At 39.2% G+C, this 72,089-nt stretch overlaps 2 protein-coding genes across 3 annotated transcripts; one reads left to right on the top strand and one right to left on the bottom strand.

Moving 5' to 3' along the window:
* Positions 1-18,065: 18,065 nt before the first annotated feature.
* On the bottom strand, positions 18,066-25,426 carry Vtcn1 (V-set domain containing T cell activation inhibitor 1). The gene is made up of 3 exons (XM_076863379.1): positions 25,267-25,426; positions 23,266-23,544; positions 18,066-18,190 (listed from the first exon to the last, which is right to left on the bottom strand). The coding sequence occupies exons 1-3, from the start codon at positions 25,424-25,426 to the stop codon at positions 18,066-18,068; spliced, it is 564 nt and encodes a 187-aa protein (XP_076719494.1).
* Positions 25,427-58,160: 32,734 nt separating this feature from the next.
* LOC143405061 (large ribosomal subunit protein P1-like) lies at positions 58,161-58,505 on the top strand. 2 transcript variants are annotated; one of them, XM_076863398.1, is made up of 2 exons: positions 58,161-58,247; positions 58,308-58,505. In XM_076863398.1, the coding sequence occupies exons 1-2, from the start codon at positions 58,161-58,163 to the stop codon at positions 58,503-58,505; spliced, it is 285 nt and encodes a 94-aa protein (XP_076719513.1). The 2 variants fall into 2 exon arrangements, with proteins under 2 accessions (XP_076719513.1, XP_076719512.1); XM_076863397.1 differs by having other exon boundaries at positions 58,161-58,505.
* The last annotated feature ends 13,584 nt before the right edge of the window (positions 58,506-72,089 follow it).

Raw genomic sequence — 72,089 nt, 5'->3', positions numbered from 1 at the left:
TAACTGGATCTCAATAAGTAACTATTAAGTGAATGTATAAAAAACCAAGGCACAGTAATGTAGACCAACTCAAAATCACATGTGAAATTACTGGCAGAATTGAGGCAAGAATCTACCCTTTTGACCTTACTCCATTGAGTGGTTCAATATAAGACTTTGGCTTTTATAAGTATTGCTTTTAGGTCCAGTTATCTATGGCCCCCTGCCTCTGGGCCCTTTGCTTTGATGAAAACCATCTTGGTCCTTCTGTAGCCACACCCTTTCCCTTAGGCCAGGGAATTCCAAGAGTGACCTCCCTGCTCCACACATTTCAGACTAGAAACCCCCTTTCAGGGCCTACGCAGGACTCTTTCCCAGGTGTAGACTGCAGGATGAGCGTGTGCACATCTAGTCTTCAGGAGTGGTAAAAGGACAGCTGTTGGGGATGGTGGAACTTGATCAAACCTTTCAGGATATCCACACACATGAGGCTTCCTTCCAGGGTGGAAAGAAAGAGACCAAGTCATAGGATGGGCGCTTCCTCTCCTCTTGCTCCTTCTGTTAAATATTAGTTGCAGCCTATCTCCTAAAATTTCTCCACATATTTAATGTCATTTAAGCCAACACTAAAGTGAGCACCTATATTGTGCTGGATATTTTCAACCATATTATCTAATTTAAATGTTATCCTTACATTAAAAGATTCAGAAGAGCACACAACTGATAAACCAAATGTATATCAGTATCCTCAGAAAGTAAGTGCTTGTGTGTGTAGATATATGTGGATATATGGTTATCCATCTGTATCTCTGGGTTCAGCATGTATAAGTTTAATCTTTAATCAAGTGTGGATTGAAAATCTTCATTAAGAAATTGTACCGAATCATGGTGATACATGACTGTAATCCCAGCTACTGAGGAGACTGAGTCAGGACAATCAAAAGTCTGAGGCCAGCCTGCACAACTTAGTGAGACCCTGCCTGAAAATTTTTAAAAAACAAAATAGAAAGGACTGGGAATGTGGTGCAGTGGTAAAGCATCCTTGGGCTCAATCCTCATGACTGCCAAAAAGAAAAGAAAAAGTTGCATCTGTACTAAACATGTGCATTTTTCTTGTTATTATTCTCCAAACAATATAGTATAACAACTATTTATGAAGCATTTACATTGTGTTAAATATTATAAATAATCTAGAGATTATTTAAAATATCTGGATGAAGTATATAGGTTATGTGCAAATCCTGTGGCACAGCATACAAGGGACTTGAGCATCTGCAGATTTTGGTCTTTGCAGGGAGTCCTGGAACCAATCTCCCATGATAAAAAAGGACAGCTGGACACACACACACACACACACACACACACACACACACACACATTTGTGCACAAATATACACATGTTTACATGTTTTTATTGAAAAAGTGATAAAAACGTAAAAACTTAAGGAGTGTAAGTAAATCGTAAGTCTCTCATGCCAGGTCCTAAATCAGAGACAATCAGGCCATTTAGGCTGGAGATGTGATTCAGTGATAGAGCACTTGCCTAGTATATGCGAGGCCCTGGATTTTATTACTAGCAACATGAAAAACCCCAAATATTTTAAATGATCATGAATTACTTTTGAACATTTTTATTTGGGAAACTTGAGATATTTGATCTAGACAAGTATGGGCACTAGCATAACAACTTCCCAAGTATTCACTCAGTTTACCAGTTAACAGTATTCTGTCATTCTTATTTAATATAGTTCCCCAACTTTTAATTATTTTTTCTTTGCTAAAAGGTTTTAAAGCAAATCCTAGATATCATGAAATTTTATTTAATTATGTTAGGATTATATTAAGATACTTACTTGGAAATACAATAAGATGAAAAATATTTTTGTGAAATATTTTTCTGTGAAAAGTTATTTTCTGCAAAAACGCCTTCACTTTACGAAAGCACATACCAATTTGATTTAATTTAAAATTTTTTCTTATTACTTTCAAAGAGGACTCAGATGAGAATTAGACAATTTAAAAATGAGTTTTATGACTATAAATAAATTTTATAAATATGCATGTTAGGGTTTAGATCTAAGTTCTCCCCCAAAGGCTCATGTGTGAGATGATACAAGTGATAGGTTGCAAGTTGAAAGGTGAAATTTTGGGTTAGGAGAGTCTTAACCTAATCAGTGCATTAATGCCTTGGTAGGGATTAACTCAAGAGTAATTGTAGGCAGGTAGGGTGTGGCTGGAGGAGATTGGTCACTGGGGGTATGTCTCTGGGGTATGTATTATGTCCCTGTGAGTAGAGCTCTCTCTCTGCTTCCTGGTGCTATGCCCCTTGCTGCTCTCCTTGGCCACACACTTTGGCCACAATGTTCTGCTCATCTGAGGCCCTGAGGAATGTAATCTGCACTCTATAGTCTGAGAACTCTGAAACTGTAAGCCCCTCTAATAACCTTTTCCTCCTTTCATTGTTCCTGTAGGATCTTTTTGGTCATGGCAGCAGAAAAGCTGACTACAACAATGTACATATGTACATGGAAGTGTCAGGAAATGCTATTCAGGTCATGTTGTTTTCTTTGCAGGATGTGTGAAATTTCATCTCTTTATTTTACAGTCAGACCACTTTCTATTTTTCGTTTCCCTCCTTTTGGAAGAGCTATTGAAAATGGTAAGCAAATTGATACCCTTGTTCTTGCTTCTCTGAGTGATAAAACTTGAAAATGATGAATATAAGATGGTAGACTAAGATTTAATGTACTCCCTTTTCGGATTCAAATAACTGCTAACTTTTCTGAGCAAAAGTGCATCCACATCTTGGTAGCCTTATTTAGAGCATGAGTAGATTATAACCTATCGTGATATATATGGAAGACTACACATTGGTTCCAGGGCTGTTGGTAGGAAATAGAAATGATTTTCCTAGTTGCCAGGAAATAGAAATAATCCCCAACCACTGAGACAAAGCTTAGTTATTTATTTCTATATTGACAGCAACTATATTTTTCTTAAGTACCTGTTTTCTAAGTAGCATCTAAGCCCACACTGCATTTTAATAAATTTTTTATTTATTTGCACAGTGCATGAAACCTGAAAGTTCTCTCCTGATATTAATGAGTAGCATGTGGCGATTTGAGGAAATTCTGGTGTAATAAAGCCCTTGTATTCTTCAGCATCCCATGACCCTCATTTAGACAGAGTCCTGTCAAGAAAATGTTTGCAGTGGTACCCGTCTGGAGCACTGAATTGGAAGGGTAGCGTGCAGGGGTGATGCTCCTGAATATCTGTATTTAAGAGCCAAGGGGTACAATATGGGTGGAAATAAGGTTTAGAGACTTGATTGAAAACTGCCATCAAGGAGCAAAAGATAGTAATATATACATACACATATATGTGTATGTATATATTACTTTATATTGCCATATATAAAGAAAATTTTATATAATTTTATATAAACAAAATCTCCAGGGTGACCTAAAGTGATGCTGTTCTAACAGCATTACTATTGTGAGGTAGGAAGTGTGGAAGGTAGGTAAGGTCCCCCCCAAGGCATTGTGAGCACTGCCACTGCTCTGGACCTGTGCTGTCCAATGTGGGAGCCTTTAGCCATATGAAGCTTTTGAGCACTTAAAATGTGGTCAGTCCAAATTGATATAAAGCTGCAAATGGAAAAATATGCTGGTTTTCAAAGATTTACTATAGAAAAAAAGATATAAAATATCTTACTAATAATGTTTTTTTATTTCATATTGAAATGATGATATATTTATTTTTGTCTTTTTTTTTTTTGTACCAGAGATTGAACCCAGGGGCGCCTTATCACTGACCCATATCCCAGCCTTTTTTTATAATTTAGTTGAGGCAGGGTCTCACTGGATTGCTTAGGTTTGCACTGGTCTTGCTAAGTTGCTGAAGCTGGCTTTGAACTCGTGACCCTCCTGCATCAGCCTCCTGAGTGGTTGGAATTACAGGCATGTGCCACCACGCCTAGCTATTGTCATTATTTTTAAATATACATTTTATTTGTTAGAGCAGTTTGGGGTTCATAGAAAAATTAAGCAGAAAGTGCAGAGTTCTAGACCTCTTCTCCCCGCATGGGTATAGCCTCCTTCATCATCAGCATACTGCATCTGGGTGGACCATTTGTTATAATCAGTGAACCAAAATGGACATATTATGACTCCATTGGTTGCATTAGGGGTTATTCTTGATGTAGTGAATTCTATGAATTTTGATAAATTAGTATTATACAAAATAGATTCATGGCCCTAAAAATTTCTTGTGCTCCATCTATTTATTTTCCTTCTTTCAAACTCTGGAAACCACTGATTTTTTTTTAATTGTCTCTGTAGATTTGCCTTCTTCCAGAATGCCATATAGTTGGAATCATATAGTATGTTGACTTCTCAGATTTCCTTCATTCACATTGTAATCTGCATTCATGTTTCCTTCATGTCATTTTATGGCTTGATAGCTCATTTCTTTTTGGCTCTAAATGATATTTCATTGTATGATTGTGCTAAAGTTTATCCAATAATAATAATATTTTAATAAAAATCTATTAAATAGATTCATTATTAAAATTATTTTCACTTGTTCTTTTTTTTATATTTTTAATGGGATTACTAGAGTAAAATTAAAGAAATGCTCTCAATGAATTTCTACTGGGAAGCTCTGTTCTAGACCTTGGTAAAATGGTGTTATCAGAAGACTTTATCTTCAAAATGACATTCCCATTCCAACACCTGCCTGGATTTTGTTGCCTCCTACAAAGGACATTCTTCTCTGGGGTAGCCTAACTTGGTTTGCTCCTGCTGCTGCTCCAAAATTACTTAGGATTGCATGCTTCTTCCTGCTCCCATTTCCTAGTCTGTAGTTGAGACTTAAGTCATTGGAGTCATTCTGTCAGAACTAGATGACAATTGACTGATTCACTCTACTGGGTTCTCTGGAGCATATAAAATATGCTGAGCTGACTTGCTTAGAACCCACAAAATTTTTCTAAGAAGAGATAAAACAAAGCATTAGAAGTTAAATTTTTTTTTAGAACCCTTGGAATTTGTCTTACTTTACATTTATATAAGTGGTTAATATATTAATATTTTTTCTAGAAACTAATTGGAGCAGAAGGGTTCATTCAATTATAATCTGCTTTATTCTTCTTTTGTGTTACATTGGTTCATCTCAGACATTCTCAGAGGGAGCAAAATTGCTCCTCAAATAGGCAAAAATTGGTTCTTAACGTGAAATAAATCTTACTCTTTCAATGTATAAAGTATATTTATGTATACACATATGCCTTATGACATATATACCATGTATATAGACATACACCTGTGTGTATACATACATATCTGTATGTATAAAACAAACTCAAATATGTAGTATATTTGTGGATTAAAGTTTCCTGGGAGAGGGGGGATAATTAGTGAAAATATTCTAGAAATGTTCCTTAGGGGGTTGGTCATGAAAAGTTGACAAATGCTGGATTAGGAACACTAGCCCTTGTGGAGTGAGCATATAACTGAATTTTTAAATTTAGACCAATTCATGTCCAAAGTTTCTCAAGGAGGTAGAGAAATATAGGATAGAGAAAAAATATAGAAAGATATAAATTTACAGGTTGGGAGAGAGAGAACAGCTGAGATGTATTAAAAATACCACCAATTAACCACCAATTGTTAACAGTTTGCCAAATCCCCGCCTCCTCTGAATTATTTTGGTAAAAAGTATATATTCATTGCAATAATTTTTCAAGTGTGAACTTTTCAAAATAAAAGTTGGGGTAAAATGCCATCCATCATCCCTCGGCACACCCTCGTCCTCCAGTTCTAGTCTGGGATCTATAGAACCACATTTTCTCTCATTGCCTCTCTGCGTGGAACATGTTGTCTGCCCCTCGCCCCTTCATCCTTTCACACACAGCATTTGCCTGGAAAAATACCAGAAGTTTTTCACTTCCACTTCCTCCAGGAAGCTTTCATGACCACCCAACCCCACTCGCGTCTAGGTTAAGACTCCCAAATATCTCCCTTTACTATAATTGTCCTCATTATTGCCCTTGTCACACAGCATTACATTTAAGCATTACACTTGTCTGTCTTCACCGGACTGTAAGTTCTTTAAAGGGAAGGATTATGATTTATTCTTCTCTGTCTTCTGCAGAGACCATGAGATAGCTCACAATGTTTATTAAATCGAGTAGTATTTAATATCTTTCTATCAGATGCACAGTTGTTTTATATAATTCCACTCAAAAGAAGAAAAAAACAAGAAAAACGAAAGAAAACCTTGATGTTATATTTGGCTTTTAAGCTTTACTGTTGATAACAGTATTTCAGATTAGACTTCTATAAAATATTTAAAATAGCTCCCAGATCCCCATTATTACCCTTGTAAAACTCTTGGTGAAATGTTTCCAACAATCCTAGGGTAATTTTTTAGATCTCTGTTTGTGCCTTTATATTATCGCACCCTGCAAGAGTGGATACAGTGTAGGGAGAGATGGGAAGTAGGGAAGAGTAGAAAAAAGATAAAAAGAAAGAGTAAGGGAATGGTTCTTCAGGATTTGGGAGTTTAGTGGAGAATTCAGACTCATGTGTGATACTAATAATATTTTTTCCTTACATTCATTTCCTTTTTGTAGTTTACAATGCAACTTCACATTCTTTATTCTTCACCAAAGGCCCGTGAAGTAGATACTGTTAGCTCCATGGGTTAGTGTTTCCATTGCTGTAAAAAAACAGTACCTGAGATTATCAAGGAGGAAATATTTATTTTGGCTCATCGTTATGGAAATTTCAGGCCATGGCCACTTGTCCCCATTGCTTTGAGACTGTGGCAGCACAGTACATCATGGTAGGAGCACATGGCAAGGACATCTGTTCATTTACTTTGTGACAGCTGGAAAGCAGAGAGAGAGAGAGAGAGAGAGAGAGAGAGAGAGAGAGAGAGGCCAAGGCCATGTCCTCAATGACCTAGCTTCCTTCCAGAAGGCCCCACCTTGTAAACTTTCCATCACTTCACAGAGGACTATAGGCTAGAAACCAAGTCCTTAGCGTGTGAGCCCTTGAGAGCCCAATTATAATACCCATTTTAGGGATGATATAATTATAAGCCAGAATGTGCTGTGAAAGTAAGAGATTCTTTTTTGTTTTCTAGATGCTGGGCATTTTCCCCATATCTAGGGCCCATCAACGTTAAATCTATAGTTCCTTACCAAATTCTGCACATTGCTTTTATAATTTATATAGCTATAATCTAGACTGCAACTTACCTTTAATTAGCAGAACTATTGTGTAATAAATCATGTATTCCAGATTGAGAATTTCTTAAGTGAAACATGTGGTATAGTCCATTTCTTTTCTAACTCAGTAAGTCCTTAGGTATATAATTCTATATATTTATTCAAGGCAAAGGCTGAGTGCATCTATATAATATTTGTATGCGAATGGATAAAACTAGAGCATATATAGACATGGTAATAATTATTAGGGAGGTGGGTTTAGACATACTTTTTCTCTATAACATTAAAAGTTGTTGATAATTTTTAATGTATGTACATACTCAAGTTCTTATGCACATTAACTAAGGAAAGTTGAGAATCATCTGTCTTGAGTCCTAATAGATTCTTGACTTATTTAGTCTACTAGTTGAATAGCCATTTTCCCTTGGTTTTCTCAGCACTTGTCAAAAGATCTCATTCCCATCTCTTCTCAGGAATGTGCATAGAACTTGCCAGAATTATTGGATCAGACCAACCACCACACTACATTGACCTATTTCTCAACTTTATAAACCCTGTATTTTGAACTAGGCCTAATGGATTCTTGCTTTCCTCCTCCTGAAGCAAATTACTTTTATTCCCACCATGCCTCAAAATGGTGGTTCTTGGTTCGTAAATCAAAAGTCTAAATGAGACTACAAGCAGGAAGATAACTTGAGAGGCTGGGGAAAATGTGCTAATGCAAATCTGAGCAGAATCCTTACAGGTCTCTTCTTCCTAGCCCTGGCAGGGAGCTGGCTCACCCAGAAAGTGTGGCCTCACCCCAATCTCATGTGACATTGGTTATCTTTTGTGCTGCCTTTTCAAGTGACCAATAGTCTAAGGACATTTATATGCAGTATTTTGTCAGCTCTCCTGCTCCTGTGACTAAAAGACCTGACAAAAACAATTTTAAGGGGGAAAAATTTATTTAGAGGCTCATGGTTTCAGAGGTCACAGTCCACAGCCAGCCAGCTCCATTCCTCAGGGCCTGAGATAAGGCAGAACATCATGGTGGAAGGGTGTGGTGGAGGGAAGTGGCCCACATAGTGATCAGAAAGCAGAGGAGAGAGAGAAACTCCACTCGCCAGATACTAAATATATAACCCAGGCTCTCAATAACCCACGTCCTCCAGCCAAACCCTACCTGCCTTCCAGTACCACTCAGTTAATCCCATCAGGACTAATTCACCAACTGGGGTAAGGCTCTCATAACGCAATCATTTCTCCTTTAACCCTCTCCACAATGGCTGGTAGGGAGGTCTGATTATTCCTTTCCCTTAACTGTGCAGATACACATCTGTAAGGTCCTCGAATCCCTTGGCAGAACAACAACCTCGTACCTGCTCCTGCTCATGAGCTTTGGGGGTCGCCCCACCCCTGCCCCTCTCTTCCTTTTTTTTCCTTAATATTTCAGTTTATTTACCTTGTTAAGTAGAATGTGAAACCGAATTTATAGCTAATACCAGAGAATAGACTTGTCTAGCATTTAATGAGAACATCTTCTACATAAGATCCCAAGAGACTTATAGAAAAGGGGCCAAATCCTAATATGAAGCAAATTAAATTCATGTTTCAAGTAGGTTATACAAAAATCGATTTACATTCATTTCCCTTTTTTGATAGTTAGAAAGTGCAGATTTAACAAAAGGTAGCCATATCCTTTCTATGGACCACGCCAAATATAAGTACGCACACAATAAAACTGCCATTCGGTTACCCCCAAATCCCAGTGTTTAGCTCTCAAACTTTAAGTCATTGAATTGAATAAGGATTGAAAGGGTTAAAAGTAAAAAAGCTATTGCCACATTCCAGATAAAGGGAAGCAAGAAATATATTAAAGTTAACCTAGCAACAACAGGCTTAACCTAAAACTTTTCTAAAAGCTATAACATCATTTCACTATTTTTTAAGTGAAAAACTAGGGGTTATTTGGCAATGTTGCTTTTTACTAGTAAACAATGATAAAATCAAATGATGGGAAAACCTAAGAACAAATATCAGTGAGGCATATACAATTGTTTTTAGGGTACTATCTGAAAAAATTATGGATTATGCTGGCAAATAAGTCCTTATATTGCTGTTTATGTGATGGAGCTCCCCTTTCTAAAAGGGCTTCCACAGCATCACAGTTGCCTACTCTCCTTTCTTATAAATATAATATAGGAAATTACTATGAGGAGGGGTCTCTAACTATTGTGATGAGGCTGGGGTTCTCTTGGAACACTTGGCCCTGATGAGTTCAAGGCAGCTGTACCCAGCGTAAGCAATACATCAAGAGCCCAGAAGGTTGCTCTGCTCCCTCAAATCCGTTCACTTTTCACCAAATAAGCTTATTTTATGTGATCACATGTAGCACCATGGGTGTGTCTATGTCTTGTTTGTATAACTTTGATCAGCACAGAGGTATTTTCTGTTTAAGGACTGGAAAAAAAAAATAAGGGCTTTAGTGAGAAGGAAAGAGAAAAAAAAAAAAACAAAAAAACCCAAAACCAAAAAAAAAAAAAAAAAACAGTTTCTTTCCTGAAGGCCCCAGGACAGAACAGATTGTAATCTACCTCTGGCCCAAAGACAGCACTATTACTTGGCAATTTAGTTTAGTCCCATGAAGCCAAACTGCCCCCCTATGACTCAGTTCTCCTCCTTTGAAGATTGGACACACACTGGTTTTATTTTTCATCTTTTCATGCTCGATGGTCTTTTGTAACATTTAAAATAGTAACCTGTGGTTTGGGGAGGCCATTAGCCAATTCAGTTCCCTTAACAGTGTCTACCTGCTGAGCCATTGTGCTCTAGTCTTCGAGTGTCCTCTGACCTGGTTTCAATTGGTAGCTATTTGGACAAGGTTTTCTGTTGTATCCCAACTGTTCAAACATTAAACATCTATTCTTGGTCAAATGGAGGAAAAAGCAAAGTTGTTCATATCTTTCTTGTTGTAATTCCTTGATATTCATTGGCCTTGCCCAATACATTGGGCCTTGCCCAGTAATAGCTATTTTATTAGTTCCTCTATATATGCAAGTGTTATGGACTAAATTGTTCCCTTGAGTTTATTTGTTGAATTTATAACCCCCAGTACACCTCAGAATGGGTTTGTATTTGGAAATAGGGCCTTTATAGAGATAATTAGATTAAATGAGGTCATATGGGTAGGCTGTAATCTGGGATGTCTGGTGTTCTCAAGAGGAGGAAGAGATGTTGGGGATGAAGCCACATACAAAAAAGGCTACATAAGGACACAACAAGAAGATAGCTATCTGCAAGACAAGTAGAGAACTTGTTGACACCTTGATCTTGAACTTCCAGCCTCCAGAACTGAAAAAGATAAATTTCTGTTATTTAAACCACCCAATCTATGGTATTTTTATTATGGCAATCTTAGCCAATGAGTGCAGCTAGATAATGTCATAACTGCTTTTTATGAATAATCTCATTTAATTGTCACAGGTACTAAACAAGGCAGGTACTATTTAGTCGGGGATTCTAATACCAATTTTGTCCATGGCAGGAACTCTGCTCATGCCTTACCCTGAGTAGGTCAATACGATATTCTGGTTCATAAATGGGTGAGGTGGGAAGAGGAATTGAATAGAGTCAGGCATTTTTCTAACACATGTGTTTTTATCCAGATTATGTTTACCTGTGTGCACTCCTTACTCATTATATTAGAGGAGCACAAGGCGGCGTCCTTAGAACAATTTAGAATGAGGTTTGCAATTTCACTGCCAGCCCCTTTGTGAGTCAGAGAAGGCTGAGCATTATGGAGGAATCATCTGCTGCAGAGAGGAACCTTTGTCCTCATGACATGACAGCTGCAGATCTTCATGAGCAACAAAAATGAAAGCTCCCAACAAATCCTGATGCTTTCATATCAATAATAATCTTATACAGCACTTTTACACATGTATGTACTTTCTCAGAAATAATATGGGTTTTGATGGTAGAGTTGGGTTTGAATTATGGTTAACTGTTGGCTATGTCATCATCGGTTTTAATTAACCTCTCAGGGAAGAGGTAAAATGGTAATGGTGATGGTAGTTGGGCTGAGAATTATAACTGAATGTGAGAAATACCTACTATGATGTCTGACACGTAGCAGGCATTCAGTGGTTACTTGCATCAGTGGAACTCAGACTCAATAATATTTAAAAGTTTGTATGAGTAACGTTCTCTTCAAATACATCTCATGTTATAAACAGTGATCTTTAACTACAGCCCTGGTGCGTAGAAGTGGAAATGTCTATTGTTAAAAAGCATTCTCCACTTCTTCATTGAGAATTCCCAGTCTACACTGTAGGACTCCAGTTATCTCTGACTAGTTCATTCTTATTGCTTTAGTTAAATGAAGGAAAGATTCACCTGTATGGGAGAGTCATGTATTAAGCTCACGAAAAAAGGTAGTTGATAAACTACCTTCTCATGTGTGGCCTGGGGTCAGGGTGGAGCTTTTACAGAAAGAACAGTGGAAAGATGGAGAGTATGCAGGATTTAGAAGAGAATTTACTGGGAACATGTTTTTAAAGAGGAAAGTGAGAGGAACTAAACCAATTATCATTTTTTTTTAATAGAGCCTTATTTAGCAGGATTGACGTGGGTTCCTCTGGAGGTACCTTCTCTCTTTTACTATAAACTCTCTTCATGCTCCGGCCTTGTTGCACATCCAGCATCACCTACTCTAAGAACTGGACCTACCCCTTGAGTCCTATATGGCTACCTGAGCCATCTTATCAAAATCAAAGTCAAATCAAGTACCACAGGTCCTAGAATTTTATCTGTCAAAACTTAAGTAATTCTCCCTATGATACATGGATGGTTACAAATTGAATCTGGTAACTGCAAATATGGAAGACCAGAGAGAAAGGAAATGGTTTTAGTCTTCTATGACTAGCTAGCTAGATTAACCCTGGCTAGATTAACAGAGCACCACTTTTCACTTGTTTTAAGGAAAACATACAGGACTAAAGTGTTCATAAAGTCTCATCTGAAGTGAGTTTTGGGTAAAGAATCTTATAATTGAAAATACTAAAGAGACCTTTTAGGCCAAGTGATTAGATTTGAATTATAAAGATAAAACTGAAAGGTGAAAGTTATGACTTAGAGGAGTCGGGCACTGACATATCTGGAGCAGGCCTGTCTTCCCATGGACTGGGCCTCCTGGAGAGATAACTACAGGCCTCCCTTTCCAGGCTGTGACATAACGGTTCTGACCCAGCAGACACCATCAGTAAACAAGCCTTCCTGGGCAATATTTACTCATCCTCTTTCACAGAGCAAACTTCCAAAGACTGCCTGGGTCCCCATGCTTATTATATTATCATCATTGAGGGAGTCTAAGTGCCCAACAGTAAAAAACAAACAAAATGTGACTTTGTGTTAAATTGCACGTATAGGCTAAAGAGAGTGAGATCATGGTGGGTTGGCCCACTCAGAGGTAGTGTCACCAGGAAAGGATTCTTGCTAGATCTTGACAGTGGGTAAAATTTGAAGAAAGATGGGAGAGAGCCTACTTATGTTTTTGGACTTTATTTTTAACTGAGGACTCCCAAATGAAAATTCCTGGAACTAACTGAGCACATGGTAAGAGTTTGAGTTAGACCCCATGTCCAGGTGGATGTGTGGAAATTCACCCAGCTAAAGGGAGAGTAGGAATTTCACATATCTTCAGTAGAACCAAAACACGCTGCATATTTCATAGGGCAGAGGCCTTATTATGTAATAATGATCCCTTGCACACCTTTTCCTCTAATTAAAAGTATACAGATTGAAGTCGTTGTGCCCTTAAAGGAAGTCTTCCAACAACCCAGGTAGACTTCACCTTGAAGTCTAACTTGTTTGCTCCTCACTGTGTTAATACTTCTGAAATGTTTTGGCTTTGGGCATTTAGTTTTGAACAGTTACAGATGCTTGTGGTATATATCATCTTTTGCTTTGTTTGTACGTATCTCTTGTCTAATGCATCTGCTGTGGGCTGATGGACAGGCCACAGAAGTAATAGGGGTTAGGCGTGTTTATGCTTTCATACTTTCATTAACCTTTCTCTCTTATGGTTTGAATCTGAAATCTTTTCCAAAGGCCCATGTATTAAAGGCTTGGTGGTCAGCCTATAGCACTATCGAGAGGTGGCGGAGGCCTGGTAGAAGGAAGTAAGGCCTCCTTTAGGAGGTTGGGCCTGGAGGAAGGAAGCTGGGTATTTAAGGGAGTATTCTTGAAATGGATGTTGGGATCGCAATCCCTTCCTCTCTCTTTGCTTCCTGGCCACCAACAAGTAAGCAACTTTATTCTACCATGTGCAATTAGTCATGATGTTCTGCCTCACCACAGGCTCCAAAGTAACTATGGACTAAAATTTCTGAAATTGTGAGCCAAAATAAATCTTCCCTCTTTTAAGTTGATTCTCTCAGGTATTTAGTCACAGTGGCAAAAAGTTGACTAACAGTTTTTTCTGTAACCGGTTTATTGGGATCAAGCTGAGAATGCACTGGTACAGAGTTATTCTGAAAGTTCCATGGGAATTTTCCTGTCAGAAATTAAATTTTCTACAGGTTTTATCTTTTCACCTTACCAATGTGACTCTTGGAAAATTATATTAACCTGAAGAGCCCACGTATGAGCCAGTGACTCATACTGTTATTGGATCTCTGGGTCTTTATCTGAAAAGTGAAAAGATTAGAAAATATAATTTTGAGATTTTTCTAGCTCTAAAATTTGAGAATTTGATAATTCCTCAGTAGTAAGAGTCAGATTTTTTTTTTTTTTAAAGATGAGAGCAGTTAGTTTGTCCACTTATACCTATTTTCCTACATTTATCTGCCTCAAGCTCAGTGCCACCAGCATTTTTCCAGATGGAAACATGCTAGGCTAGCATAAACCCAGTCAAAGATCCTTCAAGAACTAGGCCTGACACTAGCCCCTTCTCACAGGTTCCTGTCATTACCCCCCACTCACTCCACCAACACTGAGAGAAGGCCTGTTATGTGCGAGGTACTAGTCTTGAGAATCTGTTTCATGGCTTTTAAATCCATCTTCTCTTTCTTTGACAGATCAGGCAGACAACAGCATAGGAAATGTATATTTAATAATCTTTCTCTTGAATGGTCAGCGCTCTAAAATGAGGTTTTCTATTTCAAAATGTAACACAGACATGGTGGTCCAAAGGGCCAGGGAGGCAATGGTCCACCTACGAAAAGTGTGGGGAGGGGGCTGGAAACAAAACATTCTTTTTCATCAAGATTTTGTTCCTCAAAGCCTCAAAAGGTCATTTCCCTGCTTTCTTTTAGAAGTCTCTGTGTGGGCTAGCATAGAGCTCAGTGGTAGAACACTTACCTAGCACACTCCAGGCCCCGTCAGGACCCTAAAAGAAGAAAAAAGATGGAAAAAAAAAAAAAAAAAACTTCCAAAGTCTCTATGTGTTCAAGAAAGGTACATATTTGTTGCCTTAATTTGTGTTTTGGCTAGGCAGAGTCCTGAGACCTAAGATCCAGAGTGAAAGAACTTGAGATGGAATTTAGGTTTTGTACAGAGCTTAGTTCATAGGGTAGAATAAAGGGAAAGGAATTTAGAAGCTCAATGAGCTAAAGATAATCCCATTAGGAATTTCCCACACGCCTTGTCAACTCTGTTCACTGAAAGATGTTATTCTGGTTGCCCAACACAGAGATCTGGCTCTCTGAGCTGAAGCAGTAGCCAAAGGGGCAGTAGCCAAAGGGGCAGAAGCCAATGCCTGTTTTTAAGAAGCAAATAGATTTGTTTGCTCTCCTCTTTCCTAGTTTCCTTTCTACTCTAAATCAGGATTTCATGACTTTGGCACAATTGACATTTGGGACAGAGAATTCCCTGTTGTGGGGAAATGTCCTGTACATTGTAGGATATCAAGCGGCATCCCTGGGCTCCATTCACTAGGTGACAGTGGCACCTTGCACTGCCTTACTCGAGTGGTGACAACCACAGTTGACTCCAGACATTGCCAAATGTCCCTGAGAGATAAGAGGGAGTAAAATCACTCCAATTGAGTCCCAGTGCTTTGGATGCTGTTGAAAGCTGAGGTATAGAAAGAAAGTAGAACCCTCAAACCTTGTAATGACATAACGTCACTTAGTAAGGTGAGAGATCCTTTCCTGGGCCATTCACAGGTCAATGCCAATCTGAGAAATAAAATGCCATTTGTTCAAAAAAGAAGGTGCTAAGATTATCTAGAAAACCAGTGTCACCCAACTTCTTTGTTTACACCAAAATTATAATTTTCCACATCTTTGGCATTTGTCAAGTGGGAGAAGCAGCCAAGGCACTTTTGAAAGCATTGTAATGAGAAGTGAATCATTTGACCCTTCATGAAAATGCAGTTACCTCTGAGTTGTGAAGCTGATTTGCAGCTTCTTAGAGCATATACCACAGCTCAGTGCGCAGAATATAAGATATGAATATATGGTGATTGAAACTTTCCAGGAACTTCTTCAAAGCCACATTACAGCACATGTAACTAAGGATTCAGTGAGATGCAATTATCCCATCCTCTCACTCCCCACCAGTTAACAGGGAAGGGAAGGTCCCTGAGTCATGGGAATATACTTGTCTCCACATGCATTCTATTGAGCAGTCTTAACATGCTTCTCCAGTCTGGATGAATGATTTCCCCAACTTTTAACATGTGTCTTGTTCATATTGGAGTCTTCTGTGGGTTGCTTTTGTCTTCTTTTTATTTCTTGTTCTTGTTTGTTCACTCCAGACTTCTAGCCATGAATTCATTTCCCCCTAGAAATATAAATCTAGGTCATATCTTATAAAAAAAAATAGTTCTGTAGATTCCTGGGATTCTGAAAATAACAGCAATAAGATACCATTACAGCCTCTCAGCAAACATTGATTGAGAACTGAAAGTCTCCCTGCCTCTGGGTGAATGTATCTCCTGTTTAAAATGGGCTTACTTTTCTGTGTTTCAATGTGGTTCTGTCATGGCCATATGATCTCATGAGTTGCCGAGGGAAGGTGGATGGTTTAAATCTCGTCTTAAAGGGGATTCATTTCAGTGACAGTCTCAGAGAAGAGCCAGGTCCTCAGAGCAAACAGAAACTGAGAGATGAGGTGTGGGTAGGTTCCATGGTGGAGGATCCTGGGAAAATAGCTTCTGCCTCATTCCCAGTCTGAGAGTGTGTATAACTACCTGAATTGAACAGTTATGCCATGTGTCTTAAATAACGATCTATCCACTTTTAAAAATCTATTTGATTCAAGGTTATTCCTCTATAGTTCTTGGGAGAAAGAGCTGTGTCGCCATAGCTTGCTGGGTAACAGTATATAGCCCTTACACTGTGTGTGAACATGATCTTTTACATACTTTCAACTAAAAAGGCTGCAAATTATTGCTCAAAGGGAATACAAGGTGAAGACGAATAAGCTGTACTTTATAGGTCATATTATCTAGTTGTAGGTTATTAGAAACTCATTTACAGTGTTGTAGGGGTTGAAGGAAAGAAGATTGGAATCCTTCTTCTAGTAGTGAGATCCCCCCAGGGATGGTTTCCTCGGGGGAATCTCCCTCTGCTTGACAACCATGTAGGACTGGGAACTGACAGGTTTTCTTACAAAGAATCTACTTTGCACACTGTACTGTAGTCAGAATTTGGAGAACAAGATGAAAAGAAGCAGAATAGCAGATCTTTGTCTATCTTAAGGTCTTAACCATCTAGGCAAGGAATATATGTGCTGAAAAAGAGTGAGATATAAATCATACATACATGCCAAGGGCCCTCAGGAAAGGGGGTTTAAACTAGAAAGCACTTTCCTGAAATGGATAAAGGAATTCATGGATATGGATTCCTGCAGGGTAGATTTCCAGAAAAGGACAGAATGAGAGAGCAAGACTAGGGAATAGTTGAGAGGAGGAAGTTCAGGGAGAGAAACTTAGAGGGTCATGACTGTAAGCTGAGGACTTGAACTTTGATACAGCAGTGCCCAGAGAATCATTCTGGGCTCCAGAGCAAAGAAACTTTGTGATTAAATTTATGTTCAAATACTTTTGTTCTGCTTCCTTGCTTCCTACGGAAAGAAGACAGAACAAGAACAAGCAGAAGGCTGGATTAGGAACAATCTGAGAGATAACACAAGGGAAAATGGCCTAGTGGGTGGCAACACTTGAACATGCAGGACAGAGGGGGGACAAAAAAAACTCTAGTACTGAGTCTGGAGGCTTGGTAGGGAAGTCACTCAGGAAGGGGGAGTGTTGACTGAAACCTCATGAGTTTGGTTTTATACAAATTTCATATGCAGTAGAACATTTAGAAGGAAATGTCCCAACAATAATTGGAGCCAGAGATCTGAATTGAGAATGAGAAATCTTGGCAGAAGGGCTTGCTGGTGAATCATCTGCCAATCATCCCATCACCAGGGCCTGAGGTGGAGGGGTAGTAAAGAGGTCACTAAGGAAGGTGCATGTCATTATGCTTTGTAAATGACAATGACATCCAGAGGAATTAATCAGGGCTAAACATCTCTTCCTCCTCAATAAGTTATTTTTGTCTTCACAGATGACTCAGTAAATGAAAAGGTGCTTGAATTTATACAAATATTTGAATTGTGCAGAGTTGGTTTTTCTACAAGTCTGTCAGTGATATCTCTGCTCTCTTGTAAGCCAGCAAATGATTGCCTTTCACAGAAGTAATAGAAAGAAATAGCATCATGGGCTGGCACCATTGAATGTTGCTCTCTGTGGCTGATGCTGCAGGCTGCTTGACCCTTGTTAGGAACACAGGCACATACACGTCCAAACTCCCACACCACTGGGGGTTTATCTCACCTGTTGTACCAATAACTTTGCATGTTTTTGTGTGGCCAAGGCATATTATTTTAGCATCAGGTAAGGGGAGAGTGGCAGGAGTATCCAGATGATGGCAAAGAAAGAGGAGACACAAGAGGAAGCCTTTGAGTTCAGCAGCTGTAGGTGGCTCCGCCTTTTGATCTCAGAGTCTGTAAAGGGAGAGAAAAAAGTTCAGGGTCATCTAAGAGAAGTTGAATGTGTTCTTCACATGATTGTTAGCAAAGAAAAGTACCTGTAGACCTGTTCCTAGCACAAGCAATTTTGTACCTCTTCCCCCACCTTCTTGCAACTGGCTTAGAAGCAGAGCGTTCCCTTTCTTCAAAAGAAGTCCCATTCCATACTCACTCCAGGGAACACTCAGCCAAATGAAAAAACTATTCCAATAAAGAAACTGTTATTGGTTACCACATAAAGAATTGGCTAACTGAACAGCCACAGCCAGTCCTTGGTTTTGGACACATTCTTTGCCCAGGCGTTGACCTTTACAGGTCCTGTTTCATCAGCTTTCATCACACCTCTATGAAGGGACAAGGAATTATTGTTTTCATTTTGAAGGAGAAAAAGGTGGAAGTGAAGAAATAAAATTACTCTTCTTTTGCTCTCCAATCTCATTTAGTTCGTTTCAGTTCTGTCGCTTACTAGCTGTGTGCTTTAGACAAGTTACTCAATATACATTTGCTCCAATTTCTTCCTCTATAAAATAGGGTTAAAATAATAGTAACCGACTTTATAGGGTTCTGTTGAGGACTAATGAGTGGTTAAGTACATATTAAGTACTTAGAATAGTGCCTGCACATAGTAACCACTCCATAAGTATTAGCTACAGACACAACAATAATAGTAGCCCCACTGAAACCTAATAATCTTTCCTTCCATGTTCATCAAGTATGAATCTATTTTCTTAGCTTAATTCTGTCCTGAGTTCCACATCTGGATTTACAGTTGCTACTAAATATGTCAGTTAAACCATAATTGTTCAGTAAATATTTTTGAGCGCCTACTGTTGGGAATCCAAACAGTCCAATAAATTACACCCTCTTGCCAGCCTTGCTCAAAACCAATTACAGAGAAGGACAAAAAGATCAAGGCAACTGAAAGACCAAAATATTGCCTTTATTGCCCAAATTCTGAAAATAAAAAAAGGGTGTTTTATAGGCGAGCAAGTGGGCCATAGCCCAGACTCCTCCCTAGTGATAGACAAAATCAGACCAGGGGGCCAGCTTCCTTCTGCTAGGGTAGATTCTACCCCTGAAAAACCAATGGCTTGGAGGAACAGAACAGAATATATACTTCCTGAGAGTTAGCCACAGAGAAAGGAAAAAAGAAGGCGCTAAGCTACAAACGTCCAGTGTCTGTACTCATCAATCAGATAAACTGATTCCCCTTTCTCTGGGAAGGAGTGAAAGAGGGAGGAGGAAAGAGGCTAAAAAGATTACATATGTTAAATATCATCTCTTACATACGTAGGATCCCTTTTAATAGAAGCAAATATGTGGAGTAGGGATGTAGTTTCTCCCCAAACCCATCACGTGCTGGGTAATGTGCCAAACATCGAACATGTCTTCCTGTATACACCATGGACATTCTTTTTTTTTTTTTTTTTTTTTTTGCTAGTAGCCTTACCAACTTCCTAAACAGCCTGGGTGGAAATATCAAATCCATTTTGATTTATTTCTCTTGACCTTCACATTTGCATCACTAAGGCCGGTAGATGGTTTTCTTCAAGTATCTTGATTCTTCTTTCTTTTCTTTCCCATTTCTATGGCTCCAGTTAATATGCTCATAATTTCCTCCCTTGGACCATTGCCATAGGCTCCTGACTTCAAGACTTATTATTATTTCACCCACACCATTTTTCTTCTCCTTCCAGAACTCAACTTGAACTTTGCCTTATTTACTGACCCACTCCAGTAATAATTAACAATTCTTTCCTGCAGGTACCATATCTATACTCTGATAAACTTTTCTTATTATATTTGTGCTATTAATCTCAGTGTCTCGTGGTGCTTTAAAAAATGCTGTGAACATAACACCTGGCACATAATATATACTTCTTGGATGAATGACTTAAATTACCAGTATAGTTAGAGAATAAGAGATTTACATCCTATGACCCCCCTCAGTGGCTTCAAAGCATGTATGGAGTTCCTACATTGTGAATAACAAGAAGGAATTCTGTTTATTTTTTTAATTTTGAGCTATCAAAAGTTGTATTTCTTGCCAGGCATGATAATGCAGGAGGCTGAGGCAGGAGGATTGCAAGTTTGAGGTCAGCCTCAGCAACTTAAAGAGGTCCTAAGCAACTTAGTGAGTCCCTGTTTCAAAATAAGAAATAAAAGGGCTGGGGGTGTAGCTCAGTGGAAAAGTGTACCTGGGTTCAACCTCTAGTACAAAAAAAAAAAAAGCACAAACACAAGTTTTGTTTCTTCAAGTATCTTTTGATTCTTCTTTCTTTCCCATTTCTATTGCTCCAGTTAACCATTGCCATAGGCTTCTGACTTGAAGGCTATTATTCTACTCAAACCATTTTGGGAGTTCCGATGTATCTGATAAGCATATAAGGAAAAGAGGACCTGTTCACTGAATACAAGGTATTCTCAATGTCTAGGTTGTGTGTAGTCATTGCCTTTTCTGCCAAGAGGCATTAATTATACACTGTGGAGTTGTTTTGTTTTTTTTGTTTTTTGTTTTTAACTGAAATTTTGAACTGAATTTTGTAAATGGCCAGTGTTCATTTCCCCTAGATCTTGCACACTGGTCTGGAGATGGTCAGCTTACCCACATCAACCCAGTCAGTCCTTTTGGGGAATGTAGAATGGCACTGATAGACTGAGGTTCAGTCTGTTTACTCACCTGATTGACCGAGACTTTTTAATTTTAGAGCTTTTGGTAACCACATTTTCCCACATGGAAACTAAAAGAAGGTGGAGCAAAGAGAGAATCACATAGAAAAGAGAGACGAGGAATCCCAATACAATTCAGTTCCTGGTTTCAGCTGTTTCTGAAGCAAACTGCCCTTTTTAACTTGGGTTCCGTGAGACAACCCGGAACTCTGAATGAATCCTTCTTTTTAGCTTAGACTTATTTATTTGAGTCATTCTCTGTTAAAGGTAGCTAAGAGATCTAACCAGGACAGTCCCCAATTTTTTTCAAAATAGCTCTCTCTCCCCCCCACCACATATATTTTCATTAGATGAAATGTAGTAAAAAAAAATCACATTTACCATCTTAACTATTTTCGAATGTATAGTTCGGTTCTTTTAAGTATATGCACATTGTTGTAAAACAGATCTCTCGAGCTTTTTAATAATCTTGCAGATCTGAAACTCTATGTCATTAGACATCAGCTTGTTTCCCACCTCCTCCATCCCACCCGTGGTGGTTCTGTGAGTTTAGCTAGTTTAGAAGACTCATATAAATAGAATCATATAATATTTGCCCTATTTTAGTAGCTAAACTTCTTTATCTTAGCATAATTTCCTAAAGCTCATCCATGTTATACCATGTGATAGGAGTTCCTTTTTTTTTTGTATTGGGGATGGAACCAAATCCTCGTTCTACCACTGAGCTACAGTCCCAGCCCTTTTCATTTTTGTTTTAATACAGGATCTCATTAAGTTGCCCAGCTTGGCCTTTTGTGATCCTCCCAAGTTGCTGGGATGACAGGTGTGTGCCACCATGCCCAGCTGATTTTCTTTTTTTCAAGGCTGAATACTATGCCATTGTTTGTATACATCATAATTTTTCTTTAATCCATTCATCCATCGATGACATTTTGTGTTGCTTCTACCTCTTGATTATTGTGAATAATGCTATTATGAACATGTGTAAGCAAATATCTCTATGAGAGACTTTGAATTCTTTGGGATGTATACCCAGAAGTTGGATTACTATATCATAGATTCCATATGGTTTTTTTATAATGGTTGCACAATTTTACAATCTTGCCAACAGTGCATGAGAGTTCCAATTTCTCAATTTCCTCACCAACCCTTGTCATTTTCTGAGACTCTTATGTGTATGATAGTAGCTATCCTAATGGGTATGAGGTGATATCTTATTGTGACTTTAGTTTGCATTTCTCTGATGATTAGTGATTTTAAATATCTTTTTCATGTGCTTTTGGGGCATTTGAGTATCAAATTTTGAAAAAAGTCTATTCAAATCCCTTGCTTATTTTAAAAATTGGCTATTTGATTTTTTGTTGTTGAGTAGTAGGAGTTCTTAACATATTTTGGATATTAACACCTTATTAGATATATGATTTGCAAATATTTTCACCCATCCCATAGATTTCTTTTTCATATATATAATCTTAAATAAAAATATAAGCTGTTATGAATGTGATTTAGTCAGTTAAATTCAGCAAACATTTACAGAGCACTTAAAATGAGCAAGATATTTTCTGCCTAGTTCCAGGCTTGATATAGATAGCAATTCTCCTGACAAACTCCTTCCTCTACAGTTTGAATTCAGTTTGGCTCCAGGAGGGATTTCTGAAACATCATAATTTAGTCTGTGCATTTTCTTGACACTAGTTCAACCCTAGGTTTTGTATGCATTAAAGTACTGCAGGAAGTACTGAGGATGTGGGTCTAGGGTCCTGGGAGCCCAGCTCAGTCCAGGGACTTCAGATTAATTCTGGACTAATATTAGTGAAATCATGAGTCAGTCCCATGGGGGCTGAATAAAATGAAGTCAGAGTCTAGACCTTAAGTCTTTAGATTCTCAAAGGCAGACTGGAACCAAATCAGTTTGGGGGAACTTAGAGTGTAGTTATCAACTAGATAAATCAAAGATGTCAAATAATCATCTCTTCCCCACAACCATATCAAAGTAGTTCTACTAAGTTAGACAGAGCCTCAGAATTCTGAACACTGGTCTCCAGAAAACCAGTCCATGAGAATGCATACAAGATGAAACCCAATTGTCATCTTTAATTATAGGCTACAAATATTGTGCTGTGTTAGGCTTCCTATTACATAAGGCAATCCAACCTAGAATTGTGATCCAAGGTCTCAGTGAGATTTTTCGGACCCTATCATATAACATCTGTTAAATAAACGGAACTTTAATGTAGACATTATTTTCCCCACAATAAACTCATACATAAAGCACAGAGAGGGCTGGGGATGGCGCTCAGTGTAGAACACTTGCTAGATTGTGTGAGGCCCTACGTTTGAGCCCCAGCATCACAGAGGGAAGAAGCATGGAATCAACCCACCTGTCACTTTGATATCCCCTGTGGCCTTGGCAATGTTGTTTTCAATCATACAGGAGTATGTGTTGTTGATGTTGACGTTGTAGAGCACCGAAACAACCTTCATGGTCACATTCTCAGAGTTCAGCTCAAAGCTAGTGTTGGAGACTTCTGAGAAGTTGGCTCCCTGATTAACTTGGGATGCCCAGACCACTGTGGGCTGGGGAAACCATCGGGGAGCCTCACAACGCAAGTTCTCTGAACTGGCATTGTATTCCACGTTCATCTCTGGCATGCTGAAGGCTGCAGGGTCAGAGGTTAAAAAGCACAAATGTCAAAGTCAGACAGATAAGACAGACTTGAACGGCTAGGTCTCCAAAAGCACAAAAGGTTATTCCTATCATTGAAGTGACTCAGTACTTCCCCAGGGCAATGTCTGTTCATGGTCCATTTTACTGTAGATGCAAATGATGGTTTGCTCATAGCGCTGCTATACATGACATCCATTAGGACCCCCAGGACCTAAGTTTTCAATATATTATTGTTACATCAGATGATGTCCTCTAGTAAGGTGAGCTCCAATGATTACAGAAAAGCTTATTTCTTAGGACAATTGGACATTTTTTCAGGAATCTTTGGAATCCAGCCTTCTGGATTTTATAGATTGTTTTTCCTGGAGGATAAAGTTAGGTCGGTGGGGTGGGGTGGGGAATGGAAAGAGAGAAAGAACAGAAACAAGCAGTATTCACCTGTCACCCACAGACGTTCCATTCATGACCTTTGTCATCATGAGGACTTGGAGTCTGCTTGGGTTAGAGATTGTATAGCCCTGGTATCCAGGAATAGAAATGGGCATTTTTTTTTTTCTAAAATACTTTTCCTCACTTAAGAAGTCACTGCATTTTGAAATTAAGACTAGTTCCTTTTTATGTAGGCAGAAAGACACTGTAGAAAAAAAGTGTTAGGTCCTGGACTTTTTAATTAGGCCCAAAGAGCAAGACACAATTTACTATTTTATTTAGCATTTTCTTTTGACCAGGAATGGACTAGTGCTGAGTAAGCATGAAAAGAAAAGTCTTTATTTTGCCCTCTCTGAGCTTTTTATCTAGCAGGGGAAACAAGACTCACGTTCTTGGAGCAGGTAGGGAACAGGTCCTGGGGGGTGACATGGGATTTGAAGTGTAACAACAGTGAGCTACCATTTTCTGAGAGTTTACTTTCTGCTAGTGCTTTATCCCAGCTCTTATTTAATTTGATTGTCAGAAGAATCCTGTGGATATCTACTATTACCCATATGTAAAAATAAACCTTTAATTTTGAAATAATTTTAGATTTACACAAGAGGAGCAAAGATGGTCCAAAGAGAGATCCTGTATATTCCTCTCCCAGTTTCCTCCATGTTTATTTAATCATCTTAAGTAAACATTGCACATTTGTCAAAAGTGAGAAGCCATCACCGATACATTGGTATTAACTAAAACCAGACTTTAGTCTATCTATCTAAGCCCCTTGTATATAAATTCAGAAAACATTTATTAATCTGGGTAGGCAAAGAAGGGTGATTTCATTGGGAATGTACTATTGAGTGTATAGGAAAATTTGTTTTGCTTACTTCCCTTGAACTTCTGCAAAAGTTCCACTATCTCTAGAAGGACTCATTTCAGATGTAGGCTTGGGCATAATCAGTATAGTAACATTCCCAACCAGATTGTAGACTTCTCTTATTAGCAATAGCTAGGGTTACTATAAAGAGATGGTATTTATTCTGGTAAAACATCTTAGGAAATACACCTGGAAATTCAGAAATGGAAAGAGCCAAGAACAAAACATTTCAAGTCCTAATATGATAGTGGGCTACTTTGGGTGCTGATGTGGATCTTGACAAGATGGCTACTAAGAGAGCCCAGAGGGATTTGTCTGATATTGGTCATTCGTGGGAACAACATGGTATTTCATCAGCAATTCATGCTCTTCAGCTCAAATATCTCTTGGTACTTTCTTTCCCTCTCTACCAAAGTCACTCACCTCCAGTTTTATACTCCAGGTTAGCATTCCCTTTGCCTTTGGTAGTGGTGATGTGACACTTGTAGGTGCCAGCATCTGTGAGTTGCACTTTTTTCAGCCTCAAGGAAGCGTTACCAACGATCACTTGATCAGCAAACACTGCTGTCCGGCCTCTGAACATTTTATCCTGGTCTGAAGGATTATCTTTGCCTTCTTTGAACTCATGGACCAAACCCACAACACCTTCCTTCTGCCACTGTATCACAATACCATTCAATTTGATATCAGGTTCAAAAGTGCAGCTCAGAATTCCATCTTCTCCAATGTTCCCAGCTGAGGTGAAGGTAGTGACTGTGATGGAGTGTTTCCCTGCAATCCAGGAGGCAAGGATCAATACCAAGGGAAGCCTTGGAACTTCTACAGCCAAACCCTTTATTACTAAAAGCCAAGCAGAGATTTCTGTGATAAATGAAAACTATAGAACGGGAAAGGCATTTTTTAAAAAGGGAGATGAGAATGTAAAGAACAGGAAGACAATAATTTTAATATCTACAACAGATCTGCCATACCCAATAGCTTTTATAATACCAATCAACCCATTGAGAGGCGGTAAGAGGAAAATCCATTGGATTTGGTGTTTGAAGATTCTCGTTCAAGACTCCTTACCATTTGAACATCAAGTCTGACTTTGTTACTTAATAATAAGTCATGTAGGCCCTCTGATTCTCAGAAAAATGGAGGTAATTATATCTTTCTCATCTACCTTAAGGAGTTCTTATGAGGATCAAATAAAATGAATGTGAACTTGATTTGCAAACCATAACAGTACATAGAAGATATTATTATTTTTAGTCAACCAGAAGTGGCACAAAGTGAAACCTCATATTAACTAAATGTGTCTAGTAAGACTACATTCTGAAGTGCTGGTACTTATATCCATTTGAATGGTGAAGAAACTAAAGCATAGAGAAGATACCCAACTAGGTTGAGATTATAGTGTTAGCTATGGATGGCATAATGAGTCAACTTAATTCAGTTGATTTTTGGTAAAGATAGAAGCTACCCGCTCCTCTAGGAATATACCAGAAGTAGAAATACTAATTTTGGTGCCAGCTATGTGTCATTGCCTCTCCACCAGTTGCCCAGCCTATAACCCACCCAGTCAGGGAAAGAGCAATCAGCCCTCCTTTGTGGACTGGAGGCTGTTGAGTAAGGACACCTACAGATGTGATTTAATTTAACTGAATCTTCTTAGAGGCTCCTTCTGTGGTTTGGATGTGAAGCTTGGACTTGGAATTGTCTGACTCTAGGCCTTTGTAAAACAGACAGCGATAATGGGTGTGAGAACTGGAAAAGATCAAACTAGATAGACTTGCATAAGAAGAATAGAGCTACTGATAGAAGAAAAGTTACAGTTAGTAAAAGGGAGAAGAAAAATTATAGCTAGCAAAATGTGCATAGGCAAGGCTGGAAGAATGTTCTGGAGGCTTGAGCATGGGAGAAAGAGATTTTGGGAACAGCTGTCATGCATGGCCATTCATGTGACAGATTTGGGAAAGAATCATGAAAGCAAACAATATGAAGACTTTGCTGAGTAGTATGAATGCAACACACATTCGTCTCTTGCCTTAGCATTTGCTTGAACACTGCTTTTAAAAGCTTCAGTTTGCTTTTTAATTATTCCTATTTAACAGACTGATAAGGCATCCCAGGTTGCCATGGGTCATACTATCCCTATGCACCTTCACACCCTGCACATCTGGCACCTACAACTCAAAGTTCCTTCTTCTCTCTTATCACTGGTTATCCATATTCTGCTTATAGTCAGATCTATTCAGATGACAGCCCTTTTGTAATACCTTCTTTTTAGTCCGTGAAGATAAAATTTGTAACTACTTCCCATTACTCTCTCTTAACACTCATGTTTATCTTTATCATTACAGCTGTCTTCTTTACCATGTCTCTGGCCTATCTCTTGTATTAATTTATAAGTTTTCTAAAGGGCAAAAGCTATCTCAGTCTTATCTCTAGGTCCTATAGTGCCTGGTGCTATGTTTCTATAGAGAAAAACAATATTTGCTGAGGGTATGAATAAATGAATAAATGAATGGGAATAAGTTGAAATCAAAGCACTATTTGAGAAAATGTATCCACTGCAAGAGTAAAGAACATTTGGCAGAATTATCACATTTAAATTCTGGGGAAATGTGAATCAGTGTAAAAGAAGGCAATAAAAATACATAGAGATTCTCAAAATCATGGAGCACGTGTAACTATGTTAGAGCAGGAGTAAATTTGATTATAGTTTATAAAGTGCCATTAAAGTGGAATTGAAAAATTACTTTTTAGAAAAAAAAACATGATTAGCACAATTAATGAAGAAAATGACATGATAATGACATATCTTAGTTTGGTAATTGTGTTGCAGAATTAATTTTAATGTGTTGGCCTTGAGCCCACAGGTAGGGAATCCATTGAAATATCTCCTAGAGAAATTAATGATTAAAAGTAGGCAGCTGTGGAGTGCCCCCAGGGACCTGCTGCAAGTTCTATCATTTAAGGTTGCATTAATGATGTGGCAGATGGAATGAGTGTAATGTCGATTAAATCTCTCCCCCATATCAAATAAAGAGTTGGAATAAAAGCCAGTAAGAACTTTAAGAAACCTCGAGGACCTAGCCACTGCTTTGGATTCAGAAAGCAATCAATAAAAACTTTCTTGTTAAACGAATAAATGATGGTTAAAAATGAAAAAAATGAAATTCAATGTGCAAGCAACATGCGTATATTCTTACAAAAAAGAAGTCTGTATTCAGACTTGAAAACAAAAATGAGCTCAAGGAGCTTTATGCAGTTTGGCCTGATAAGTTTCTGCAGGCCCATGGGCCACCAGAGGCTCTTATGTGATTTGGTTCGCCAAAGGACAAAAGGGTCCTATGGAGATGGGCTATAGGTTGCTAAGTATTGATATAAAATTCCGCTAAATGAGCATAGATTTAAAGTATGTCATTTCCCTCTAAAATTGCATCAAACCTCTTTAAGAAGTGGAAGGCAGCTAACTGTTAAAAATTAATTATCCCGCTCATGAAGCGTAATTATTCTGCTCTAGTCTGTGTGAAGAAAGGGTGGGAGCCATTAAAGTGGAGCAAGCTGAAATCTGAGTATTTTGGTTTTCACAGGAGTTCAGTACTATTCAATTGATCCTTCACTGGTAACAGGAACATCTTGGAAAGCAGGAGTACAGGTAACCCAGAATTCCTGTAAAGAAGCAATGATTCTGGGGTACCCTGCAACACAGGATAAAACCTGGGAAATAAACTGTCCTTTAACAAGGCTCAGTAAGACGAACTATGTTCCAATAACATAGAGAATATGCAAGAAGCCCTCAGCAGATGGTCACTCCGCCTCTGCTGAAACTCAGCCATCCAGATGGGCACCACAGTACATGGCTTACAGGTGGAACACAAGGTTCAAGCCTGCACCAGTGCTTTCCAGGTGTAGCACCCACTCCTGCCAAAGAAGAGTTGAGACTGGAAATAGCAGTTGCTCATGTTAGAAGAAACTAGAAAGGATACTGGACCAGGCTCAACAAAGGAAAAATGTTGGTATTATGGTTTAGATAGGAGGAATTCCCCAAAAGCTCACGTGTGAGACAATGCAAGAAAGTTTAGAGATGAACTCATTGGGTTATAAAAGGTTTAACCTAATAAGTGCATCAATCCCTTGATATGGATTTTTAACTGGGTGGTAACTGAAGGCAGGTAGGGTGTGGCTGGAGGAAGTGGGTCATTGGGAGCATGTTTTGGGGGCTTGTATTTTGTCCCTGTTGAGTTGAGTCTCCTTCCCTCCACTCCCTCTCTTCCTTCTTTTCTCTCTCTGCCTCTTGGTGGTCATGCACTAACCTGCTTTTCTTCACCACACTCTTCCAACATGGTGCCTGCCTCCTCTTGAGCTCTGAGGAAGGGAGATGGCCTATGTACCTCTGAAACCATGAGCCCCCAAATAAACTTTTCCTCCTCTAATTGTTCTTGTCAGGTCTTTTGGTCACAGCAGCAAAAAAAGCTGACTCAAATCGTAGGGAAGCAGTCGAGTGTGGTAACTGAGAGCATGACATGGGCATCAGGCTGTCTGGGTTCAAGTCCCAGCTCTGTCACTTATTAGCTATATGACCTTGGACAAGTTTTCTAACCTCGTTCTTCCATAATTGTTTCATCTGTAAAATAAGGATGCTCTCTGAGGACTAAATGATACAAAAATGCAAGTAAAGTACTTAATATAGAACCTCAACTTTCCATGTTAAACCTTATATCATTGCTATCAATAGCCATTAACTATAATCACTTGAAAAGATAGCAGATCAGAGCCCCAGAAAGTTAAGACAGCAAATTCTTTATTTACAGTGACTCATTTTAAGCCATTAGGGGTAAGAACGATTATTATACCCATTTTATGAATAAGGATAAGGCTTTGTGAGGTTAAATGATTTGACTAATTTCCTGTATCTAGCAGTATGTAGTAGAGCCAAGGTCAAACCAGTCTTGTGTGGCACTAAGACTGTGTTCTTTCTACCACATATTATTGAAAACCAGAGCAAGATGAAATATGTAGAGGGCCAACCCATTGAAAGATATTCCTGTTTCACTGATTCATAATGGGGTTGTGGGGGAGGAACTCTAGATAGAGCAACCAGGAGGGAGGGGAAGGGAGAAGGAATGGGGGTAGGAAAGACAGCTGAATGAGATGGACTTCATTACCCTAAGTACATGTATGAAGACACAAATGGTGTGACTCTACTTTGTGTACAACCAGAGATATGAAAATTTGTGCTCTGTAGGTATAATATAAATTGTAATGCATTCTGCTGCCATATATAACAAATTACAATAAAAAGAAAAATTTTAAAAAAGATATTTCTATTTCACTTAAAAATAAAATCAGTAGGGCTGGGAATGTAGCTCAGTAGTAGTCTACATGAGTTCTGGGTTCAATACCCAAAACTACAATCAATCAATCAAAAAAATAATAATTAAAAACTATAAGTAAATGTAAGGAAGGCCAAATAGTTTCTAAATAATTTGTGTTATGCACACACTGGCTTAGGAGAAAGTGCACTGTGGCTTCCTGCCTTAACTTCCCCAGCTTCAAAGGAGGCCTGCCCTGGTGTGATGAGGAAATTGTACAGTTCCTAGAAGTTGTTATATAAATGTATTAATAATAGCAAACTTTTATGAAGAGCATTAATGGTGTCAATATAAATAACAATGGCAACCATTTATCATGCACATGTCAGATGCTTTATAGGCACTCTCATTTAGTTCTCCCAATAACCTTATCTACTTTACCAGTAAGGAAACTGGTTCTAGAAAGTTACATCCAAAAGGACTCATAGTTGTCAGACCAGAGATTGGTACATCACTGACTCTCAAACTTTTCCATTCCACAAAGCTGCTCAAAGTCACCAGTGAGTGAGTGATAGCATAGGGACTAGGCTAAATGTGGCCAGGAGCCTTTCCACTATTACCTCCTTCCTTCTCCAGGGGTGATCCACAATGACTGTCCTCTAATCAGGGAGCTCCTCAACCTCCCTTCCAAACAATTGACCTTGAATGCATTTTACGTTTTATGGGGTCCGTCCTCAGTGTGGAGATTATCATTGGTATGCAGTAGCAGGTAAAAGTGTGAGTTCTGGAAGCAAACAACCCAAACCTGAAACACAGCCTACTTTCTAGCTGCATGTGACTTTGCATAGGTTTATTATCTGGATATATTAATAACCTCTACCTCCTATTTTTGTGAATACTAAATAATAGTAAATCAAATAATACATGTAAGTTATTCAGTACACAAAGGAAGATGCACAAAGGAAGGGTTCAAAGGATATTATCATTATCATCGACTTAATGTTATTTGCTTAATTTCAATGTGTTTTATATTAAACCAATTAACATTTTATTGAATTCATTTAAAGTGTGAAAGTATGATGTTCACTGGTAAAGGTTATGGCCCTTTTAATACAGGCAACTGAAAAAAAAATTCACTAAGTAGTATTAAACTAATAAAGGCTCATATTATCCAAAATAATCAGCTTTCACCTTGTGAAATTGGTGGTAGTAGAATTTTAATATTGTTGGCGATGCACTACCAGATACACTATAATTTCTATATATTCATTTCTCTACCACATCCATCCATCCATCCATTTATTTTAAATACCCTTAAGGATTCAACTCTGCATTCAAGAAACTGAGCTCAGTATTTGAGGGTTGTTATCAGTGATATATCTATGCAGCAGGAAAAGATGTAAGTAGCATAGGTATTGACTGATTCAGGAAAGCCATTGCGCTATGAAAATTCTTGCTAGGGTAGCCATAGCTACTAACAACAAAGATAAACAACTCTATGAGGGTTCTGATGCCAAACTAGTTAGCCCTAGGCTCGAGAAGGTTTAGTCACCAAGGTAAGGAATGACAAATGTTAGGGTTTTAATTCAAGTTGATGAATAAGATCAGGGATGGGTGAATTATATTTGGGATAAGTAAAGCTTTAATGAGGGAGGTAAAATGTATCTTAGCATTAATATGTTTAAAAGTTACTCTCAAATATTTGCTTTATGAGTCAACATTTTATTTCCTTATAAAGAACATATATCTTGGGGCTGGGGTTGTGGCTCAGTGGTAGAGCGCTCGCCTTGCATGTGAGAGATCCTGGGTTCGGTCTCAGCACCGCATAAAAATAAATAAACAAAATAAAGATATTGCATCCATGTATAACTAAAAAAAATTTAAAAAACATATCTTTATGTGTATATACATATTTATACAAATTTGTTTATATGTAATATAGGTATATAATATAAATATCATACATACATATAAAACTCCACACATCATAACTGTACACCCTGAAGAATTATGACTTCATTCCACATAACTACCATTCACACCAAGAAACAGAATTTTGCTACCCTCCTAGCAGTTCCCTCATGCCCCCCCCCCCATGCCCTATCCATTCACTTTTCCCCAGAGGTAATAACCATTCTGCTATCTTTTAAAAGCAGAGATTCATTTGCTTGTTTTTGAATTCTACATGCATGGAATCACGCAGAGTTAGTCTTTTTGTGCTCTCTGTCACTCAACATTATGTTTCTCATATGAGAATATACTCAGTCTCTCTAGTCACCAGGAAACAGAAATTAAGACGGCAAGATTCCACAATACACAGTGTTGGTGAGGACATGAGCTCAGGATGTCTCATAAGCTTCTGGCTAAAAGTAAATTGGTAAATCACTTTGGAAAACTGAATGGCAGCATCTACTATAAAAGCTATTTACTGGCTTTTTGAACATGCCTTTTTATGAAGTGCTTATTTTAATATGTTAGAAAAAATTAAGACAGCCAAAATAAAGTAAGGAGAATTTTAATAAAGACAAAAAGTCAAGATTAGTAAATCAGGAAAACAAATTTAAAAAATTATGAATAAACACAAAACTAGTTCTTTACCACTATAAGCTAATTATACCTGTAATCTCAACAATTTAGTTTATGGAGGAGCTGGGAAAGAGACCAAGATTAGGAATTAGGAATAGATAAAAAGATAAAATAACATAAAATAAAGAAAAATAAATTGCTAAGGATTACAGACAGTCTGACTTAGAATGATTCAACTTTTGATTTTTAGACTTTATTCAAATAAACATTCAGTAGAAATTGTACTCCAAATTTTGAGTTTTTCCTCTTTTCCTGGGCTACTGATAAGTGGTATGATATTCTGTCATGATGATGGGCACCAGCAATGAGAACAGCTTCCAGTTGGCCACATGAGGGCCACAGCTGGTAGTCTACAGTGTGCTAAGCTGTACCGTTTAATAGGTTAGGTGTATTAAATGCTTTTTCCAACTTATAATACTTTCAACTTATAAAAAGTCTCTTGAGCTGTAACCCCATCATAAGTTAGGGAACATCTCTAGTAGAATGAACCAGATTAGCAGGTTTGGAAATGGATCTATGCACATATGGATACTTGGTTTATGACACTATCAGCACTGACGAGAAGTCAGGAAAGGACCATTTTCAATAAATGGTGCTGAATCTCACTAGATAGACAGAAAGAGAAATTGAATCTTGTACCATAAAATTAATTCTAAATGGTCCCTATTTATAAATGTAAAAAGCAAAACAGCAAATCTTTCACAATTTAACCCAGAAGAAAATTTTCATGACCCTGGGATAAGCAAAAAAAAATCTTAAACAGATGACCAAAAACTCTTAAGTTTGAAAAAGGAAAAGACTGATAAATTAAATTGAGTTAAAATTGTGAACTTTTTTTCTGTTGAAAGATTATTCAGAGAGTGAGACAGCAAGTCAGATTAGAAAAGATTTGGTATACATGTAGTCAATTTGCAATCAGAATACATAAAGAATGTCTACAAATCAACAAAGAGTGATATTCAATTAAAGTGAAAAAAAGACAAAATAAAATTCTTTGATGATAAAGAAATTGGAGAAGGGTCCTAATATCTTTTCTAGGAAAACACACATACAGCAAGTTTTCTTAGTTTAGGCCTTTTGACCACTATTTAGAGGCCACACATCTCTGAAGGAGAGTAACAGAGGGGAAATGCACTGGAACTATATAAACTAGTTGTGAAGGGACGGCTTTGGTCATAAAGTTGCAATAAATGTGTTGGCTAAGGTCAAGTGGTTTATGGGAAATAGAGCAAATAAGTTGCCTCAGAGAAGACAGCTGCTGGCCTAATCCCCACGGCGTTTCAGTGAGACGGCTGCACAGAGGAGGAAAGAGGAATCTTCCTGCAATGGACACCCTTTAACTGCTTTTGGGAACTAACCATCCGTGCCACCGTGACATCTACTTCCTGCATGGTACAGTACTTGTGACCAGTTTTCTTTTTATCTAAGACTCCTCTATACAAAGACTTGGTCTTCTATAACACTGCAGCCAAAGCTGCATTGCCAGGAAATCATCTACCCAGGTCCACCATTGATAGACTGGCTCAGATGCAGCACTTTTCCCATGATCCCAGAATGACATTTCAGCACTGACTGGTAGGAGGACTACTGATAACCTTATTGTTTGATTCTCTCATCTAAACACTGACTGGGCATTATTTCTCCATTCTAACAATGAGGAAACTAAGGCACGAGGATTTAATTAAGTAAGGTGAAGAGAACCACAATAAGAGAAGAACAAGTGCTCTGCTCCCAAGTTTCTGTGTCTAAGCCATGTGTTCTTTCCACACTATCACACTGAGTGATTAGTTTAATAGTGAGGGTGAATGGATCATAGTAATGCAAGAAATCACGTACCTGAAATACCAAAGCCAATGATGAGTGCAATTGCTCCAGCCAGAATAATGATGATGCTAATAATGCTATGGAAAGAAAGAGAAGCAGGAAATTACTTCTTCATTCCATTTGACAAGCTGCTTTGTGATCTGATACACATTTGTCATGAGCAAGAATGTGCTACATAAGGTATCCCAAGGTTTTAGTCCTCGTAAGCCCCTTCCCAGAGATAGGTACCTTAGAAAGGAATCTTAGCAATTCCATCCCCATCCCCCGGCTCCATGGGATGAATTAAAGAAGTTCTCTTTGTATTTGACAGGGTCATCTTACTTTCCTATTTCAGACTTCTAAGACTGTTGGAGTACGACTGACAGTAACCTCCCTGTGATATCTAGTGCCACCTGGTAGGAATTGGTCTCATACTGGTTGCATATAGTCAATCTGAAATCATAATATGTAAAGAATTTAAATAATAAGCCAGTAAGCCTGCCTTAGCCTCCCTGTCCACTTCTTCTTGTCTTTTGTGTGTCTTGTTTCTTTCTGTAGACTTTAAACTCTACTAAGGACAAGTCTTCTCCACTTTGAACCCACTCACATCTAGTTCACTGCACCCTTTAGGTTCTCAGTGGTATTTGCTCTCTCTTATTAAAAAAAGTAATACATATTTACAACAGAAACCTTAGAAAGCTTTAAATAATCAAAAGCTTATAAATAATCAAAAGCTTATAAATAATCAAAAATAGGACAATGAAATCACCCGAAATTCCATCATCCAGACACAACCAACCACTGTTAACTTTTTGATATATACCTGAAAGTTTTTAATTTACAGGTTAGCAAATGACACTTGGGAAATAAAATAAACCAGTGAGGAAGTACTGCTTACATCCACAGTGTGCTAGAATCACATGGAAGATGTGTCGTTCCAAGCACCATTTTTAGCTTCCATCATTTATCCATTCAATAACCTTACGAGGTAAACAAATTTATCATCTCCATTTTATAGATGAGGAAGTGACATGGGGAGATTAAGCATCCTCCCTAAAGCCACACACTTAGCAACTGGCAGAGCTCAGATTAGAGTGTCTCCCAAATCTGCACTCAGCTACTTCCTACACAGTTCCCGAAAGGTGGGGCTCACAGATGAGGGGTGCCACTCCTTTCTGCCTAAGGGAACCCATGTTCCAGGAGGGTCCAGTTTTAGCTGGTGAGAGTGACTCAGGCGGAGCAAAAGGTCAAAGTGGGTGTGTTGGCAAAGCCATTTCTGAGAAGTCCGCCCATTGCTGCCTACCCTGATGTGTGCTTCCTCAAGCGTCTGTCCCCAGTCACACTGCTGGCGATTCACACACTCCCCACACCCACACTGGGCTTACTCAATAGACAGGACAAAAGAAAGACACAGGGTGGCAAAGAATGATGCCATAGAGAAAGGAAGCACGGGGCATTTTACTTTCTTCCCTGAATAAGCTCATTGTACCCAGCTCCCCTTGGCTCCAGAGTGGGCCCACCAGGAAGAAACCAGAGACTTAAAAGAAACAGCTTGAGTAAACAGTTTCCCTGGAGGCCAAGCCCTCATGAGGTGCACCCATACGGGCAGCAAGTAGAGCTCTTACTAATAGGACATCTGCTAAACTGCTTCCAAAAGGAGACCGCATGGGACCACTTCCCCTCCCTCTGCCTCAGTGCAGCCTCAGTCTCACAGGGCTCCAGGTGTGAGAACAGCTGGACAAACTCATAGCAAGAGGCAATATGTATGGTTCTCCCTGACACCGGACCCGACAGCAGCTTTACATTTGTGACACAGGGTTTTCACTTACTTTGGTAAATTACTTCATCTCCCTGGGACTGTTTCATCTGTAAAATGAAGATGGAAGAAATTCCTGCTTTACGTCCTATAAAGTGTTATGGTTTACACGGATCCCCTCCAAATTCATATGTTGAAGTCCTAACCTCTAGAGCCACAGAATATGACTACAGTTATATATATATATATATATATATATATATATAACTGTAGTCATATATATATATATATATATATATATATATATATATATATAACCACTTTTATATATATAAATAAAAGTGGTCATTGCAGATACAATTAAGATGAAGTAAACCAGGAGTAGAGTAGGCCCCTAATACAATATGACTGGTGTCCTTATAAAATGGGAAAATTTAGCTGGGCATCATGGTGCGGGCCTATAGTCCCAGCTACTGAGGAGTCTGAAGCAGGAGGATCTCTTTTTCTCAGGGGTTCAAGGCCAGCCTGGGCCACATAGTCAGACCCCATCTCAAAAATAAATAAACTTTAAAATTAAAAAGGAGAAATTCGAACACAGATACATATGCACCAAGGAAGAAAAACATGTGAAGTTGAAAGCAGAGATGTATAAGCCAAGGAACACCAAAGACGGACCAGATTATTTTTTACTGATCCCAGAGGGAGCTAACCCTGCAGAGATGTTAATTTTGAACATCCAGCCACCAGAACTGAGAGACAATACCTTCCTTCTGTGTAAGCCACACAGTTTGTGGTGCTTCATTATAACATCCCTAACAAACTAAAACTAAAAGGGTTGCTTTGAGAGCAGATGAAACATTGAAAATTATATAATCCATAAGGGGCTCTTCATGTATTACTTTATACTATAAATATTTTTACCTGTAGCTACTTCAATTAAGTTTAGTATTAAAATTCTGTTTTATTCATTATTAAAATTTGAAGGAAGGGGCTAGACAGTGGACACTGAACAGATCTATCTGGATGCTCACCAAGAGGAGGAGGACAATGGAGCTCAAGAGTCTCAGTCCAAGCAGCTGGCCCATCCCCACCGCCCTCAGGCCACGTGTCCCTGCTGTCAACCCAGAACCCTGCCATCAGTCAGTCAGCTTTCTATCTGAGCAAGAATAACCTTGAGGTTATTCCCTTGGGAAACAGTTTAACCTCCAGAGACTCAGAAAGAGCAGCAGGAACTATCAGAGCAGCCAAATGAAATAATTCCTGTCTGTTGCTTATTAATTTTTTAAAAATATGAATAAAATATTTCACACGAGGTGTTCTGACGTTGGTGTTTGGTCCTTACCTTCCCAGAATAGTTTTCCTTATTCAGGACATTTTTAAGGCAGAACTCTGGCTTCTCACCACTGCCCTGGAATCCACAGTGCACTGTGGTCAGGTACTTAGAGAAGGGCACAAATAAAAAACCAATGGTTTCTTGGGAGGACTTGCTCACTTGGTAAACATTTATTAAGTACTTACAGTGTGAAAGACAGGGTGCTGGGCAATGTGGAGGAACTATAGAGATGAAGTAAACAAAGTCCCTGCCTTCAAGGAACTTCTGATTAAGTCGAGGTCTCACACACACACACACACACACACACACACACACACACACACCTTTTTAATGATAAGAGGAAAATGTAAGCAGGTCTTCAGTTTAGAGAGGATCAAATTGCCACAGGAAATAGAGGGAGGTAGGAACTACCCAAACCTGGGGAAAACAGGGAGAATCAAATGTATTTCCCTGAAAAAAAAAAAATGCATTTTGAACAAACAAAAGGTGAAGAGAAAGAGTTTATTCAGAAATACATTCTGCTAATGCATGCTACTCTACACTCTCTGTCAGAGACAGAAACACAAAGAAAAGGTGGTGCCTCTACCTCATCAGCAGGGTCAGGACCTAACAGGCACACTCTGATGCCCTGGGCTTGAAAGTTCTTTCAGAGGCTGCAGAATTCAGAGTCTCCCAGGTGAAGGGCCATCTTTGCAGCCTGGAATTCTGCCCAACACATCCATGCTGCCCAAGTGTGGCCTTGTTCAGCGCCTTTACATGTCTTTGATTCACCTGGTGCTGCCTCTGCAGCACTTGAAAGCCATTGGTCATGTGTTAAATGCACATCATATACATTCTTGGAAGCTCCCAGGCTGGAAAATCACATAATTAAGGTGTGAGGATTTATGGATAAAAGAATAGGGTTAAGGATGACCACTCAACACCCGTGTGACTTTTTAATTGGCCTACCAACACAAACAGTAATTGGTATCTTGGAAACCAAGGCAGGCAGCTCAGTAGGACCAGAAGCTGCTTCAGAGAATATTAAAAATGCACAAAAATAATAAGATGGACACTCAGACTTTGGCTGCTGGGAGCCAGTGGGGTTGCTGTGAAGATGGGCATAGGTAAGTGCAACCTGGGACATGCAAGGCTGGGATGTGCTTCTCTGAGGAGGGATCCACAAGTGCAGACATTCATTTAAAATTAAAGGGAAAAAAAAAATCAAACTGGAAGCCATGCTGAGCCTTTCCCACTGAAGTTGTTACTCATCTCTGCTATTTTAGCTCTCCTTGCCTTGGAAAGAAAACACATGTGAACCAGCACAATTTCCATGTTACACTGTCATTGTTCCCCTATCTTGCAATTACAAATGAGCTAATTGGTGCTTTATGAACACATATTACAGCAGACATCAAGGAATAAACTAGAATCCTATCTCTGTAAGGACTGAATTTCAGAGGTCCAGACAAAAGCCAACTCTTCCTGGGTATGTTCTGCATACCAATGCTCTGTGTACGGTGTCTTGTTTAATCTTTTCAAAAAACCTAGTAGGTAAGTACTACTACCATTACCTTTATTATTTATTTATTTCTGTTGTTCCTTCTTTATTGGTGCATTATAAATAAACATAATACTGGAATATGTTATTATGTGTTTGTGTATGCATACAATATAACAATATAATTTGGGTTTTATGTGCGAGGAAACTGAGGCTTATGATAAGTAATAGATGAAGCTCTCACAGCTATGGTTGAGTTAGATTTCAAGCCCAGAGAGTCTGGCATAAGAGCTTGCACTTTAGCTATGTGCGATGAGTCTAGAAAAAGTCCCAGGTGGCAGGCAGCCACATGTTTGGAAGGCTCCCTTTATCCCCACCCCTGCATATCTCCTTTACCTGCATTCCTGAAAACAAGGGCTTTGGGGATCTGCTACATAACATATAAAGCCCTCAATCTGGAAAACACAAAATGTTTCTTGTTTTATTCAAATTTTAACAGTTTCTATGCTCTCGAGTTTCTGTTTCCTTCTCAAGTACTGACAGATACTATGTCCTTTATAGGTCATTGGTTTAACTCTACTTGCACAATTGATAAGTGTTTAAAACTCTGAAAACCAGATTAAGTTAGCAAACATAATTAATCTGAATAAATCCACTTTTAAATTACTATATCAAGTATTTGAGTAAATCAGGCTATAGCAAACATATTATTTTGCTCATAACTAATGAAGTGACTAGGGTTATAAAGAATGCTGAAGTTGAAGACAGCTATTTCAGGGTATCCAAAAGTGTCTTTTTTCTCCTTCCTCCACTGAGGGGAAAAAGGAATTATAGACAGCCCTCCATCTCCATGGGTTCTACAGCCTTGAATTTAAACAACTGAAGATAGAAAATACTCAAAAAAAAAAAAAAAGAAAAAAAAAACTGCATCTGTACTGAACATGTGCCGACTTATTTGTTTGTCATCATTTCCTCTCCACACAGTATGACAACTATTTACATAGTATTTATATTGTGTTAGGTAGATAAGTGATCTGGAGATGCTATAAAGTATGCAGGAGGATGTGCGCAGGTTATATGCAAACACTGCACATTTTATAGAAGAGACGAGCTCCTGCAGATTTTGATATCTGAGGTGTGGGAGGGTTTTTTTGGAAGCTGTCCTCGGATACTGAGGAACAATATATTTTAAAACACTACATGGAATAAAGCATCAGGCTTCAAAGTAAAATTAACCATTTTCTAGATATTGATTAATATTGGTTTCAGGCTTCTGAGACGCTTAGATTGCTGTTTACTCAAGTTTTAATTTTTTTTTAAATTCTCCTGAATAATGCAGGGTATAGAGCTTGTTTAGTTAGGTTTGGGAAAAGAATTTGGGGGAATAGCTTATTTAAAAAGAAGTGCCTGTTGTTGAATATCAAATCAAAGCATCCTCTATTCTTTCCAGCTGCTCCAAGAATTGTGACACCGTCTTGTAGAGTCCCCCAAAGCCCAGGTCCCAGGATCACATCATGACCTGGGTCCCAGGATCACAAAACCCGGGAGAAATGGTCAGTGAATAGATTTCATCTGGCATGCTCACTACCATTTGAGTGATTAGTAGTGGTGGCCTAGAATATTGTTCTGGAAGAGATTGCAACGTGGCCTCTGGGCAAGCAGGGAAGAGTGCCAGCACTGATTAATGTTTTCTAAATGGGCATATGGGCCCCATGTATATCATCTCTGGGTCAGCAACAGCACATGAAAGGGGGTTTCAACTGATTCTAAACTAAAACTCTGCCTGAATCTTAGGCTAATTTAGCAGAAATGTAATGACTGTGTAATGGCAGTACTAGCTGATGCTTCTCTGTGCACATTTTTATCCCACACATTAAGAACACTGATGCATAGTTAGGACAGGGCTTCCCAACTTTGGCACTGTGGACTATTCAGGCTGAATAATTCTTTGTTGTTGGGGGCTATCCTGTGCATTGTAGGGTTGTTACAACTTCCCTGGCCTCTCTACCTTCTAGATGCCGGTCTCACCCCTGCCCCTGCTGTGACAGCCAAGAAGTTTTTCTAGACATGTGGCCCTGGTTGAAAACCACTGATCTAGAAGAAGTAAGAACAAGGTGGTGATGTGATTAGAAGACATGTCTTTTGAAGAACAGTTGAAGGAACTGGGGCGATTTAATTTAAAGGAGACTAAATATAGCAAGGCTCATTTCAGTATTTGAAAGGTGCCATATGGGCCTGTTCTCCATAGCTCAGGAAGAAACAAAGCCACTGAGTGGAAAGTTCTAGGAGGTTAGATTTAGATTCAATATACAGAGGAATTTTCCAACACAACTCTTGGTGCTGGTCTGAGATTGCAGAGTTCCCCATCATTGCATATACATGTACAAACAAGAGCTGGGAACCTCTTAACCCTCTCTTGCTTAGGGTAGCAAGGAGTGTCTGCCACCAGATAAAAGATTGGGACAATTTTGAAGCCTCCTTTCAAATAGCTGGATGACTGTAATCTGACATTTCCTGGTATTTTCTCTGGCCTTGCCATTGCTATCATTGCATATTCTAAATATGCCTCCTGAAAATTTTGTGAATAATAAAACAATGATAGCTGATATTTACCGAGTGTGTTGCCTCATTGGTCTTATTTAATCCCCATAATTCCATGAAATAGATTCTATTATCTTAGTTTTCCAGATGAGGAAGCTGAGGCCTAATGGCTAGTAGCTCCCTGAGGACTCAGCCTGGGGAAATCAGAGTAGGATTAATTTAAGATCTGAGTTGCCCTCATCATCGGTCTTAGTTATTTTACTGTATTTACATATCCCACATTTATAAATCTCAGGGTTAAAATCTGTTGTGAGGCTTGTGTTTTAAACAGTTGTAACCAATGGAAGGACAGCATGCACAGTTTAACACAGACTGAAAAAATTCATCTCCCCTAAGAGGTGTCTTTTATCTGAGACTCTGAAAGGAAAACTGGAAGGGGAGTGTCAGGTGGAAGATTCCAGAATATTCATAAACAGATACCTTTCCCAAAAACAATATTTGAGTTGGGAGCAATGTCATTCTTTTTGATTAGTCAGCCTGCTCTATTTATAACTGTCCCCTGATTGCCATGATGCCGGCATTAGCATTTCATCATCCTGTGCACACCGTTTTCCACCGGCACTAGCAGAGCCAGACAAAAGTCAATACAAGGTTGATTACTAGTCCTTTTCCTAATCAGACCTGTATTTCCTGTTCCTCCTTATTCTCACTGCCAAGAAAGAAAAAAGAAAAAAGAAAAGAAAACATCTCCAGAAGATTCCCTCAGCAGTATAACCGGTCCCATGGTGTTTAATAACAAGCACACTTCAGACCTTTCATGACCCTCCCATGAAGTGCTTGTACCGTTGGAAAAGGCAGGTATTCCTGTCTGTGTGGTTCAAACTGAAACAGCCTCCTACTTGTAGGTTTTCCAAACTGGAGCTTAGGAAAGATGTCCAAGTGGGGCTACTGCAACTGGGTGAGGTTTGGCTGCTAACAAACATTTCCCTTTCATGGTTGACTGTAGTTGTGCTGTTGCTGTTCTGTTGGCTCACAACCCCCCTCTGTCTCATCTGGCATCACTTTCTCTCCTCACCTCTCATTCCACTGCTCAGAGGCGGCCTGGCCATTTCTGGAATGGATGGAACAAGGAGAAGATGCCGCTGTTCCTCTCCCAGATCAGCTAGCTCCTCAGAGAGCCCGACACCCTTTTCCTAATGGCTGTTTGATGGGGGCAGGGAACTTGGGCATTTGGGCTGCGCTGCAAATATTCTAAACCTGAGTCCACACTCAACACAGGGCTGCTGTGAGCGTCCAAAGCAACAGACTATGCTTTCTAAAGTTTAAATATTAGTTGTTACTTTTAAATCATAAAGTTAATTCTTATTTTTATCCCTTCTCCCTGCCTTCCAGTTTAAATGACTCCCGATAGTTTTAAAAAGTTCAAACTGAACTAGAGTTTCAGACCATCTTAAAGCGCCACAAGCTGTTCTCCTAATCCTTGTCCTCTTCTGGAAACCCGTGTTCTCACCAAACTGATTTGTTCCTTGTCTCTTATTGCTCTCTGCCTAGAACACCCTTCTGCCTCCTCTTGGGTTATCAAAAGTGGGACCACTCAAACCCTGGCCTAGCTTATCACTAGCCTTAGATGCCTTCCCCTGAAGGCCAGCCCAGACTTCTCTCCCATCTCTTTGCTTCATTCAGGTATTTAAGGGAGCAGGGCAGAAGGTGGGCCTCAGAAGGTTGAGCCTGTGAGAAGGGAGGAGGGCAAGGGCCAACACTAGGGATTGGAGCTAGAAATGGGAGGGAGGAGGTGGACAGGACAAGCTCCCTCTGGGAAGAATGTGGCTCCATTTAGCCCATCCTCCTCGTCAGTCCCTGTGATCTGGGTCTCAGGAAGATGGATGGCCTAACAGAGCCAGTGATCTATAATCTAGATTACCTTTGCAACACCCTAAAGCCACAATGACTCTTTTGACTTTTCATTCTTTTTCTTGCCTTCAGGAAACCCAACCCTGTCACTGAGGAGACTTAGAGAAGTACTTGGGCGGGCTGCATCTCAGAAAGCCCTAGCCCTGGGATCAGTTTGCTGTTTATTCATTAATAAAGCTAGAAACAAGCTCATCTGTCACCCTCAGAGCTCTTCTCTGACACCTATCTTAGGTGGTGTCATTCCTCTGTGTTATGAAATGGGGCGTCATATTTGTATGCTCTAAGGCTTCTGTCATTCACTCTTTTTATTTCAGTTATGCTAGAAAGTCTTCCTGTTGAAAATAGACAACTGCATACTGGAAATCAAGAGGGAGCATACTGTTCAGTCTTTCAACAGTCCTGCCAGGGGGTCCCTTGCACGTCCTTACCTGTGGGGACCATGTTCTCACATGTTGGACTCAGGCACAGTGCTGTAGGTGTGGCTGTATAAGGTCTGAGAACCGCAGTGTGAAATCTGACTGTCACACCCATCCCTTCAAGGCCTGGCCTCCTGGGACCACAGTCGCCGGAAGCAGACCACATCCTGGGGCTACATGCACCTAAGACAACCCTTGCCTGGCCATACCTAGGATGCTACTAAAACCCAAAGCAGGGGAGACAGTCCCTGTCCTAGAAGTCAACAGTCATCCCTGAGTGAAGTCTTCTGTGGACCTGTCTATCTGTAGCAGACACAAAGGAAGTTTCCTTGGCCTTCCAGCCTGGAACCTGGCACTGATCCAGGGGTAGGCTACAGAGCTATGATGAAATTCAAAATGTCCCTTTTATTTTCTGATGAAGATCTCTGCACATCCAGATACGTTTTTAGAAAAAGGATGGTTTAAGTATAAAAATAAATATTGATTTGAACATAGAAAGTGAAAAATACACATTCATCTTAAATTTTTATAAAAGTTGAATCCATAGAAGCTCAGGAAGAGTTTACATAAATTTGTGAATATTTTGTTCCATCTCTTTCTCCACTTCTGGCTCCCTACCTCTATGCCCCATCCATTCTAGACTTTTACTTTGGGTCCCTAAATATGCCAGGCTGTTTCTTGCCTCTATGCCTTTGTTCTTGAGTTTTTCAGGCTCTTGGAACAGGACAGAGACTTAATAATGTTTGTCAAAGAAATGCTCCACCTTAAAGACTGTTCCTCTCAGTGCCTGCACGTAGCATCTGAAGTACATGGAATTAATAAATATCCATACTGTGCTCCTAAGGGGAACTAACACATTCTTAAGTTTAAAAAGCCACTTATGGGAAAAATTACCACTTCTCTTCCTCTCTAAAGGAAAACAGACTTTAAAAAATTATGGCATGTGAAATCTTGCTGATGCTATGGATTATAACAAAATAATTTGGAGGGTTGGAAATTAGGGGAAACCTGGATGGCTGTGGCTAAGAAAAGAAATTAATTGATAACAGTTCTGTTTGATGATCAGTTAAACTTGAGTCCTGTTGGTCATTTCTCTCCATGCATAAGGAACAAAACAGAGTTCTCTCTCTAAACAAAATAGGGACTTTGTAGGGAATGAAGAGTTAAGTTTCTAGCAATAATGCATACTAAATATCCTTTAAAAAAAAAACAAAGACCTTACTATAAATACTTTAAATGCTGAGTAAAACCAAAGCAAACCACACAAACACATTTTTGAATACTTGGTTTTTCTGGCAAGAAAAATAACAAAGTCTTGCAGTGGCTAAAAATGAAGCAAAAACATGAATCTAGACTGGTGGGAGTTGCTGAACACAGTGGCTATCTACATGTTCCACAAACCAAATCTTCTGCCAGGCAAAATACTAGCGTCAAAAATAAGGGTTCACACAAGGGAGGACTAATTGGAGACCCACATAAGCTACAACTCCTTCCCACAAAAGACAACAACCCTATTTGGTCTTCGTTCTGGGTGAAAGGAAAAAATATTCTCAGAAATCATGTCTGTACAAGATAGTCATCATGCAAGTTTGAGGTTTGTATCTACAATGCCTCCAGTTCCAAAAGACTTTGAGTCAGGAACTAGTTTTAAAGACCCCTCACTGGTGAAGTTCCAATGCCTACTAGAAGTAAAAGCAAATATTCTCTGAAGAAATGTACCTTTTTTTTTTTAGCCCAAATCTCAACAAATGTCAGATAAAATCCCCTCAAATAAGAGTTCATAATTTAAAAATCACTTAAAATACACAAGGAAGAAGTTACCAAGAGCGGGAATGGATGTAAGCAAGGGCAGATATAGAAATGAGAAGACGTCAGCTCTTGAAGCCATCAGATACAAAATATGAAATAAGTGTTTTTAATGTGTTAAAATAAATAAGGAAATGGAGAGCCCAAATAATGAACAAAAGGAAAAAAACAACAGCTGAATTTGGAAAAGAGTCAAGCAGGACATTAAAATAAATAATTGAAATTTGAAACTCACTGGACAGGTTAAGTAGATTGGATACATCCGGAAAAAAAGGATTAGTTAAGCGGAAGTAAATATTGAAGAAATCACACAGGATGCAGTACAGAGAGACAGGAGATTAAAAATACAAAGGGAGATACATGAAGACCAAATGAGTTTGAATTTGTATCTAATCCGAGGTCCAGAAAAAGAGACTAGACAAGGAAAGAGAAGCAACTTTCAGAGAGAGAAATACCAGATTGTTTCTAGTATCTATGAAAGAATCAAATCTTCATTTTCAAGAAACTCAATGAATCTGAAGTAGGGGAGAAAAGAAAGAGAAAGAGAGAGAGAGAGGACGAGAACAGAAGAAGATATTTGACAGTGAAATCGAAAAAAATGAAGACCAAAAGGACATCGAAAACAGTAAGAAAGCAGACAAACAATCTAGAAATAAATAGGAACTAGACTGAAAGCTTACGTGACAAGGGAACAAAGGAAGCCAAGAAACACGATGGTATTCTATCTTTAAAGTGCTGAGAGTGTATCTATAATATCTAGCAGGTATTATGGACACTAATATGATAAAGACAGAATATACTACCCACCATTAAGGCTTTATGTCCATTAGAAAGACTCCCGGATGCTGCTATAAAAGCTTAGAGGTAAGATTGATTCCTTCACCAAAGGATAGAAACAGCCTTAATGGTCACCCAAGAATCTTCTTCAGGCATATGGAATAAGTGGGAGATACAAGTTTCAAAGCTTTTATTGTCCAGAAATCCATGTTACCAAAAAACTTCAAGAGACCGACCAAAGAAAGCATTTCTTGACTAGCACAGGGTACCTGACGCCTAGGCAGCTCTGAGCGGCCACCAGGACACCAAAGTTTGTCCTACCACCAGCAGCCAAGCAGGGGTGGTGGCACCTTCCCTTCACCTTTGAGCAAACACTCACAGATCAAGGCCAGAGACAAAAACAAAGGTTTCATGAACTTATGTAGAAATAATTTTTGAAATTTAAAAATTATTGATTTTTTAAAAAAATTTATATATGACAGCAGTGTTATTTAGGAATTTAAAGTCAGGAAAACCAGAAGTTTTAAAATTTTAGGCTAGTATACATTATTTATTTTATAGTTCAGAATCCTTTATGATTTGCACATTGGGCATGGGTGGGTACCACTACCATCTTTTTAATGCCTAGGGCATTATTTCTGAACTTGAGGGAGAAATACTTAAGACCCTAGAAGGAAACCATCTTCTTCATTGGTGCCTGTCCTCGGGATGTATGTAGTGTCAGTCAGATAGTGCCTGGCATGAAGCAAATGCCCTAAAAATGTTAGTTCCCATTCTTCAGGATCAGAAACATTTTTTTTTTTCTTATTTCTGTAAAATACCACAGTTCTGATAGTCTCTGGAGCCAAGGAAGAGAAAAAAGGCAGGAAAGACCAGGACCTGGAAGGAAAGTGGCAGGAGGGGATATTTGTCCTTCTCCATAAGGGGCAGTTTTCTTGCTACCCCATGGAAGCCAATCACAGCCTTCCAGAGAAGCGTCCATGGCGTCCATCAGAATCACAATCTAGCTAGAAAGGGAATAAAGTAGCATTTCTTGCATGAAATCCTGCTTCATGGTTCTGAAATGTGGTCTCTGGGTATAGGAACCATTTTTTTTTCCAAAAATTGTGGTTCAACAGTGGTCGTGTTTCTTCCAGGTGTGAGAGGTCTGCAGGGCATGGCTAGAGTTCATACCTATTTGAATTTCTAAGAATTTCAGTGACTCAAAGGAGACAATGGGTAAAACAACTAAAATTAGAACAAGCTTATTAGATGTGAGGTACATAGCCATGATATGGTTGGAACCTCAAGGAGGCATTTTTCTCTGAGCACATAAAGTAGATTGTACCTCTTTGAATATAGGAATGAAACATCTCTAGGAATCTGAGGATCTTCAGAAGCATGAACTTCAATCAAGGCCCTAAAGCTTCTTTCTTCCCTAGTATTAGAGAAGTGATCTCATTGTTGAACTTTTTTTAACATTTTCTTTGCAGTTTTATAATGCTCTGCTTCATGTTGGGATTGGGGTTTGGGAAAGTAAATTAACTATTTATTCAAAGAGAAAGAGACAGAGAGAGAGAGAGAGAGAGAGAGAGAGAGAGAGAGAGAGAATTAAATAGGTGATAAAATACAGGAAATAAATTGGTCAGTGCAGTGGATGGGGTCTCTTTACTTCACGTCCAGATGTCCTCTGTCCATTCAACTGGTACCCTTGAAGCCAAGGGCACTTTAGCGAGGCATATCTTAATTATCGAGGTCTCAGGACTATGCCTGTTCTAGAATTCCTTAGGCAGATTCAGAGAGGATTACTATTTTTACATTTGGCTGCTAAGATTTCTGGGCCTCTTTTCAAACTCTTAAGAAAGGAGTTTTTTTTCCTATTCATTTTAACCAATTAAACAGTATTACCAAAACCTATAATTCAGTTGTTCTTTCAAAGTACTTAAACAACCAGGAGACGCATCAGTAGCACTTATTCTGGAGCATGAGATTCTTAATAACGTACTGCATTCCTTTCTGCTTACTTGTAAGCTACAGACTCCTCATTCTCTAGCATGTGATCTTTCCCCCAGCTAATTTTTTGAGAGAAACCAGCGGCAATGTGTGTCAGAAACTGTCTCTGTGTCCTCATTATACCCAGTACGCTGCGCCTAGTTTGTTGTTATGACACTTGTCACATTATATTGAAATGATCTGTTTACAAATTTGCGTCTCCTTTAGTCGCCTCTGAGTTTCTCAAGAGCAAGGACTGTCTTTTATTTTTGTGTAATAAGATGTTAAATATAAAGTTTCAGCTGAGGTTCCAAGATACAATAGATGCCAAAGTGAGGGACTGCATCATTATGCAGAATTTAAAAAGGGAATCTTGACAATCATTTCCATAATTCTTAGCCACCTCACTCAGACGAAGGATATAAAAAGAGCTTAGAGTAGGGAAGGGAGATTTGTGAAGATATTTCTTTGGAGACAAAAACTTTTCTGTGCTGTTCGAACCTCCTCCTTTCCCTCTCCAACACACAAATACAAAGCTTAAATTGAAGAGCTTATTATATGCTCCCTCCTGAAATAAGCTGGGGGGATACGGATAATTAGAATCTACATCATACTTGAGAAATTCAACATGGTCTAGAACAGAACAGATGAGAGAGAGAGAGAGAGAGAGAAAGCTGCATTTGAGTGGTCACTGCTCTTTCATGAGGCCAGGAGTACATATTTCCCATGTTGAGTCCTTACCAGTGGGAACACCTGAGAGAGGGGATTTGAACAGAGAATCTTGTGTGAAGTGGACTCTTCAGTAAACCAGAGTCTGAGGTGACATAAGGTTGCTGAAGGAGAACCAAATTTTCATGAGAGGCTTCAGAATTTTCATCATGTATTTCCCTACTGAATGCACTTTAAAAGGTCAGGAGAAAAAAATAATTTTTTTCTTTGATTATGACTACTTGTCACGCTGTATCAATGTATCCGTCACATTTATTTCTCCAAGTGTCAGACATGGGGCCTGACTCATCCTAGGGATTTGATAATGCTGAATTGAGATGACCTGATTTGGGTACATATTCTTCTACCACTGTACCAAACTATGCTCATGAGCTGGCCCAACTCAGTGAAGGTCTATATTTTAATTTCAGGGTTTTGTCAAAACTGTGTGTTGGATAGCCGAACATGCCAGGAGTTTCCTGAGAAGTCAGAAGAGGCTATGAATATTTAATTGTTTTCCACTGTCACTCCTCAAAAGGGAGACTTGGCAAAGGGCAGCATTGGGAGTAAGAGAAGCCGATGGCCTCTATTTCACTTTCTCCACCTTGCAATAACTTTCATCCTTAAATTGATAATAAAGCAAAACTCTATCAGAAGAAATTTATTCCTTTGATCTTGTTCTTAAAGTACTTAGTATAATATTTAATCCCATTAACCATGGATACCTGAATGAATGAGAATTATCTCAACGAGAGTAGGGTTGGATGATAAATTAGGAAGAGGAGACTGAAGGGAATAACATCACCAAGATGGCGGAATAGGAAGCTCCCCCACGCATATTCTCCATTTGGCAACCACTGATGGATAAAAGTGACTTTGTGGAAGTTTTGGGATCCAAGTAGGATGCTGCAAAACCATAGTAAAGGACAAGACTGAAGAAGGTCATTTTGAAATGACAGGCTCACTCCCAGGAGGCAGGCTCACTAACCATGGCCCCAGTTTCAGATCTAGAAACAGTTCCATCTTTGTGGGTTCACCCTGCATGAACTTGGTCTTGCCACCAGCATCATCTGGTGCTGTGATGTCCCCAGTAATATATCATATGTTTCAGCTCACTTGTAAGCTACACAGCCTCTTATTTTTTAGTGTACAACATGCCCTTTGGTGAATTTTTGAGGAAAGTCAGTGGTAGTATGTATCTGAGAAGTCTAGGAGGAGTCATGCCCTGGTGCCTCAGGCTCACTGACCTTGGTCCCTGCTGTGTATCTTAAATCAGCCTGTGACCTGCCCATTCCTTCAGGTTCCTGCCCATTAAGGAACCTGAAGAGAGACATATCCATCTGTGCCCTGTAAGGCAGGCAGGCCCACAAACTTTAATCTCTATTGTGGATCCAGAAGAAGACTTGTGACTTGGTTCCAGCTCCTTTCATCCCAAGACTGGAGCCCAGGTTTGCCTGCTTAATGACCTGGAAGGAACCCTCATGGGACCTGGCATGGGCCATAGCTATATGCATACATGGCAATAGTTCTACCACCTTTTGGCCCAACTGTAGACACTGATGCAGACATTTGTCCAAGTCCCACCCATTGACCAAGGTCTGCTAAAAGTCAAGTTCAGCCAGGAATCAGACAGGATCCATACATACCCAACCACTGGACCCTGCAGCAGACCCAGAAGCAACTACGTGAACTGGCTCCAACCCGGATGGAATGTGATACTAAAAGCAATCCATCAACCCAAGGACCTGACAGGAAAAGATTTGAAGCGGGTGTGTCTTTCTTTAAATGCACAGATACCAATGCAAAGGCTGCATGCATGATGACGAATCAGGCAAACATAACTCCACTGAAAGAAACTGATAAAGCTTCAGCAACCAAATCCAGAGGAGTGAAATTCTCTTAATTGCTTGACGACATATTCAAAATAATAATCTTAAAGAAGCTCAATGAGATGCAAGAAACATAGACTAAAAAACTATCATGGAAAAATCAGGAATAAAATGAGAGTTTTGCCAGGTGTGGTGGTGTACGCCTTATAATCCCTGCAACTCGGGAGGCTGAAACAGGAGGACTGTGAGTTCAAAGCCAGCCTCAGCAATGGCAAGGCACTAAGCTATTCAGTGAGGCCCTGTCTCTAAATAAAATACAAAATAGGGCTGGGGATGTGGCTCAGTGGTTAAGTGCCCCTGAGTTCAATCCCTAGTACCCCGCCCCCCTGCAAAAAAAATGAGAAGTTTAATAAAGAAATAGAAAAGAACCAAACACATCCTTTCACTGAAGAAGACAATGGAAGAAGTGAACATTTAATGGAGACCTTCAACAGCAAGTAAGATCAAGTAGAGGATAGGAAAGGCAGCAGAATACAACAGACACTAGTATGGCAGTATGTAAATCAGTGGATGTGTATACGATGTGATGCTGCAATCTGTATACGGGGTAAAAATGGGAGTTCATAACCCACTTGAATCAAAGTGTGAAATATGATATGTCAAGAGCTATATAATGTTTTGAACAACCAACAATAAAAAATAAATAAATAAATAAATAAATAAATAATTTTAAAAAAAGTAGAAGAAAGAAGCAGTGAACTTGAAAATAGGTTATTTGAAATTTGAAGGACAAAAAGAAAAAAAGAATGAGGAAAAGTGAAGAAAGTCTATGGTGTCTATGGAATACTATCAAGTATATAAACATGTCTTAGTTGAGTCTTAGAAGAATAGAGAAGGAAAGGGGAAGAAAGCTAGAAGTGATAGCCTCAAACTCTCCAAACCTTGGGAGGGATATCTAGATTAGTGAAACCCAAAAGCCCCCAAGTAAGGCTGACACAAAGAATATTACCAGAAGACATATTATAATCAAATTGTAAACGTGAGACAATGAGAATCTTGAAAGCAGGAAAGAGAGACTTGGCACATACAAGGGAAACTTCATAAGGTTATCAGCAGATTTCTCAGCAGAAATATTGTGGGTCAGGAGAAAATGGAATGATACATTCAATGATGAAAGAAAAAAATTGCTGACTGAAAATAATGTATGCAGTAAAGCTATCATTCAGAAATGAATGATATGTGAAAACATTTTCAGAGGAAAAAAAAGCCAAGGGAACCATCACCACTAGACCTGCCTCACATGACACGCTAAAGAGAGTTCTTCAAGTTGAAATGCAAGGATACTGAGTGAAATTAAGATACAAAACTCACTGGTAAAAATTATTGTACCGTCAAGTTGACAATATTCTAATACTGTAATAGTGTGTATAAATCACATCTGACTCTAGTGTAAAGTTGCAAGAACTAAGTATTAATAATGACTATAGCTGTTATAATTTGTTGATGGTCGCACAATGTAAAAAAGATCTAAAGTGTGACATCAATAGTAAAAAGTTCAGGAGTGATAAAATGCAATTTTTGTATGCAATTGAAGTTATGTTGTATTAATTTAAAATAAATTCTTATAGCTATAAAGATGTTTTTAGGGGGTGAGGATGTAACTCCATGGTAGTGTATTTTCCCAGCATGTATGAGGTCCTATGTTCAATCCCCAGCACTGAAAGAAAAAATGTGCTGTCATATAGACTCATGGTAACCTAATGGGAAAAAACAAATAGTAGATCCACAAAATATAAAGCAAAAGGAATTAAAATATGGCATTAAAAAATGAACAAACAAAAATCAAGATACAAAGAAGCCAGAAAGACAGTAAGTAACAAAGCAACAATAAACCAGTCAGAAAACAATTTAAACATAAAAAGAAGTTAACTATGTATTAATTAATATTTACTTTAAGTGAAAATGGGCTATATTTTCCAAACAAAAGACATAGAGTGGCTGAATGTATTTAAAAACAAGATCCAATAATATGCTGCCTATATGAGACTTATTACAGTCTTAAGGACAAAGACTAAAGAGAAGAAAATATTCCATGCAAATGTCAACTGAAAGAGAGCATGAATGGCGATACTTAGTTCAGACAAAATTGTCTTTTGTTCAAAATTAATCATGATAGACAAAGAAGTTTAGTCTATAATGACAAAGGGGTTAATTCATCCAGAGGATATAACAGTTGTAAATATGATGCACCAACATCAGATCACCTAAGCACATGAGCAAAGGTTAACAAAACTGAAGAGAGTAGAGATGAGAATACAATAATGGTAGAATACTTTCATGCCCCACTTTCAACAATGGCTAAGTCATCCAGACAGAAACTCATCAAAGAAAATAGTGAACTTGCATAACACTATAGACCAAATGAACCTTTTAGACATATACAGAACATTCCATCCAATCGTAGTAGAATAGACACCATTTCCAAGCACACGCAGAATATTTTCCAGGCTAGATCATATACTGGGCCACAAAAGAAGTCTTAACAAACTTAAAGAGATTGAAATCTATCAAGTATCTTTTCCAAACACAATGGTATGAAACTAGGAATTGAAAACAGGAGGATAATTAGAAAATTCACAAATATGTGGAAGTTAAGGAACACAATTCTGAACAACAAATGGGCCAAAGAAGAAGACATAGAAAGGCAAAATAAAATGTATCTTGAGGGCTGGGATTGCAGCTTAGTTCAATCCCTAGTACTCCGCGCCCCCAAAAATGTATTTTGAGATAAATCAAAATAGAAACATGTGAAAAACAGAAAGTCTGTTGGTCCATTTTCAATGTATAGTATGTCGCCTTAAATGTAAAATTCCTTGACACTCAAGAAAAGCAGCAGAAGGGGAGAACAGAGTGGAAAGTTACAAGCAGGTAACACCACAATGTGAAAAATTCACAGCTCCTTGAGAATAGAAGGGAAGAGGGAAGGAACCAACTTAACCAACAAGGATAAAATGCAGTGTATGCCCAAATGCACTCAACCCAAGAAGGCCTTCCCAGCACAAGGGAGGTGGGAGCAACTGTAGGTACATTTCTTTAAATAAGCCAATAGGACATAGTAAAACCTAGGCAATATACCCCATGGTACTCAGTCAATGAGAAACCAAGGGAAGGACTGTGCGTACTAGGGAATAAAATGCTGATTGTAACAGCTCTGGGTGTCCGTTCACCCAAACACCCAGTCTTGCAAGACCATCAATAAAAAGCTCCACTTTTGCTATACTTCATGTCTCTAAGTCCATTCTTTGGGTTTGGACAGGTGAGCATGTTTCTCACAAAATATAGCAAACCAGAACTTACTCTCAGGATTTGGCAAAAACAGTTCTCATAGACAAAGTTTATAGCAGTAAACATCTACATAAATAAAAAAAAATCTCAAACAAACCTAAGTTTAAACCTTAAGGAACTGGAAAATAAGCACAAAGTAAGTCAGAAGTTAGCAAAAGAAAGGAAATAATAAATATTAGAGTAAGAATAATAAAGTCTACAGAGAAACTAGAAAACATCAATGAAACTGAGTTGGTTTTTTGAATGAAATTAACAACACTTTAGTTAGACTACACAATAATAAGAGGGGGGGGACTTAAATAAATTATAAATGAACAAGAAGTTGTTATAACTGATACCATAGAAATACAAAGGATCATAAAAGACTCCTATGTATGATTAAACACCAAGTTGAATAACCTAGACAAAATGAATAAATTATAAGAAACAAGTTGTAATAAACAAGATTAAATCATAAAGAAATAGAAAATTTGAACAGATCAATAATTATTAATGAATTAATATGAAATAAATTATTAATGAATTAATTTCTGAAAAAAAGAAATTAAGAAAACAATCCAGTTTACAATAGCATCAAAAAAATAATAAAAGACTTAGAATGAATTAACCAAGGAGGTGAAAGAGTCACACACTAAACACTATATATTTTGCAAAGTTTTGATTAATGAGATGGAAGAAGACACAAGTAATAGAAAGATATTCTGTGTCCATGGATTGGAAGAATTATGTTGCTAACATTTCTATAGTTCCCACAGTGGTTTACAGATTCAATGCAATCCATATCAAAATCCCAATGTCATGTTTTCACAGAAATGTAAAAATATAACCCTAAAATACATACGGGATCACAAGGGACTCTGAATAGCCAAGCCCATCTTGAGCAAGAACAAAACTGAAAGCATTATACACTCTTACTTTTTTTTAATTACAAATTATAGTAATTGGAAGACATATAGACCCATGGGACAGAATCAGTTAGGAGCCCAGAAATAAACCCATTCATACACAACCAACTAAACTTTGACAAGTGCACCCACTGGGAATATCAATGGCAAAAGGATATCTTCAATAAACCATGGTGGGAGAGCTATGTAAAAGAATGAAACGGGATACTTTTCTTGCACCATGTGCAAAAATTGACTTGAAATGGATGATTTGGGAAGATGGTAGAATAGAGGAAGCCTGTGTTTCTAGTTGCTCCATGAATTGGATCCAAGCTGCCAGAGTACTGCTTCTCAGTGAGGTTGGTGAAAGAGGGAATTCACTTGTATTCAATATCAGAGAGTCAGAATCTCTTAGAGATTCAGAAAGTTGGGTTCATTGAACAAAGAACAAGAAAGAACACATTGGAGCTAAGTCGATTGTGGCAGTGGGAGTGGCACTGGTTCATGGCAGAGGGGAGGGATAATATCGACAGAGAGAAACACAATGGATAAATCTAGCACAGAAAAACCTATAGATTAGAAAAGCAACCTGAAACTTAGTTGATCCAGAAACTGCACAGTAAACTAGTGTTTGAAAAATGCTATTTCTGAATCGGCAGGCAGAGAGCGGGTGCATAGGCCATCTTGAGGAACTTGCTGCTGTGGGAGCTGGAAGATTATAGCAAACATAGCCATCCTGTCCCTGAAAGTGCCTGTTGTGTGGCCTAGGATTTGCCTAGCAGAATGTGAGTGAAACAGGCACAGAGAAGAGTGTACCCAGTGGGGGTTCAAGTCAGAAATATGGAGGGGTGTGCAACTTCTTTGAGTCTGGCCGTCCACCTGACCAGATGAAGAGGATCAGGAAACTGAATAGGCAGGTGTGAATGCACTTGGGGACTACTCTTGAGAAGGCCACATTCTTGGTCAGCAGAGTGTGTGAGACCTATGGAGGGGTGGTTCCCTTCCCCCATGAGCAGAATTCTTGGGAGCCTCCTGAGATAGAGACTCCTAGCACAGGTCAACATCTATCTGGACCCTACGGGATGTGTTGACCTAATCTATTCAGAGCAGATACCACCCAACAAAGTCCCTAGAGGCTGATAAGGTCTAAGCCACAGCTACACGGGAACTTCCCTTTTGGAACTCTGTAGTAGCCCCACCCTGGGAGTACCTCAGTCTGGTCTGTGGGGACAAAACTCCAATTGACAGTATTTTCCATTTCATCCTACCTTATACAGGTAAGAAGAAAATCTGAGCTATTTCAACCAGTTTGTTTTGGCCACTCCAACTGGTACCTTGGTAAGCAACACAAGAAGAGGAAGAGGTTAACAAGCTCCAGCATGCTCTCTTACGTTCTCTCTCTCTCTCTAACCCAAGAAGAAATGGAAAGAAGGCAGTGACCATTCATCCTTAACCCTGGTTTTGACCACCTCACTAGATAACATGAAGGATCTTTTTTACTTTTTTTGTTCATATTGTGTTGTTGATTTATACACACACACACACACACACACACACATATATACATATTTGTCTCTTTTTTCATTTTTGGCAATTTTTACAATGATTATTTTTCCTTGTCTTTTGAGGGTTGGGATTTTAGTTTATTTTCTCTTGTTTCTCTCTATTTATCCTTTCTTCTGTTGACAGTCAAACTCTCTTGCTCTCGCTCTCTCCCCCCATTTACTTTGTCTTTTCTATTTTTTCTCCTCCTCCTTCTTTATAATCATCATTTGCTATATCTGTTCTGCATTTTTTCTGGTTCACATTGTAAACATTCTAAACTTTCTTATCACATTTTCCTTTCTCTTAATGAACTGTATTTTCACCATCTTTTAGATTTGCTTTTCATAGCTCCTGCCCCCATCATTCATGTTGTTGCACTTTAATAAGTACTGTGGATGGCACAGTTGACACCTACTGTTTACTTTAACTCATGGTTTTCGTTTCTATTAGCAATTGTTGACCTCGCTTTTCCTGTTTTTGTGGTAACTAGTGTTGTAGATATCATAGGAGGCACTGGATATTTATTTTAATGCTGCATATTGTTTGCTCCAGGTGTTATTATTGTGTTTCCCCTTTTCTGAGCAGTGCTCAGAGTCTACAGGAACACAAGTTCACAGGGTAGAGACTCTGCTGCTGACCTAAATCCAGCCAAGAGAATACTTATCTGATTCACACAGATAAATCACACTCAAACTTCAGTGATTCTTTAATACAAAGAACAGAAGAAATCCCTCAAATTAAGCAAGGTACAGTGGTGCATGCCTGTAATCCCAGTGACTTGGGAGGCTGTGGCAGGAGGATTGCAAGTTTGAGCCAGCCTCAGCAAATTGGTGAGGTCCTAAGCAATTTAGTGACATCGTGCCTCAAAATTAAAAATTTCAAAAAGGGCTGGGGATATAGCTCAGTGGTGAAGCACCCCTCTGTTAAATCCCTAATACCCCACCTCAAAAAAAAAAAAAAGAAAGAAAAAAAGAAAAAGAAAAATATGACCAGGCCCAAGTAGGAATGATTAGGGGGTCTCTCAGATCCCATTCATGGACATTCACTTCAACAGCAAAATCCAACAGAGAATTAGCACAAAGTCTATGAACATCACACCTCTGAGGAGTCTCAATCTAGGTCATTCCAGGTCACTTTGGCAAGAGAAGTCAGTCCCCTAAAAAGTCCTACATATAAGAGTGGGTGAGAAATCCATCCCAACAGATCATAAAGCCCAACAGAGTCTTCCTTCCTCTGCTGCCACCAAAGTACATGGTCCTTCCAAGGAAGCTAAGGCCATGTTGGGGTGAGGCCTTCACTTCATCCAGCAAAGCAGTCCATGACATGGCCTCTGTATCTGGCCTGGCCTGTTTATGCTCTGTCCTCATACAGCATGACAACAAGGTGACCATCATGGAGGATAAAATCAATGCCCTCATCTTAAAACCTGGTGTAAATGATGAACCTTTTTGGCTTGATTTGTTTGCAAAGGCCCTGGCCAATGTTAATACTGGGAGCCTCATTTGCAACACAGGTGCCAGTGGGCCTGCTCCAGCAGCTGGTGTGACAACAGCAGGAGGTCCTGTCCCCACTACCACAGCTTCCTCAGCTGAGGAGAAGAAAGTGGAAGCAAAGAAGGAAGAATCTGAGGATTCCAATGATTACATGGGATTTGGTCTTTTTGACTAAACTCTTATAACATGTTCAATAAAAAGCTGAATTTTGCTGATGTTTTTTTTTGGGAGGAGGAAATCACAGGAATACAAAAAATATGGGGGAAAAAAGGTAACGTGATGCCTCCTAAAATTTGTAATTCACCAGCAACAAGTCTGAAGATATTAAAGTGAATGGAATATCAGATAAAGAATTCAGAAGAATGATTATAAAAATGATCAGTAAGTTCCAAGAGAACACTGAAAAATAGCTAAATAAATTAAGGAGGCCAGTTCAGGATATGAATAAGAAATTCAATAAGAAGATAGAGATATAAATAAGTAAATTTAAGTTGAGAATCTTTATTTAATAGAGTAGGCATACTGAAGACAACATCTCAGAACTGGAAGACAAAGTGGTTGGCCTTGAACATTCAGACAATATGAAGAAAAGAAAAGAAGTGACCATGGCCAGAGAATATAAGAACTCTGGGACAACATTAAGAGACCATGGTTAAGAACCACTGGGATTGAAGAAGACTATGTAATATGTCCTAATGGCATGGCCCTTTTCAGGGCAATAATAATACATAATTTTTCCAAACCTTGAAAATCAAATGGACATCCAGATACAGGGTTCATTCAGAACTCCAAAAAGACAGGAACCTCAAAAAAGAACACATCATAATTAAAATGACACATTATAATTAAAATGCCCAACATACAGAACAATGGTAGAATATTGAAAGCCTCAAGGGAAAATACTTGGGTCACATTTAGAGGCAAACCAGTCAGTTACTTCTGATTTCTCAGGACAAAATCTAAAATTCAGGAGGGCTTAGAATGATATGTTCCAAGCTGTGAAAGAAAATAACTGTCAACCAAGATTGCTATATCCAGCAAAGCTGTCCTTCAGAATCAAATAAGAAATAAAAGTCTTCTGCGATAAGCAGAAAACAAATTAATTCATGACTACTAAGCTGACACCACAGAAAATAAGTACTTGGCAAAGAAGACATCAAAAACGAACCCCAAAGCACACAAATGGACAAATATTATTTAAAGAGTAGCTAAACAAATGAGGAACAGGACCATATTAATCATTAGAAATAAATCTAAATGGCAGGAATTAATAAATATCTCTTTGTAATAACATTGAATATAAGTGGTCACAGCTCTCCAATTAAAAGACACAGACTGACAGAATGGGTTAAAACACAAGATCCAACTATATGTTGTTTGAAAGAGACTCACCTTACAGGGAAAGAGCCACAGGCTGACAGTGAAAGAATGGAAATGGATATACCCTGCAAATGGAGCCCTAAAACAAGCAGGAGTGCTCTCATATTCAACAAAGCAGTCTGAAAGCCAAAATTAATAAGAGACAAATAAGTTCACTTCATACTGGTAAAGGGAACAATCCAAGAAGAAGACATAATGTAAGTAAATATGGATGCCCCAAATGTTGTCGAACATATTTACATAAAAGAGACAATGCTTGAATTAAAGTCTCAGATAAACTCCAGTACAGTAATATTGGGTGATTTCAACATATTCCCTTCACCAATAGATAGGCCACCCAGACATAAACTCAGGGAGTACTCTTTGGATCTAAAAATTATTAGAAATCAGATGGACTTAACAGACAGCTACAGAATTTGATCCAACAACAGCTGATCAAGTTACTCATGAAACCTTCTCAAAAATAGACCATATTTTGGGTCACAATGGGAATCTTAGAAAATACAAAAATTTAACATAATCCTTTCCACCCTATCTAATCATAATGAAATAAACTTACATATTGACACCAATAAACCTAAAGAAACTATGTAAACCCATGGAGATTAAATAATACATTTTGAATGTTGAATGGATGATAGAAGAAAAACAGGGAGAAATTTTTAAAAATCTTAGAATCAAATGAGAATAGTGATATGTCATACCAGAACCTCTGGGACACTAGAAGGTAGATCTAAGAGGAAAGTTTGTAGTTACAAGTGCCTGCATAAGAAAATCAGACCTCCAAAAAAAACCCAAGAATATATCTCTAGGCACCTGAAAAGCAAGAACAAACCAATTCCAAAACCAGTAGAAGAAAGGAAATAATTAAGATCAAAGCCAAAGTCAATGGAATTTAAAATAAAAAAATATACAGGATCAATGGAATGAAGAGTTGCTTCTTTGAAAAGATAAACAAGATTGATAAACTCTCAGCCAAATACAAATTAATAAAATTAGAGGTGAAAAATGGAGAATAACCAGACATCAAAGAAATCCACAGGATAATTAGGGACTAATTTGAAAACTTATACTCTAGTAAATTGGAAAATCTAGAATAAATGGCTTTGTTTTTAGACACATATGTCTGCCAAAATTGAATCAAGAAGACATAGAAAACCTAAATAGACTAATAACTAGCAATGAAAATAGTAGTAATAAAAAGCTTTTCAACAAAGGAAAGCCCAGGACCAGATGGATTCTCACCTGACTTCTATCAGGCATTTAAAGAGGAACTAATGCCAATGCTCGTTGAATTATTCCATGAAATAAAAAGGGATTGAACACTCCCAGATGCATTCTATGAAGTCAGTAACACCATCATACCAAAACCAGATATCAAGGAAAGACCAATATCCCTGATGAATGTAGATGCAAAAATTTTTAATAAAATGCTAGCAAATTGTATTCAACAACATATTAAGAAGATTTTACATCATGACCAAGTAGGCTTTATCCTAGGGATGCAAGGACAGTGAAACATATGCAAATCAATAAATGTAATTTACCACATAAATAGACTTAAGGACAAAAATCACAAAGTCATTTGAATAGATGCAGAGTTAGCCCTTGACAAAATTAATCACCCATTCATGATTTAAAAAAAAAAAAAAAACACGGGAGAAAACAGGAATAGAATAAACCTACCTCAAATCCCAAAGCCAGCATCATAGTGAATGGGGAAAGCTGAAAGATTTTCCTTTAAAATCAGATACAAACAGATGGAAATGTTCACTCTCATCACTCCTATTTAATATAATACTCGAATTTCTAGCAGAGCAATTAGGTGTCGGGAGCCATTCTCACACGTGACTGGGTGACTCCCGGTTAGGGTCTGAGGCGCTCTGGCTGTGTCGGAGCTTTCCCGGCCCTCTCCTGTTGAGAGAACCCATCCGTGTGGGGGTGTCACTGACCACTGACCCCGGAGGCCCAATCACTGACCCTGACCTTGGAGTGCGGCCCCCCCTTCAACCTTCATTGGATGGAATTCTCCCCTGAATTTCTTGTTCCCCAATAAAAGGCTACTCCCTGGCGTGCTCCCTCTCTCTCTCTCCTGCTAGCCCTGAGTAATCCTTGCTGCCCTGCCGGGCGGTTAGTGGAGGGAACCAGAGAGGGGAGCCGTCTCGGACCTGGTCATAGGAAAAGGTAACTGAGTCTGTGTGTTTTATTTCGATCTCACTAGCTAACTTTTATGCCAAGAACCTCATTAATGAAACCATTGCGCTGGCCGCATGGTAGAATTAGGCAAGAGAAGGAAATAAAAGCCATAAAAATAGGATGGGAAGAAGTCAAATTATCACTATTTGCAGATAATATGATCCTATACTTTGAAGACACAAGAAACTCCACCAGGTGACTGCTAGAGCTAATAAAAAAAAAAATTCAACAAAGTAGCAGGCTACAAAATCAACATAAAAAATTAATAGCTTTCCTACACACCAGTAATGAATCTGCAGGGAAATAAACCAGGAAAACAACCCCATTCACAATAGTCTCCCCCATGGGGGAAGAAAACCTAGAAATAAATCTAACCAAGGTGAAACACCTCTAAAATGAAATCTATGGAACTTTGAAGAAAGAAATTGAAGAATACAAGGGAGATGGAAAGACCTCCCATGTTCATGGATAGGCATTATTGTTAAAATGGCCATACTATCAAAAGCAATATAAAGATTCAATGCAATTCCCATTAAAATACCAAAGACATTCTTCACGAAACTAGGGAAAAAAAAGTCTTAAAAATGCATTTGGAAGAATTAAAAATCAAAAACAAAACAGAATAGCAATTCTAAGCTAAAGGAGCAATGCTGAAGATATCACAATACCTGATTTCAAATTATACTGCAGAGCTGTAGAAACAAAAACTGCAGGCTTTCCAGACTGTTCCATGGGCTAAAACCAAGAAAGCAGACATGCCGTTTCTCAGAAGGTGGGTGAACAAAAGAAAAAAAAAAGTGGGGGAGGACTTTACTGGAATTTAAAACTGGACATTCGAAGCAGATTAGGACACAGGAGGTTGGATATAATAAGAGAGAAATCCCTAGCACAGAAGCTGCTGCCGAAGCCAGGCCAGGAGCACCAGCCAAAGTGGTCCCTCTGGGAGCAAAGTGGAAGGATAAAGAAATTAAAGGAACCCACATTTTTAGGTGGCCTGAGGCATGTCTGGGTCCAGACAATTTAGAGATCAAGGACATTGCCCAACAAACTGGGAAGGCACATTGCACAATACCCTTGTGCCAGAAAGAAGTCGCCATCTTTCCAGGTGGAGTGCAGAAGACAAAAGAAAGAACCATTTTGCAACCACAGGGCAGGTAACTGAGGAAGCCAATCCCTGGAAAACCTGAGTTTACCCCCAAACACAGGCCCAGTAAACACATACTACCATGACATGGAGTGTGCTTCAGTGACCAGGAGAAAATCAAACATGGAGAGAGGTTTACACAGGGACAGCTTGTCATGGAAACCCACGGGTCTCTACACCTCCCCCTCCAACCTGCTGGTTGCAGGACTGGCTGGGAGAGATACATCTGCTGGGAATTTAATTCAGAAGGATTGGGGTGAGAGAGATTGAGTTTGGAGACTAAACCTAAGACCAGGAAACATGGGTGGGGTTGGGGAGGCACAGGTAACAGAGGGGACTAAGAACTGGCTCCTCCACCACGTAAATGGAACCCAAGGGAGATCCCTGGAAAACAGTCTTCCAACATGGACCAATAATAACTGGGCCCTGGAGGTGTGCTAATTTAAAATCTGCAGACCAACTGGCATTCAGTAAAGACCCTGGAGCCCACCTAAGGCTCCACCCCACCTCCAGGAATTCCACCTACAGGATTACCTCTCTCACTCCAGCAATCCAGAGGGTGGAGTATCACACTCCAGATGAGAAACTGAGAATCTTTTGAACTCCAATGGAAACAGTTCTTTGGCTTATTGAGATTTCTCTCTCTCTTGTTTTTTTGCTTTTGTTTTTTGTTTGTTTGTTTTTACTTTTTTCTTTTTTCCTTCCCCCACCCCTTTTCTCTGTTTGTGACCTTAATGGTACATGGACATTTATAGATACTCATATTTTTTTTCTCATTTATAGAATTTTTGAAGCCAGTTATTTTTAATGGATCAGTTTTTTTGTTTTTTTGGTTTTCTTTTTGAGGACTGGGATGTTTGATTAATATATTTTCATTTCGTTTTGAATTATTTTATTTTTATTTTAAAAATTTTCCCTTTATGTTTATTTTTCACTTGCCTGTTTCCCTTGATTCTCTTTCTCTCTTTTCTTCCACTAACAACCAATTGCTATTGTTCTCTCTTTCACTCTTCCTTTAATTTTTTATTTCTATCTTCTTCTTATTTGTTTCCCCCTAAACAGTGAAGTAGTAGAAACCTTCAGGGATACTCTAAATCCACAGGGTAGAAACTCTACTGCCTCAAATCCATACTGTTAGATGGGTAAACACTCAAACAACATGAAAAAGCAAGGGAACAAATTAATATCTATCCCAGAGGGCTGCCGTAATTAAATGGTGATTAGTGAACTCAGGAGGTGCTGGGCAGAGCACCCAGCACCTAAACAACACTGGCTTCTCTGACCTCTTCTACGCCAACAGGAATCTAGAAACCCAATACTCGATAAAGCCAGGGATGGAAGTAGAAGAAGGCTAAGAAAAAAGAAGAAAAATCTCAAATATTGGAAAAGGTGGGGAAATTAGATGAAAAATTTTGCTGTTTTCTTTTTTTCAAATTGTTGGCAGGGGAAACTGTTGGTCTTTGAAGAAGCCTTAAGTAGAAATTATTACTCTGGGGAGTCTAAAATACTGGTAGGAGTGTGATTTGGTATAAAATTCAGGGTAGAGGGAGGGGACACTTTGTTCACATCTGTCAGAAGGTTTACAATACACAGCCAACTTTGATTCTGTAATTCCACCTCTATGAATCCACGAAAGAACCAATAGGATGCATCTCCCAGGTTGTTAGCTGTAGTGTTAGTTTAAATTAATGTAATGGATTGTGGCCAATATTTAGTTCTAATAATAGGAAATTGAGTGATTCAATTAAGGTTCATCCTTAGTGACAATACCAAGCACTTGTAAAATATCATGTCACAGGATATTTACTTACATAAGAAATGTTCATAAAACCAGCAAATAGAAAGTAGTTTCTAATCTACTTTATGATGCTATTTATTACATACAGAGAAAAAAAAAGACTGGAAAGACCTACTGATGGTAATTACCTCTGGACTAGCTAGGTTTGATAAAAAAAATTTTCTGTTTTTTTTTTTTTTTTCCTTTTTGCTTTTCTTATTGTCCAAACTAATCAAGTATCCCTCTGGTAAAACAAAGAAAAATAAAATTTAAAGAGCAAACACTGCTTTGTTGTTTTTTGTTTGTTTCTTTTTGCAGTACTGGGGATGATCCCAGGGCCTCACACATGCTAGGAAGGCCCTCTACCACTGAGCTACATCCCAGTGGGTCTTTTATTTAGGTTTTCCTTTTTCCTGGATGGTAGACAAATAGGAATCTCTCAATCGGATGCGCCCTTGAAGATGTTAAACAGTTTTCTGGGTCAATGGTTTGTACCTTCAATAGAGCTCTCAGAATAAGAGCCAGTACCCAGGTGAGTGTGTGCTAGAAATTATACATAACATGTCTTCCTTCATTTGAGCGAGTAAACATGCTCTTCGTAACTCCTTATGTTGTTCACAAGCAGCCCCAGGCAATGATGAAAGAACAGCCTCAGTCCCAGAGCCCAGGTGGGCAGCATTAGAAGCCCTGGGATTTTTCATGAGCTGAACACTTCCTTCACAGTTTGACACCTTTTGGGCTTGCTATTGAAAGCCACCATCTTACAAGGGTGGATTTGCCTTAAGGGTGGAAAACTGTGAAGCTAACAGGATATGCTGCCCATATTAAATGTAGGTGCCGTATTTCTGCCTCAGAAAATTAGCATTATTCAGATAACATTGATTAAGACAAGTTGAGGGCTGGGGGATGTCACTTGGTGGTAGAGTGTTTGCCTGTCATGTACAAAGTCGTGGGTTTGATCCCTAGAACTGGAAGGGAAAAAAAAGTATATTAGAGTTGGGTATAGTCTGTTTGCTAAGTCTTTTAAAAGCAAGCATTACCTTGGTCTATTAAGTAGTCAATTAGGAAATATTAACCTAGAAACATGAGAAAACATAGCCAGATTTATATTTTGTTCAACATCTCAGTCTTATCCTATAAGTTAAGCAGGCATTTTAGGAGAACTCTAAGGAAGATGGCCTTCTGGCTCCTCTAAAGAGCCAAGATCTTGACAACTCTGAATATCAAAACATCTTCTTTCTCATACTGACACCACTCTTGTTAACACTTCAGACTTTTGCTTTTCAAGTACTTTAGAGAAAGGCAGTGGAACCTGGCATTTTGGATTTTGCCACGGAAGCTCCTGAGCTCGTGACAAAGTGTGGCTACCACGCCCATGGGCGGAAGACAGCTCTCCCCGTGCCATCCATCTTGCTTCAGCCCAAGCACGGGCTTCCCAGCTGCTCCAAGCAATCTTATTATTTAAAAAATAAAATAAAATGTTTTTTCTAAACAACAAAAGAACGTAGAATTTGGAGACAGAAAGCTGTAGACTCTATTTCCTGCTCCCTCTGCTTATAGTGCATTAAAAAGTTTTGATAATGTAGAGCAATGAAATTGCTGATTCCTGGGAGAAGATGGTCAATGAAGGGCCTCATGGGCCCAGCAGAGTCCTGCCGTGACCCTTGGCCTCGTGACCTCATCAACTCTTGGCTCATTTGAAAATCCCTCAAAAAAGATTTGATATGGGCTGGCTTTGCACATCTTCTAATCCTTCTCCCCAAGTCCCCCAACACTTTCTCATATCATTTCAAGTCTTACCTTATTCAGCTGTGCGACGGGGAAGATAGTATCCCACCTTACTTTTGTTGAGAAGTCTGAATCTGTCTCATGCTAATCTCTCCAACTACCACCTCTGATCCCTGCACTGCCTTCCTCTTCCTCCTCCCATTCCTTTCCCGAGGTCTGGATGTTCTTCCCACCTCTCCTTTCCTGGCTAATTCCTTCAGATTAGAAGCCACCTCCTCCAGAAATTCTCTGTGTCTACCCAACACGATCAACACCACCAAGATGGGGTAAGAAACGATTCCAAGACATTCTAAAATTGGCCTGTGGTGACACTTAGAGTAGTGCATTGTAACTGTGTATCCATGTGTCTCCCTGTCTAGTATGTCCTCTAAATGATGGTGGGCCTCATACCTCATTCATGATTGTCGCCCTACGACCTAGTACAATAACACATGGTCATTGAATATTTGTTAAAGAAATATATAATATATGCACAACTCCGGAAAGATATTCAATGAATACCTGTTAAACAAATGGACAATGCAGCAGCACTCCTAGGAGAGTTCTGGTACATAGTTCTGGTACATGTTAAAGGTTGTGATCATGAGGTGGGACGGTGAGGCAGTCCCGTAAGAAGGCCATCTCCAGAAGTGACATGAACTATTGACCGAGAGATCTAAAAGGTCAGGCGACATCCCTGTCATTAATGGACTCTCGGGAAGGGGAACACAAAAGGAAATGAAAGTGGGGCAGGAGTGATCAATGCTTTCAAGACTTCTGCTTATTTTAGCCAGATGCAGTGGTGCACATCTGTAATCCCAGCCACTGGGGAGGCTGAGGCATGAGAATCACAAGTTCAAGGCCAGCCTTAACAACTTAGCAAGACCCTGTCTCAAAAAAGGGCTAGGGATATAACTCAATGATAGGCTAGTGCTTGCCCAGCATATGAGAGGCCCTGCTTTCAATTCCCAGTACCATAAATAATAATGGTAATTCTCTTTTTCCAGTGGGCAAAGCAGCTTCTTATTGAAAGACGTAGATGTACTGATAATGCGAGAGAGCTGTGTGCTACCATCAATGTCGTTGCCATAATCATCTTTGGCACCTGATACCTACGATCTTCCAGGCAGTTTTGGGAGGTCCATTTATTGTACTTACCTAACAAATGAAAAACTGAAGCTTGGAGAAATGGGCTAGCATCAGATCACACACAATAAACTTGGAAAGGGACACCAAATTAGGCCTCTCTGATTCCAAGTCCCATGTTTTTCCCTCTCCCATGCAGCAGGCCTGTACCCCTCCGCTTCCCATCACTCCCAGAGTACTCCCTATACTTTATTATTTGACTTCTACACCTAGAGAACAAATGAGGTGCGAGGGTCTGAACATGACAGGGCTTGTTCAAGGTTTACCAGGGTTTGCTCTCTCAGTGAGCCTAAGTCAAGGGCTTCATTTCCACTTACCTCATGAGAAATCCAAATGGCTTTTTATTTTTTTTTAGTTGTTCAAAACATTAAAAAGTTCTTGACATATCATATTTCATACATTTGATTCAAGTGGATTATGAACTCCCATTTTTACCCTATATACATATTGCAGTGCATGGTAATGGCTTATTCTTATTCTTCCTGGTAACTGAATGTTCCTAGCAATGCCCCCGAGGGTCAGTGAATGTCTTTCACAGGCTGGCTCACTCTGGGCAGCGCCTTCCACTACAGGGCCCCAAACTGTCAGGGCCCCATTTAACGTCATTTACACCTCACCCAGGTGTAATTAACCACTTTAATTAAACTAAATCTGTGCTCTCCTAAGGAAGTAACATCTTATCTTTAAACTCTCTTCTCTCACTTCCCTGGAATACATGATAATTCCTACCCACCTCTAACAACTGCTAGGATACCAGATGTGCCAAAGGATATCCAAATCCATTGTCATCCTGCAGGAGTAGGTCATACTGGTGACCATTTGGTACTGTGTAAATGACAGATGACCATGTCTGCACAGGCAAAGATTTCCAGACAGTGGGATAAAGAAATGCCAGGGGAAGAGGGAGAGAATGGAAGCACTGATTTAGTCCTAAACAAGCCCCTGTGTCACTGTATTCTGAATCTACCCCCATCCAACATTTCCATTCCATGTCTTGGACACTTGGCTACAGAAAAACAACTTGAATTCTGGCTGTGTGTCTTCATCCTTTGCAGAGGCTCAGGTAACCAGTGCTGTGTCTCCTCCTTGCATCCAGAACAACTTAACTCACTTTGTGGTTGTAGGCAAATGAGATGAACCATTATAAACTGGGATAATAACAATATCCTGAAAAGAGGAACTAATTGCTAATTATAATAATGAGAGGGCAATCACAATAACACCCGTGTTTCTTTAGTAGCTGTCAGTTAAGGAAAAAATGGATGAACCATTAATGTCACCTAATGAATTCTCCTTCCAGTTTTATGAGAGAGGAAAAGACATAGGTTAGTTACCAAGAAGTCAGCTCAGGGCAAGGGTAATCAAGAAAGAATTACTGCAGAAGGGGACGATCTAAAAAATATGATGACTTTGAATATGAAAGATAAGCAGGCATTCCCGGGAAGTTAAATACCAGCCTGACCTTTACCAGCTGGGCACCTCCTCAGTCAGAACCTGTGTCATTTGGACAGTGGGGACAGGCTCTCGACACTACTGCATTCATGTGCTTCCTCCCCTCAAGGCTTCTATTATTTTTAATTATCCCAGAATCCAGTTAACGAAGGAGTCCTGGTATATATTAATAAGTATTAATTTTATAAACAAATTGTATTGGGCCAATCACAATCAGATTTCTTCAACTACCTAGAAATTTTCAAAGCTTTTAATATGCAAGTGTGCATGGTGAATGTCCCAGAGTCATGCACATTAGATTGAACCATTCAAAATGACCTTTTTTACAGGTCAAAAACAATCGAACATTGATAATTTCCTATGATCAGACCTAATACTGTTCAGAACTTCCAAACTTGCACTATAGATCTCTTCTGGGAAAGATTTGGTGTGATATCATTGTCTTCGGAACTCTCTTGAGGAAACACTGTCTTAGGTTGTTACATAAAAGACTATTAATTGATTGAGTCTTGCATGTTGCTTAGACCCCAACGATGCTCCTCTTCAACGGGATACCGGGTTGAGCAGAATGGGAGCACTTCTAAAAGGCAGATGGGGCGATCCCACCAGGTCTTTGGACTGAGTTTCCAGGAAGGGTGGCCCAATATGGCATTTCCCAATCCAATAGAAGTACAGAAATACACATTACTGAGTAAAATTACAACTGTTGCAGCACCGTGCATGGATTTTTAACTGATAAAGTGCTTTAAATTTTAGTTTTAGCATACAAAGTTCTAATGGGAAAAGAAGACAAGGAACTCTATATTAATAAGAAGAATTATATAAAAAATATTTGCACTTGGGTTTGAAAAAGAGAAAGAGCCAAAAAGGAAATGGTAATTTACAATGATAGAACCATGGATGACTTTAGGTTTTCTCTTCGAAATTCCTTAAATGTTGTTATTATCCCATTCTGCTGTATAAAAATCATACCAGTTACTCAGTGTTTGAGCTCCACACCAGAATGTCTTCTGAGAAAATACCAATATCCCTGCTCCCGTTCCTTCTAGATGGGAGAGTAGTATCAAGGAGAAGATGACCTCCTGCCCCACTGGCCTCCTCTCAGGATAAAATGTGACGTCTTGAACAGTCCCTGTCTCTCCTCAACCAGAAGAAGCCCATCTTCATAGATTCCAAAACCTACAGGGATCCCCAGCACCCAATGGCTCCCTTCTGAAGCTTGCAGTAGGTTTGTTATTTGAAGTTTTTTGTACTGGATCCTATGACAACGGTATTAATGATGGCCAGCTTCCTCAGCAGGGCCTCAAAAAGCTATTAAATCTCAATGTCTCAGAAATACTGCACACTTATAAGGGAAATAGTAGGAAACATGACCAACATTACTAACAGAAATGCACAACCACATGGAGTACATAGACTTGTGAGCTCTTTGGGGGATCTAGCTCCCGTTTATTAAGCTGTCTCCCTGGGAAATGTCTTCCTGGTTTTGCTTTAGGATACCACCCCAGCAGCCCCTCAGCAGCCTGTCGGTAGAGGGTGAGGTTATCATCGCCCAAGGGAATTCCTCTGGCCAAACCTTCTTGCAAAGGTGGGGTAGCTGGGAGCACCTGTTCCTCCCAAGCCTCAGTGGAGAATCCCCTTGTGTGAGGAATATGCTAGAGTCCTATCTCCTGCCTCTCCCACCCCTGTCCCACTCCCAAATGCAGCCTTGTTGGCAGACACTGGACCAGCAGCGATTTGCAATCCATGACCAATGTTCCTTGTTTACGGTCCTTCTGCAGGAGCTGGCATGAATAAGGACCCAAAAGGCAGAACTCCTCTACAGCAAAGTGCCACAGAGCTGACCCCAAGACAAAGGTGACTGCAGCAGGAGGCTAGAAAACTTGGCTGGCTTTTGCTAAAATGCCAGTCCCCTACATTCAAATTATTAGAGAAAGATCCCCTGAGCTAAGGTCACTACAAGGACACCATGACTTTCCTATCAACTCCAAAGGGAATCACCAAGATCTGACCTCTCTTCAAAGAAGAGAGAGGAGGATAGGAAGCAGTTTTCCTGGATGAGTAGAAGACGAAATCAAGGATCACCTTCTGGGCTGGAGTAATCCTTTTCTGGCTCCATCCTGCTATCGGGCTTTCCATCAGGGCCTGTCTGAAAACTCACCCCCGCTTTAAGGGCATGTGTCTAGGGCTCCCTGGGGTCTAGAAAAAGCCACCTCCCACCCAGCATTTGCTATTTTTATGAGTGTCATGCCTGGTAGGACTTTAGGAAGCTTATGCCAGCCGCTTTGCAGGATGATTATCTCTGTGCCGTTACAGTCTGTTCCTGAACCCTGAGGCCTTTTGGCCACGGAAAGCGCCCACTATCAAATACAGGAAAAAAATTAAAGGATATGTCCTGGTACCAGAAGCAGGTTCGCTGGCTGCAGAGTGTGATATTTTGGAATTGTGTGGGACTCAGGAGGAAAGTTGCTACCACCAGACCAGGTGCAGAGAAGCAGCAGCCAACTCCAAGAGCTGGGACCTCTGTCCTGAGTGAGGCAATCAGGAGAAGGTAGTGAAGTGCAAATCAAGAGAAGAAGGTGTTTCAAGAAAGAGGTACTAGGGACATCTGTGTTGAATGCTATTGTAAAGACAAGACACAAACAGAGAAGTAAACATTGCAGAGGCATTGACAGGCGTAATATTTTGGTATAGTGGGGACAAAATACAAAATCTTACTAGAGTAAGATGTGGACACTAAGATCCTAAGTAAGATGTAGATCCTAAGATATAGATTCTAATAGTTTCCCTATTTCACATATGAAGAACCTTAGCACAGAAAGGTCACACAGCCAGAAAGTGGCAGAGCTGGAAAAGAATGGATCCAGGGAGCCTGGCTCCACTCTGTGTCAGAAATC

Source organism: Callospermophilus lateralis, chromosome 7, assembly GCF_048772815.1.
Source record: "Callospermophilus lateralis isolate mCalLat2 chromosome 7, mCalLat2.hap1, whole genome shotgun sequence".
NCBI classification, from domain to species: Eukaryota; Metazoa; Chordata; class Mammalia; order Rodentia; family Sciuridae; genus Callospermophilus; species Callospermophilus lateralis.
The sequence above is the reverse complement of the archived record's forward strand: the minus strand, read 5'-3'. Positions and strand labels throughout refer to the sequence as shown.

What these genes read in the sequence shown, in the direction of transcription:
- LOC143405061 (XM_076863397.1), top strand. Translation starts at nt 58,161, where the DNA reads ATGGCCTCTGTATCTGGCCTGGCCTGTTTATGCTCTGTCCTCATACAG.
- Vtcn1 (XM_076863379.1), bottom strand. Translation starts at nt 25,426, where the DNA reads ATGTTCAGAGGCCGGACAGCAGTGTTTGCTGATCAAGTGATCGTTGGT. An exon ending in CCTGGAGTATAAAACTGGAG is followed by an intron (nt 23,545 to 25,266) that starts GTGAGTGACTTT and finishes CTGACCCTGCAG; the next exon opens with CCTTCAGCATGCCAGAGATG. An exon ending in AGGGGATATCAAAGTGACAG is followed by an intron (nt 18,191 to 23,265) that starts GTGGGTTGATTC and finishes CTCCCTTTACAG; the next exon opens with ACTCTGAGATCAAAAGGCGG.